A 72,089-nucleotide genomic window follows, 5' to 3' on the forward strand; every position below is an offset into this window, starting at 1 on the left:
CCCACCGCCGGCACTCGGATAGTAATCTTGGGCATAGCATTTTACCAAATCAAATCATTCTTTGGGGCACACGTGAGGAACACAAATGCGAACAAGCCTGAATGGTCCCCAGGACAATATGAGGCTATCATCTCATTATGTCCGGTCGTGATGGTCAAGTGGATTAAGGCGTCTTGTACATACCAGTTGCGTGGCATCTGGGAGTATGGGTTCGAGTCACTTCTGGGGTGTGAGTTTTCAGTTATATATATATATATATATATATATATATATATATATATATATATATATATATATATATATATATATATATATATATATATATATATATATATATTATTAAATATGACCGAAAAAGTAAGATTAATAATTCTAACACGAATTTTCTCAATCTTTCGTACATTTCTTTTCACTGTTGGAGGTAAATCAAAAATCAATTCTCCAAAATTCATTTTTATTTCTAGTCTGACGCGACACGAGCGCGTTTCGTAAAACTTATTACATTTTCAAACACTTTAGTTTACAAATACACAACTTGAGTTGTGTATTTGTAAACTAAAGTCTTTGAAAATGTAATAAGTTTTACGAAACGCGTTCGTGTCGCATCAGACTAGAAATAAAAATGAATTTTGGAGAATTGATTTTTGATTTACCTCCAACAGTGAAAAGAAATGTACGAAAGATTGAGAAAATTCGTGTTAGAATTATTAATCTTACTTTTTCGGTCATATTTAATAATATATGTCTACAGGAAAGACTGCTACCAAAATATACTAATATATATATATATATATATATATATATATATATATATATATATATATATATATATATATATATATATATATATATATATATATATTAGTATATTTTGGTAGCAGTTTTTCCTGTAGACATATATTATTAATATATGTCTATATTAATAATATATTAATATAATATATTTAATATTATTATTAAATATGACCGAAAAAGTAAGTTTTAATAATTCTAACACGAATTTTCTCAATGTTTCTTATATTTTTTTCACTGTTGATGGTAACTGAAAAATCAATTCCCCAAAATTCATTTTTATTTCTAGTCTGACGCGACACTTGAGTGCGTTTCGTAAAACTTATTACATTTTCAAAGACTTTAGTTTACACACACAACTATAACTGAACAGAGTTTAAACATCTTCGATTTTATACCTGCATTTGGGTGAGGTGATATGTTACAACAGTTTTGGATGAGATGAAAACAAACTTTCAAAACAAGACAGAACACGAAACAATGGGTATAATATTTTGTAAGTTAAAGGGAAGAATGGAAGTAACTGCAAAGGGCCTATTGGCCCATATTTCTTGATGCTTCTATATTGGTGAGTAGTCTTGAAGTGGGTAGAATATAGTTGTGCATTAATTGACTGTTGATTGCTGGTGTCGACTTCCTAATGTGTAGTGCCTCGCAGATATCTACCCACCTGCTATCGCTGTATCTATCAATGATTTCCGTGTTTTTTGTTAAGATTTCTCTGGTGATGGTCTGGTTGTGGGAAGAGATTATATGTTCCTTAATGGAGCCCTGTTGCTTATGCATCGTTAATCGCCTGGAAAGAGATGTTGTTGTCTTGCCTATATACTGAATTCATTGAGGCTTACAGTCCCCCAAGTGGGCATTTGAAGGCATAGACGCCATTGGTCTCTTTTAAAGCATTCTGCTTTTTGTCTGGAGAGTTTCTCATGAGTAGGTTGGCTGTTTTCTTGGTTTTATAGTAGATCGTCAATTGTATCTTCTGATTTTTGTCTGTAGGGATAACGTTTCTATTAACAATATCTTTCAGGACCCTTTCCTCCATTTTATGAGCATGGAAAAGAAGTTCCTGTAAAATAGTCTAATAGGAGGTACAGGTGTTGTGTTAGTTGTCTCTTCAGAGGTTGCATGGCGTTTCACCTTCCTTCTTATGATGTCTTCAATGAAACCATTGGAGAAGCCATTGTTGACTAGGACCTGCCTTACCCTACAGAGTTCTTCATTGACTTGCTTCCATCCTGAGCTGTGGCTGAGAGCATAGTCGACATAGGCATTAACGACACTCCTCTTGTACCTGTCTGGGCAGTCACTGTTGATATTGAGGCACATTCCTATGTTTGTTTCGTTAGTGTAGACTGCAGTGTGGAAACCTCCGCTCCTTTCCATGACTGTTACATCTAGAAAGGGCAGCTTCCCATCCTTCTCCATCTCGTAAGTGAAACGCAACACAGAATTCCGCTCAAATGCATCCTTCAGCTCCTGCAGATGTCTGACATCAGGTATCTGTGTAAAAATGTCGTCAACATACCTGCAGTATATGGCCGGTTTCAAGTTCATGTCGACTAAGACCTTTTGTTCGATGGTACCCATGTAGAAGTTCGTAAACAGGACACCTAGGGAAGAACCCATGGCGACCCCATCTACTTGCTTATACATGTGCCCATCCAAAACTGTTGTAACATATCACCTCACCCTAATGCAGGTATAAAATCGAAAATGTTTAAACTCTGTTCAGTTATAGATGTGTGTGTGTAAACTAAAGTCTTTGAAAATGTAATAAGTTTTATGAAACGCTCACAAGTGTCGCGTCAGACTAGAAATAAAAATGAATTTTGGAGAACTGATTTTTCAGTTACCATCAACAGTGAAAAAAATATAAGAAACATTGAGAAAATTCGTGTAAGAATGATAAATCTTACTTTTTCCGTCATATATAATAATATATGTCTACAGGAAAGACTGCTACCAAAATATACTAATATTAAAACGCACGACCCAAAAGCAAGGAATCAAGCCTTCACGATAAAATATAGCCAAGATTTGATTCGTAATCAGATACATAAGGCAGAAAATGAAATCAAAGACAACAAAACGCAACTACTTCATGCTACAAACCGATGGAGAAACAGCAACATCGACGAAAGTCTCCGTACTCGCATCGAGCAACACCTCGACATCCTCACAGATCGACATCACCTCAGCACCGAAACCAGGATAATGAAGAAACTAACAACGTTATATGGAGGACCTATGGCAATTCCACAACCAAGAGACGGCTTCCTGAACCTTGCAGGAATCAACCTCACTGAGGACCAAGTTACTCTCCTAAATCTGGGTATAAACTGTCACGTTATGTCCAGACCAAGTGAGATGGCCAAGGAAAGTGGAGTTGGAGATCCTGTTGGACGACATATTCGACCTCGAGACACAAAAGAAGGTCACCACCAAAGACACCTTACAAGCAGACCTTATTGCAGAAGGAGGAAAGAATCGAGGCAACAGAAGCACCATACTGTCCCCCGAGCTCAATGTGGCAGCTAAGAGCCTTCGTGAGAACAAGGAGATAGTCGTCAGGAGAGGTGACAAGTCGCCAATATACGTCATGCTTAAAAAAGACAAATATCTGGCGAAAATGAACCTCATTCTCTCTGACCAAACTAAATTCCAAAGGGTAACGAAGGACACTACAGCCGAATTGAAGGCAAAGGTCAACAAATTGATCGAAACTGTGAACGCCAAGAAATCCGGACTCCACCTGCCAAAAGTTATTGGGGAATATAAACCGGGATATGCGTCTCCTTATGGGACTCCTCCTCCAAGGGACTCCTTATGTCCCTTGCACCTTCAGCCTGAAGTCTCCAAAGGAATTTGTTGACTTACTGCAGGGAACACAGGCCACAGGGATAAGAGCCTCGTTGGACGTAGAATCACTGTTTTCCAACGTACCTGTGGGTGAAACAATCGGGATGATAGCGGACAGAGTGTATCGTGATCCAGCCTGTACTCCTCTTGACATACCAGAAAACATTCTAAGGAAACTACTCCAAGCTTGTACTAAAGAGGCACCCTTCTTCAGCCCGAATAGGCACATGTATAAGCAAGTAGATGTGGTCGCCATGGGTTCTCCCCTAGGTGTCCTGTTTGCAAACTTCAACATGGGTACCATCGAACAAAAGGTCTTAGTCGACATGAACTTGAAACCGGCCATATACTGCAGGTATGTTGACGACATTTTTACACAGGTACCTGATGTCAGACATCTGCAGGAGCTGAAGGAGGCATTTGAGCAGAGTTCCGTGCTGCGTTTCACTTACGAGACGGAAAAGGATGGGAAGCTGCTTTTTCTAGATGTAACAGTCATGGAAAAGGGCGGAGGTTTCCACACTGCAGTCTACACTAAGGAAACAAACATAGGAATGTGCCTAAATGCCAACAGCGACTGCCCCGACAGGTACAAGAGGAGTGTTGTTAACGCATACGTCGACCGTGCTCTCAGCCACAGCTCAGAATGGAAGCAAGTCGACGAAGAACTCTGTAGGGTAAGGCAGGTCCTAGTCAATAACGGCTTCTCCAATGGTTTCATCGAAGACATCATAAAAAGGAAAGTGAAAAGCCATGCAACCTCTGAAGAGACAACTAACACAACACCTATACCCCCTATTAGACTATTTTACAGGAACTTCTTTTCCACAGCTCATAAAACTGAGGAAAGGGTCCTGAAAGATATTGTTAATAGAAACGTTATCCCTACAGACAAAAATCAGAGGATACAACTGACGATTTACTATAAAACCAGAAAAACGGCCAGCCTACTCATGAGAAACTCTCCAGACACAAAACAGAACGCTTTAAAAGAGACTAACGTCGTCTATGCCTTCAAATGCCCACTTGGGGACTGTAAGCTCCAAAAAACCCAGTATATAGGCAAGACAACAACATCTCTTTCTAGGCGTTTAACGATGCATAAGCAACAGGGCTCCATTAAGGAACATATAATCTCTTCCCATAACCAAACCATCGCCAGAGAAATCCTAGTAAACAACACAGAAATCATCGATAGATACAGCGATAACAGGCGGCTTGACGTTTGCGAGGCACTATCCATCAAGAAGTCAACACCAGCAATCAACAGCCAATTATTGCACAACTATATTCTACCCACCTCAAGACTCCGCTCCAATATAGAAGCATCAAGAAATATGGACCAATAGGCTTTCTACAAACACTTCTATTCAATACCCATTGTTTCTGTTCTGTCTTGTGTTGATACTTTTAATACCCTATTAATATCCCCTGTTGTTCTGTCTTGTGTTAATGCCACATCACCCCTCCCACCTCACTCAAATGTAGATATAAAATCAGAGATACGTAAGTTCTAATCAGTTGTTTATTTGTGAAGTCTTTGAAAATGTAATAAGTTTTACGAAACGCGCCCATGTCGCGTCAGACTAGAAATAAAAAATGAATTTTGGAGAAGTGATTTTTTATTTACCTCCAACAGTGAAGCGTAATGTACGAAAGATTGAGAAAATTCGTGTTAGAATTATTAATCTTACTTTTTCGGTCATATTTAATAATATATATATATATATATATATATATATATATATATATATGTCGTACCTAGTAGCCAGAACGCCAATCTCAGCCTACTATGCAAGGCCCGATTTGCCTAATAAGCCAAGTTTTCATGAATTAATGTTTTTTCGACTACCTAACCTAACTTTTTTTGGTACCTAACCTAACCTAACCTATAAAGATAGGTTAGGTTAGGTTAGGTAGGGTTGGTTAGGTTCGGTCATATATCTCCGTTAATTTTAACTCCAATAGAAAAAAATTGACCTCATACATAATGAAATGGGTAGCTTTATCATTTCATAAGAAAAAAATTAGAGAAAATATATTAATTCAGGAAAACTTGGCTTATTAGGCAAATCGGGTCTTGCATAGTAGGCCAAGAAGTGCATTCTGGCTACTAGGTACGACATATATATATATATATATATATATATATATATATATATATATATATATATATATATATATATATATATATATATATATATATATATATATATATGTCGTACCTAGTAGCCAGAACTCACTTCTGAGCCTACTATGTAAGGCTCGATTTGCCTAATAAGCCAAGTTTTCATGAATTAATTGCTTTTCGACTACCTAACCTACCTAACCTAACCTAACCTAACTTTTTCGGCTACCTAACCTAACCTAACCTATAAAAATAGGTTAGGTTAGGTTTGGTAGGGTTGGTTAGGTTCGGTCATATATCTACGTTAATTTTAACTCCAATAAAAAAAAATTGACCTCTTACATAATGAAATGGGTTGCTTTATCATTTCATAAGAAAAAATTTAGAGAAAATATATTAATTCATGAAAACTTGGCTTATTAGGCAAATCGGGCCTTGCATTGTAGGCTGAAAAGTGAGTTCTGGCTACAAGGTACGACATATATCTATATATATATATATATATGTCGTACCTAGTAGCCAGAACTCACTTCTCAGCCTACTATGCAAGGCTTGATTTGCCTAATAAGCCAAGTTTTCCTGAATTAATATATTTTCTCAAATTTTTTTCTTATGAAATGATAAAGCTATCCATTTCATTATGTATGAGGTCAATTTTTTTTTATTGTAGTTAAAATTAACGTAGATATATGACCGAACCTAACCAACCCTACCTAACCTAACCTAACCTATCTTTATGGGTTAGGTTAGGTTAGGTAGCCGAAAAAGTTAGGTTAGGTTAGGTTAGGTAGGTTAGGTAGTCGAAAAAACATTAATTCATGAAAACTTGGCTTATTAGGCAAATCGGGCCTTGCATAGTAGGCTGAGAAGTGCGTTCTGGCTACTAGGTACGACATATATATATATATATATATATATATATATATATATATATATATATACATACATACATACATACACACAAACCTGCTGTATGGGTAACAGCTTCTCCCCCGAATCAACTTACCCTGGCTTTGCGCCCTGGTGAGGCCACTCCTGACCAGGCTGACACCAGAGCACAACTCCATAGTCTCCTGAGACCGATGGATGCCTACTATATATAACACCTGTTTCCTATCCTACATTGTGGCTTGGTGATCTTTAAATATTTGCTCCTGGTTTGTTACATCTGGCCCTCTTAAAGAAGTAATGTAGATATATATCCTCCAAAGTGTTAGGAAATTTGAGTATGAGAATCCCCCAGTGTTGATCTTTCTCAAAAGAGATATGTCTTTATGAAGACGAGATCGTCATGAGGCCTTTTGTTCATTAGGATTTTACCCTTTCTTTTCAGATGGCAAAAATGCGTGGTGCTGGGTATGAAACCGTGTTCATCTATTACAAAAAAGGACTCCATAAAGCTACTCAAGGCATTTTGCCAGCAGATTGCCTAACAGCAGCAGACTGTAAATCAATAAGCAATATCTTCCATTTGTGTAAGTACTGTATTGAATATACTAATGCAATATTATATAATATAATTTAATATAATATAATTGCATATACTAATGTAATATATTTTAATATAATGTAATAAAAATAATGCATAGACCTTAATGCAATAAATATAATAACCCTCTAGGATTTGTCTTTGCTCTTCTTATTTTTGAAATATGAAGTTCATAGTTTTGCTTTCCTTTCCTTTCACATTTCATGTTTAACTTTTCTGACTAGTTGGACAAAATATCATGCATACAAGGTTCTTAACCACATTGTTATACATTTGGGGTCACTATTATCTGAACTGATAAACTTATATTATATACTATATTACTGTTCTATGCTAAAAATAAGTTTAAATGTTAAATATTGAATATAAAAACAATTCCTTGTTACCTTGCCTGTTGCCAGATTCACATCCCAATACATGATAAGCACACCTCCCATGAAAGGTATATTGCCAACATATTTTTGCTGATAATTTAATAATTAAATTATAATAGAAATTTTTATTTTCAGATCGCAAGAGGAAGTTGGAGGCTGCAGAATTAATTAAATTATAATAGAAATTTTTATTTTCAGATCGCAAGAGGAAGTTGGAGGCTGCAGAATTAAACCAACTCACAGTTGAACATAATGATTCTGTGACACCATTGACTAGAGGTCAGTAAAATAAATAAATATATATATATATATATATATATATATATATATATATATATATATATATATATATATATATATATATATATATATATATATATATATATATATACATATACACATACATATACACACACACACACACACACACACACACACACACACACAAAGACAAAATTGAACTTCATATTTCAAAAATAAGAAAAGACAAAGACAAAGTTAGAGAAGATTCAGCAGTATACCACCAGGCTCGTCCCGGAACTGAGAGGATTGAGCTACGAGGAAAGGCTAAAGGAGCTGAACCTCACATCCCTGGAAAACAGAAGAGTAAGGGGAGACATGATAACCACCTACAAAATTCTCAGGGGAGTTGACAGGGTGGACAAAGACAAACTCTTCAGCACGGGTGGGACACGAACAAGGGGACACAGGTGGAAACTTAGTACCCAGATGAGTCACAGAGACGTTAGAAAGAATTTTTTCAGTGTAAGAGTAGTTAATAAATGGAATGCACTAGGAAGTGATGTGGTGGAGGCTGACTCCATACACAGTTTCAAATGTAGATATGATAGAGCCCAGTAGGCTCAGGAATCTGTACACCAGTTGATTGACAGTTGAGAGGCGGGACCAAAGAGCCAAAGCTCAACCCCCGCAAGCACAATTAGGTGAGTACAATTAGGTGAGTACACACACACACACACACATACAGTGGGAGTTTGAAGCACTAGGTAGGTAGGTAAATGAGGATGAAATTAGGTATTTTTGGGTTTTACTTTTGAATAAGGCAGAAAACTGAACATGATTAAGATAGCTGCAGAAGGCTTATTAACCAATATGAGGCAGCTCCTATTTATATCCACCCAATCTCATTCATATATATGTCTAACCAACTCTTTAAATACTCAAGGGGTCCTACTTTTGTTACGTGGTAATTCTTTCAAGTTCAAGTAAGTTTATTGAGACAAGAAAAAAAATACATCTCAAAGTGATAGAGTAGCTTAGGCTATTTCTACACCCCTCCACTTCAAGTCCCTCAAGGGGCGCACAAATTCATTGAGTACAAATACACAAATCACAATACAGTACATGTATCCCATTTAAAATTGCAGGTTAATATAGTAAGCACAGAATATTTGCATTTGCATATATAGCATATCAATTTGAAGAATTTATGTTAGTAATTTGTAAGTGGTGATCATATTACCTCTTATTTCTTCTATCTTCTACTGATGGCATGTTTAACGCCTCTAGTGTCGCCTCGTAACTCTTTGTTTTTCAGTTCCAGGAGCCATGTTTTTCTGCATACCGTTGCACCTTTTCAAGTTTATTTATGTGCTTCTTGAGATTTGGGTACCATTCAACTGCTGCATGTTCCAGTTTTGGTCTCACAAAAGTCATGAACATTTTCTTTAGTCTTTCACCATCCTTATAATTAAAAGCAAGTCTGAAGTTGTAAAGTAATGCACAAGCTCCTCTTACTATGTGAGAGGAGCTTTTTGTTCCTCTGGCAGTAGCTTACTATCTAAAACCACCCTTACCTTTATAAGTGTTTCCGGGGCTTAGCCTTCCCATGGTCGTCGACCAGGCCTTCTTGTTGCTGGACTGGTCAACCAGGCTGTTTGACGCGGCTGCTCGTAGCCTGACGAATGAGCCACAGCCTGGTTGATCAGGTATTCTTTGGAGGGTCAGCTAGTTATGCCCCTTGTGTGTAGTGTACAGCATGTTGTGTGGGACTATCAAAAGCTTTTTTAGGTTTAGATAGACAGTAAATCCAACAACCTTTTTCTTGTAATATATCTGTGACTCTATCATGAAAACTAAGTAGATTTGTTTCACTTCATCTTCCTGTTAGAAAACAATACTGTGTCCAATATTATGTTATGACTCCAGGTGTTCTAGGTACTGCATATCAAACATTTAATACCTTCCTCCCTTGGGAAAGTGTGTGTTTGCCATACTAGATACTTTGCATAGCAGAAAACACTGACCTTATTATTGGCCAGTGTTTATAGAGCAAAAAGTAATGGTTCATAGTTGATCAGCCGGCTTCAACATTGGAGCCCTTCTTCCTGATGCTTGCAGTTAAATTTTTAGTTATAGATGTGAGCGAATTATAACATGGAATTTTCTCATTTTTAATTATAAGTTTATTATATATTTTTTCCATTATTATTATTAATATATATTCTATCTTTTCTAGATTCTAATGGCATTGGATCTGCTAATGACAAGACAACAGACATGGAAGAATCTGGAATGCAGCAGCTAGATGATGATTCATCAACCCCAGATATGGGGGAGGAGGAGAAACCCCCAAAATTCAGGAAAATTTGTGATTTTCCAGGATTTAAAAAAAAACATTGCCAGCCAGGCTTAAATAATTATAAATGTCTGTCAGGGTAAAGTAATTAATGAAGTCAGGATATCATTTTATTAAGTTTCTATAAAAACCTCTCTTAGCAAGTGTTTGCCTGTACCATGAAAAAGTAATAAAGTAAAACCACTAATTAATGCTAATGCTCTGTGTTTTGATTAATATTCCTTTTACATAAAGAATTAGGCAAAAAGTAGGCAAGTAGGGGTTGTAAAAGATCCAGTGTGAGTTTGAAGCACCATGTTGGAAACTATGAGGATGAAATAAGGTTCTTTTTTTTTATTTTTATTTTGAACTAGGCATGGTTTGGAAACTTTTTTAATTTATCAGTGAGAAAATTCCAAAGATTGGGCCCTTTTATTTGTGTGGAGTGTTTGCACAGATTTAGTCTTACTCTGAGGATATATAAGTGATATTTATTTCCGGTATGGTGCTCATTAGTTCTATTAAATAAATAGTGAAAAAGTTTCAGATCAACATTGGCATTTAGGAACAAGGTTTTGTACATGTAGATTGCACAGGAGAATGTGTGGAGTGAGTGTATGTTTAGCATGTCAAGGGACTTAAATAGCAAAGAAGATCTTAAAGGATCAGGTCTTTCTATGGGCTACAGAAAATAATATAGTGTTTAACGAAGATAAGTTCCAGCTCATGTGCTATGGAAAAAATGAAAATATATAGTACCAAGTACAAGTACACCGTACTTGTACACCGTACTTGGGCCAAGTACACACTGACATGTGGAACACAAATGTTAATGGGTAGGGTGGGAGAATTCAATTCGTTCACAAAAACATACAAGATACTTACCTTAGTGACTGTAGCCTGTCACTAAGGTAAGATTGAAGGTATTGCAGGAAGTGATATCTGACTCTATAATATTGTAGTTTAAGAACGAGGTTATTGTGGTTAACAGTGTCAAAACATTACATAGGTCAGGAAATAACCCAACAAGGTACTCAATATTATCAAGAGCAGCATGTATCAAGTTCATACTAATCCGTGCATCATTGATGCGTTTTTTGGATCTAAAGCCATATTGGCAAGAGCATATTGTGTTTAGATACATACGAGTAAAGTTGCTTGTATATTAACTTTTAAGATAATTTAGACAAGTTTGGCTAGATTGATATTGGTCTGTAATTGTTGACATAAGTGAGATCACAACTTTTAGGGACTGGGCTAACTTTTTTTTCTTAATATCAGGAAAGGTGTGGAGTTCAAGTGATTTGTTGTAGAGCAATGCAATGGCTGTAGCATGAAATCAGGAGTTTTTTTTGTAAGTTACAGTTTGTATCTCAGCCAGGGCACCTGACTTTGGTTTAAGAGAAAGAATAATGTCATTAACATCAGAGGTATTAGTGGGAGTTATATAATATTGATATAATAGACTATAAACAATATATTTAACAGGTAAACTCAGGTAAATATATTGTTGAAGTTTAATGTCATGTTTTAAGTTCTAAATTAGCTGAGTGAGGTAGCACCACGTCGTAACTAAATAATAAACAGATATACAGTAATTCATATCCAGAGTCTGACTAATATATTTGCCAGTGTTGATTCAGGGTAATATCAATGCCAGAGTCAGATTAATATAACTGCCAGAGTCAGGTTAATAAATGCCAGAGTCATGCTAATACATGTACAAAAAAATGTACTCACTTAGTTGTAATGTAGTCACCTAGTTGTATTTAAGGAGGTTGAAATTTAAAATTCAAAATATATAATTTGAGAAAGATTTCTAAAAAACATATATATACCATTTTAATATTTAAACTGTTTAATATGATAAAACAGTTTGAAGCATTAAAAGCCACAACATAGGAGAAATCTGAGAACAAGAGATGTTTTTTTACCCACATGATTATTAACATATGGAACTACCTACCCGCCGAATACGTAAATGGCAAAACTCTACTAACTTTTAAAGTATAGATCATCAAGGCAAATGAGGGGACCTTCTACAAGCAGCTGGCTTTCAGTCTTTTTCAAGACCACTAGTATTTCTGGATCTCAGGTAAACTCAGGTACAGTAATATAATTCTGTACAATATCACAGGTATGAATTCCTGCTAGGCTAAATTGCTAACTCTCTCTGCACACTCTTGTATCAACTCCTAGCATCTTCAACTGGTAAGCACCACACTAAATACACAGTAGGTAATTACAGTTCAGTAATTCTTAACTAAATAATAAGAGTATCTCCAGCAAAATAAGAACTTTATTTACGAGACTAATGACACTTATATATCATGTAAGATGAAACAGTATATTGTAACAAGGTGTTTATATCATTATATTATCATTTTTACTTTCTCAACCCAATGTACCTTCTAATATATAAATAAATAAAAAAATAAATAAAAAAATAAATAAATAAATATATACACGAGAATATTCACACACATTATATATATATATATATGTCGTACCTAGTAGCCAGAACGCACTTCTCGGCCTACTATGCAAGGCCCGATTTGCCTAATAAGCCAAGTTTTCATGAATTAATTGTTTTTCGACTACCTAACCTAACTTTTTCGGCTACACACACACACATATATATATATATATATATATATATATATATATATATATATATATATATATATATATATATATATATGACAATGTCAGACCACGGAGGAAAAATGAAACAGGAAATTTCCTTAAGTACTTTCGTATATTAAATACATCTTCAGAAGGTCCATCTTCAGAAGATGTATTTAATATACGAAAGTACTTAAGGAAATTTCCTGTTTCATTTTTCCTCCGTGGTCTGACATTGTCACATTCTTAATCACGTGTTTATTTTCGTGATATACACACATATATATATATATATATATATATATATATATATATATATATATATATATATATATATATATATATATATATATATATATATATATATATATATATATATATATATATATATATATATATATTTATTTATTTATTTATGCATATACAAGAAGGTACATTGGGAATGTGAGGATACATAATATGGTAATTACAGTCTTGTAAAGCCACTAGTACGTGCAGCGTTTCGGGCAGGTCCTTAATCTAAGAAAATTTTAAGTAGGTAAATACTTGTAAAATTTATAGAAAAAAAATGATAACAGTTACATGGAATGAAAAAAAGAAGATGAGAGAAAATTGTAGGTACAGTATATTAAAGCACATAGGTAGCTAAGATTGATTACAATGACAGCTTGAATGGTAGTTGACAAAAATTGGTAGGCACAATACAGCAGAAAACAATATAAGATTGATTGCAATGACAGCTTGAATGGTAGTTGACAAAAATTGGTAGTCACAATACAGCATATGGCTATTATATATATATATATAAATTATATATAAAAGATGTCTACCAATAAAGATTCACACATTCTGGACTGACTACCTAAAACGGTAATTTTGCTTTATCATCTGAATGCACCAAACTGTGCCTTTTCATATTTCCAAACTGAAGTCGAACACCCTTAAATGAATATATCCATGAAAACTGAATCACGTCCTACTATTTGGAGAATTGTTAGTTCTTTTTCATACTAATATGTCTAGTTTGTGTCATAAGTATTCATCCCGATGGTTGGTAAATATTGGTGAAACAGAAGGATAAAAGTCAAACATCTGTTAACTTTTCTTTTAAAGTACTGTATAGCTGGAAAATATCAGGCAAACCTTCGACAATCTGCCGATTTCCTTTCCTCTTCAAGGCTACTATTGTTAGTGTCTGTCACGGTAAACCTATGTAAAATCGGAAAATTTGTTCAACAGGACCCTGCACTAGAATTGATGTTGGGAGACGCTCTGCTTCGTGGCTGATGGATTAATATTTGACTGTTGGTCAGGACTTGAGCATTGTTAATTACAGTTACACTCTGTTGGAGCACTAGACGGTCAATGGTCGTCGTTCTTCTTTATGATAGGTTCAGTTTATTGTTTAGTCACGGGAGACATCTCCCGTCAGGCAGGGTGCGATCGCACCTCCACAGATCAGATTCAGATTCAGATGTTTATTCAGGTAAGGTATATACATACAAGTGATGTTACATTAATGGATTGATATATAGATAGAGCTAGTACATACAATGCCTAAAGCCACTATTACGCAATGCGTTTCGGGCAAGTATCATCTATTGATACTGGTAATGGCTCAGAGAGGGCATCCACTTACGGGCTATTCATGGCTGTGCCATCTTTTGGGTGGCTTAATCTTCATCAATCACCAATCAATCAATCTATTGTTTAGTGGCCAGTATTATTCAGTTTATTGGCCAGTGCGTTGGCATCAGTTCTCATTGAGGAACGAGCAAAAATTAGAAGGATTTAAATCGTAATATAAATAGTTATCTCATTCCTTCTTTCCTTTGAATGTCAGTGACTGTGCTTCTGCTATGCTTAATTGCCTCAAAAGCGGCCAATTTTCATGATACCTTAAATTATAAAGGCAAAATTTGGGCCGAGTATACAAGTATAAGCAAAATTGACTGAGTATCCGCAAAAATTAAGAAAAGAAAACAGCCCACCCGTTACATTAAAGAAAACGTATTCCTCGTTTCGGGGAGAATATTCTAGGGAGGCCAGCCGGTAACTGGAACAGCCCGGTAAGTGCATTTATGTACTAAATACATAAGTATGAAAATGTACTTATTACACTTAGTATTAAAACGTACTGTCTATTCGGAGGATGGGTTGCAATACAAGGACTTCGCAAAGGCTTTCGATAAATGTGACCATGGCGTCATAGCACACAAAATGAAGTCAATGGGAATAACCGGTAAAGTAGGACGCTGGATACTCAGTTTTCTGTCAAACAGGTCTCAGCGAGTAACGGTCAACCATATAAAATCTAGTCCAAGTGCAGTTAAAAGCTCTGTACCTCAGGGTACAGTCCTTGCACCGCTGCTTTTCCTTATTCTCATATCAGATATAGACAAAAATACAAGTCACAGCTTCGTATCATCCTTTGCAGATGACACAAAAATCAGTATGAAAATTACCTCGGCTGAAGACATTGAAAAACTTCAAGCTGATATTAATAAAGTTTTCGACTGGGCATCAGAAAATAACATGATGTTTAACAGTGATAAATTCCAGGTACTCAGGTACGGTAAAAATGAGGACCTTAAACATAATACCGAGTACAAAACACAATCAAATGTACCCATAGTAGGAAAACAGCATGTAAAGGATTTGGGAATAATAATGTCTAACGACCTAACGTTTAAGGAGCATAACCAAGCAAATATTGCGACAGCCAGAAAAATGATAGGATGGATTACGAGAACTTTCAAATCCAGGGATCCCATCACAATGGTTGTACTCTTCAAGTCACTTGTGTTGTCCCGTCTTGAGTACTGCTCAGTACTCACTTTTCCCTTCAGAGCAGGAGAGATTGCTGAAATAGAGGGAATACAGAGAACATATACGGCACGCATAGACGCAATAATTAGCACCTAAATTATTGGGATCGTATCAAAGCCCTCCAAATGTTCTCACTAGAAAGAAGACGAGAGAGATATCAAATAATATACACCTGGAAGATATTGGAGGGCCAAGTACCAAATCTACACAGTAAAATAACAACGGACTGGAGTGAACGATATGGAAGAAAATGTAGAATATAACCAGTGAAGAGCAGAGGTGCCATAGGCACAATCAGAGAACACTGTATAAACATCAGAGGTCTGCGGTTGTTCAACGTCCTCCCAGCAAGCATAAGAAATATTGCCGGAACAACTGTGGACATTTTCAAGAGGAAACTAGATTTATTCCTCCAAGGAGTGCCGGACCAACCGGGCTGTGGTGGGTATGTGGGCCTGCGGGCCGCTCCAAGCAACAGCCTAGTGGACCAAACTCTCACAAGACAAGCCTGGCCTCGGGCCGGGCTTGGGGAGTAGAAGAACTCCCAGAACCCCATCAACCAGGTGTTGTGTTAGTTGTCTCTTCAGAGGTTGCATGGCGTTTCACCTTCCTTCTTATGATGTCTTCAACGAAACCATTAGAAAAGCCGTTGTTGACTAGGACCTGCCTTACCCTACAGAGTTCTTCATCGACTTGCTTCCATCCTGAGCTGTGGCTGAGAGCACGGTCGACATAAGCGTTAACGACACTCCTCTTGTACCTGTCTGGGCAGTCACTGTTGGCATTGAGGCACATTCCTATGTTTGTTTCCTTAGTGTTGACTGCAGTGTGGAAACCTCCGCTCCTTTCCATGACTGTTACATCTAGAAAGGGCAGCTTCCCATCCTTCTCCATCTCGTAAGTGAAACGTAACACAGAATTCTGCTCAAATGCCTCTTTCAGATGTCTGACATCAGGTACCTGGATAAAAATGTCGTCAACATACCTGCAGTATATGGCCGGTTTCAAGTTCATGACGACTAAGACCTTTTGTTCGATGGTACCCATGTAGAAGTTTGCAAACAGGACACCTAGGGGAGAACCCATGGCGACCCCGTCTACTTGCTTATACATGTTCCCATCCGGGCTCAAGAAGGGTGCCTCTTTAATACAAGCTTGGAGTAGTTTCCTTAGGATGTTTTCTGGTATGTCAAGAGGAGTACAGGCCGTATCACGATACACTCTGTCCACTATCATCCCGATTGTTTGATCCACAGGTACGTTGGTAAACAGTGATTCTACGTCCAACGATTGTTTCGTTGGACGAAACGAAACTACCCATTGTTTCGTGTTTTGTCTTGTGTTGAAAGCTTGTTTTCACCTCATCCAAAACAGTTGTAACATATCACCTCACCCAAATGCAGGTATAAAATCGAAGATGTTTAAGCTCTGTTCAGAGATAAGTTGTGTGTGAGTAAATTAAAGTCTTTGAAAATGTAATAAGTTTTACGAAACGCGCTCAAGTGTCGTGTCAGACTAGATATAAAAATGAATTTTGGAGAACTGATTTTTCAGTTACCATCAACAGTGAAGAAAAATATAAGAAAAATTGAGAAAATTTGTGTTAGAATTATTAATCTTACTTTTAATTATATATATATATATATATATATATATATATATTGTGACGATAATCTCTTTCAAGAGAGATTGAGTCTGCTCTTCCCTACAAAGTACGTAAAAACAAAAGATAATATAGAAGATACGTCCAGCAAGTATCACCAAACGTTTTGCCCAGAGAGCAAATCGTACCCAGCACACAGTGACACCTGCTACCTACCGCCACCGTAAAACAGCAAACTGCTTGTCCATTGCCTGCCTGTCGCTGATTGGCCGGTGTCCCGTCGCACCTGCTCTCCGCCCTCCGCCACAAGTTGATGTCTGGGCTGCAGTGGCCCAGTATTGTCAGAATATCTCAGTGCTCCTTGCAGTTGACATCTCTCGCTGGTAGACTAAGCCTTGGCTTTCGTGTACTAAGGGAGGTGGCAGCTTGAAGCCTATATTCCAGCTCCATTCATATTTATTTTGCTATCACTGTAACTCACTTGTCTTAACGTAACTTTTCATTTGCCAGTGATTATTCATATTATTTTGTTTGTTGACTTGTCCTTTATATTTTATGTGCTTAACTTTATTCATGTCTTGTTTTTCTAACGTAATTAAAATTTCATTGTTAAATTTACTTGTGTTTTGTGTGTCTTCCCATTACCTTACCACAGATGAAAGTTCCAGCTTTTCCCTTTTTTTTCCTCTAATGTGACGAGGCCCTGCCCCTAGCTTTTGAAACAGCCGAACACCAACGCTTTACCGTCACATTAAAGTGGGGGCCTGTCCGGGAGCTTCACTCAGGTACTGGTGCCAAGTAGTAATTTATGGTAAGCGTATTTGGCTCTGATAACGTATCTTTTTACTATTTTTCATATTCAATTTTATTTTTATTTGGTGCTGTGTGTATTGTGCATTCCGAGAGTAGCATATGGTGAAGGGGAGACAACTTTGGATTACGTGGTGACTGTAGGCCTCAGTCATTCTCTTAATTGGTCATCTCTCCCTCCATGTTATTACTCGTGTTTACCATCTTTTGTCCCTAGGATATTTCTCATATTTTCGACAGATCATCATATTGGTACCCTGGTACTGTGGTCTGCCCCCGGGTCAAGTGCACCTAATCTTCTGCAATCTGACAGTAGGAGGATAAAGAGGGCCATAGTTCCTCTGGCACGAACTTTAGTTGCTGAATTGGGACCTCAGCAGCAGTTCTCGTCACCAGTTGACACCTCGCACCCCTACATGTCGGTCAGAGATGATGATACCTACATTGGTAGCGAATTAGCTTTCTTTTTCAGAGCACAAAAGTTTGCTAATTCTGTAAGTATCATATTAATTTTAGTGGGAAAACTTGCTTATGTTCTATAGAGACTCGGCAAGGTATGCCTACATTCTTGGACTACCAATTTTACTTTTGAGGCAATTAACTGTTTCATTTGTTTTAGAAACTCAGTTTCGCTTGTTTAGTAGGATTTTCTTGCCCTTATCCTCTTACATGAGTACCGGGTACAAGATTTCCTGCGACCTTGATTTAATTAATCATTTATCATCTTGTAATTAACATTAATTGTTAAAGATTCCACAGGATAGGTACCAGTTGCCACGTTGTCCTGTTTCTGACATTCACCATATCACAACAGTATATTCGTTGTGCATTTATTTGCTAATTTCACCATGTTTCGTCTCCAAGCTTTCCGTGCAGATCCAGCAGGTGAAATAGGGACTTTAAGTGGTGCCAAGAGGACTGAATTACACACTCTTGCACATGAGTATCAACTAGAAGTTCCCTACCAAGCCAACAAAAATGAAATACACAACCTGTTACTGGATCATCTCTTAGAGCAAGGTAAGATAGACTCTGAAACTCACGAAACTTACTTTATTGCAGATAAAACTGATTTGGCAACGATGAAACTCAAAGTAGAGCTGGCCAAGATTGAACGCGAGCAGCAAAGGGAAGCCCTCGAGCAACAAGAACGAGCAGCTGCCATACGAAGGGAAGAACAAGAACGTGAAATCGCCCTCAAGGAACGTGAAATCGCCCTCAAGGAACGTGAAACTGCCTTGAGGAAGGAAGAACAAGAACATGAGGTTGCACTATTCCATGAGCGGGAACGACTGCAGCTTGAAACAAAACAACGCCAATTGGAGATGCAACACGAATATGACAAACAACAAGCATCACTGACTATGGAGTGTCGTCAACGAGAATTCGCGTTGGAAACTTCACACCTCGCTCAACGCCAGCAAGCTACCGCCAATCTTCCCGTCAGTTTTAATATATCACATGCAAGTAAGTTAATGCCATCATTCGTAGAAACAGAAGTTGACGTGTTTTTCACCACCTTTGAAACCCTTGCTAATCAACTTAGTTGGCCTGCCGACCAATGGGCCACCCTTCTCAGAGTACATCTTACAGGTAGAACTGCAGTCACACTCAGTACTTTGGCGTCTGAGAATGACTACCAGACTCTGAAACAAGCAGTGTTGGACGCCTACCTTCTCTCCACCGAAAGTTATCGAAGAAAATTCCGTGACCACCTGAAGGCAAGTTCCACTACCTTTCTCGAGTTTGCTAATACCAAAAGGAGATATTTTATGAAATGGCTGGAAGCAGCACATGTCTCTACCTTTGCAGAACTCGTCAACCTTATGCTAGTTGAAGAATTCTTGAGGCGTGTGCCGCCTCCTGTCCGTCTATATTTAGCAGGTAAAGAAGAAACCGACTACCTAAAGTGTGCTAAGTCGGCTGACACTTACAGCCTCATCCACCGGCTGACACCAGAACCATCCTCCAGTAAGAAGTCGTGGTACAGTTACGAGAAAGTGAGTACCGATCAAGCTGGCTCGCAATTGTATTGTAAGTATTGTAGACTCTATGGACATACCATAGATAAATGTGGTAAGTCTCAATACAAAGGAACCACCGAAACGCCAAAACCCAAACAGACTCCTCCTAAGTCCGGTAAGCCTGTGATGAACGTTGGTGTTCATGTTAATGATCTTTCTCTTTTCAGTAAACACCTGTATACTGGAACTGTCTCTGCCAACGGTTCAAATCCGGAGGGACGTTTCAAATTGAAGATCTTGAGGGACACAGCGGCTCTACAATCGATTATTTTGAAGTCGGCTGTGCCCAACATCGCCTACACCGGAGAAACTGTCTTCATCACTGACCTCACTGCTACCACTCCTTATCCTCTCGCCAGAGTCCACCTGGATTGTCCCTTTGTGAACGGAGAAGTCCAAGTCGCCATCAGGGAAAAGCCTTTTCCCATGCCTGGAGTGCAACTTCTCCTGGGCAACGACTTGGCAGAAGACCTGCAACCGACCAACCTGATCGTCATGGACAAACCCCAGGTGTGTACCTCTGTGACGGATAATCCTATATTTGAGTATGTTCCAGCAAAGGTTTAAGAGAGTGATGAAGTTTCTCCTCCGGTTTTAGTGACCACCCGTGCACAAGCCGCACGACCACAGCCAGCTGACTCTACTGCTACCGCTGTCCCTCAAGACCCTCAGAAACTACCCCCGAATCTGACCAAGTTGGAGTTCCGTAAGTTACAGAGGGAAGATCTTACCTTGACACCATTATTTTTCGAGGCTGAGACTCAACCGACAGTGTTCCTGGGTTCTTCCTAGAGAACGAGTTGCTCTACCGCAGATATAGACCCAGTAAACTGAAGGAGGAGGACGATTGGGCCAACGTCGAACAACTTGTGATTCCTGCCAGCCTGCGGCCCACTATTCTACACCTGGCCCACGGAGCACTCTCCCACTACGGATTCAACAAGACCTACCATGGAATCCGTCAAGACTACTACTGGCCAGGTATGGTAAATAGCGTCAAACAGTGTCATACATGTCAGATGACAGGTAAACCGAACATCTCTATCCCCAAAGCACCACTGACTCCCATACAGGTGCCTGCGGAACCTTTCCACAGACTTATTATAGACTGTGTTGGTCCTTTACCTCGGACCAGTTCAGGTAACGCCTATATCTTAACCATCCTGTGTCCTACCCCCAGATTCCCCATAGCAGTTCCAGTAAAGAACATTACGGTTGCTACGGTTGTGAAACACTTATTGAAGATCTTTACCCAGTATGGATTTCCAAGGGAGGTTCAGAGCGACTGTGGCACCAACTTCACCAGTGATCTCTTCAAGAGGACACTGGAGGAGTTCAACATCAAACAGGTATTGTCCAGCCCCTATCATCCTTCTTCACAGGGTTCTCTTGAGCGTAGTCATCAGACTATTAAAGCACTCCTGAAGAAGTTTTGTAATGAAACCTCTAAGGATTGGGATAAGCAAATTGACCTGATAATGTGCATATATAGAAGTCTTCCCAATGAGTCCCTAGGAGTATCTCCTTATGAGATGCTCTACGGACGTAAGTGCCGTACTCCCCTCAAGGCTTTCAAAGACTCTACGTGATGCCACCTTCAGTGAGCATCAGAATGTGCCCCAGTTTCTTCAAAACCTACAACACATTCTAGAGAGAGTCCACAGTTTTGCCCAAGATAATCTATTGAAAGCACAGGAGAGGATGAAGACTCATTACGACCAGACCAGCAAAGTAAGAAAATTTAAGCCGGGAGACTTCGTACTTGCTTACTTCCCTATCCCAGGTTCTCCTTTACAAAACAGGTTTTTAGGACCCTACCGCATCAAGGAGTGCAGAAACAACCATAACTACGTTCTAGAGACTCCAGATAGGCGGCGGAAGACCCAGCCGTGCCACGTCAATCTCCTGAAGCTATATAACGGTACTCCTCCCACTGTCTTAACATTATACTCTTCCTTTAAGGAACCATACATCCACAGTGAGACCTTCCCTGCTTCTCCTCCCGAAAGCACTGACACTGACTCAGCGCTTTCAAATTCAGAAATCCTTACTGATCTTCCCAACCATTTTCAGGACCATAATAGTGCTCCTTTACCATATTCTAATTCCACTCTCACCTCGTCAGATATCACCAAGCCCTTCATCCTCCATGTCGCCGCCAGTGGTACCGGCATCGGGGGTGACCTAGTACAACAACGATGCGAGGAGAATACACCTGTCAGCGACCACAGCTACAAGGAACTACGGAACAATTGGCAAGGAGCTACTCTTCATCATCCTGAATCTCCAGCACTTTGCTCCATACCTGAAAAGTGCTCGGTCTACCATCAACACGGACCACAACACCCTACACTTCCTACAGCAAGCCCACTTCTACACTCAACGTCTTCTACGATGGGCTTGATAACTGCAGAAATTCAACCTGCAGATCCGCTATATCAAGGGTTCTGACAACATCACAGTCGACGCCCTCTCCAGAGTTTATGAAGTAGAAGCAACTCCACCTATTACTCCACCACATGACGACGTACTTCTTCCAGAACCGAAGGCTTCGGGGGAGAGTTGTGACGATAATCTCTTTCAAGAGAGATTGAGCCTGCTCTTCCCTACAAAGTACGTAAAAACAAAAGATAATATAGAAGATACGTCCAGCAAATATCGCCAAACGTTTTGCCCAGAGAGCAAATCGTACCCAGCACAAAGTGACACCTGCTACCTACCGCCACCGTAAATCAGCAAACTGCTTGTCCATTGCCTGCCTGTCGCTGATTGGCTGGTGTCCCGTCGCACTTGCCCTCCGCCACAAGTTGATGTCTGGGCTGCAGTGGCCCAGTATTGTCAGAATATCTCAGTGCTCCTTGCAGTTGACATCTCACGCTGGTAAACTAAGCCTTGGCTTTCGTGTACTAAGGGAGGTGGCAGCTCGAAGCCAATATTCCAGCTCCATTCATATTTATTTTGCTATCACTGTAACTCACTTGTCTTAACGTAACTTTTCATTTGCCAGTGATTATTCATATTATTTTGTTTGTTGACTTGTCTGTTATATTTTATGTGCTTAACTTTATTCATGTCTTGTTTTTCTAACGTAATTAAAATTTCATTGTTAAATTTACTTGTGTTTTGTGTGTCTTCCCATTACCTTACCACTGACGAAAGTTCCAGCTTTTCTCTTTTTTTTTCTCTAATGTAACGAGGCCCTGCCCCTAACTTTTGAAACAGCCGAACACCAACGCTTTACCGTCACATTAAATATATACATATATATATATATATATATATATATATATATATATATATATATATATATATATATATATATATATATATATATATATATATATATATGTCGTACCTAGTAGCCAGAAAGCAATTCTCAGCCTACTATGCAAGGCCCGATTTGCCTAATAAGCCAAGTTTTCATGAATTAATTGTTTTTCGATTACCTAACCTACCTAACCTAACCTAACCTAACTTTTTCGGCAACCTAACCTAACCTAACCTATAAAGATAGGTTAGGTTAGGTTAGGTAGGGTTGGTTAGGTTCGGTCATATATCTACGTTAATTTTAACTCCAATAAAAAAAACTGACCTCATACATAATGAAATGTGTAGCTTTATCATTTCATAAGAAAAAAAAATTAGAGAAAATATATTAATTCAGGAAAACTTGGCTTATTAGGCAAATCGGGCCTTGCATAGTAGGCTGAGAAGTGCGTCCTGGCTACTAGGTACGACATATATATATATATATATATATATATATATATATATATATATATATATATATATATATATATATATATATGTCGTACCTAGTAGCCAGAACGCACTTCTCAGCCTACTATGCAAGGCTTGATTTGCCTAATAAGCCAAGTTTTCATGAATTAATTGTTTTTCGACTACCTAACCTACCTTCTTGAGGTTATCTTGAGATGATTTCGGGGCTCTTAGTGTCCCCGCGGCCCGGTCCTCGACCAGGCCTCCACCCCCAGGAAGCAGCCCGTGACAGCTGACTAACACCCAGGTACCTATTTTACTGCTAGGTAACAGGGGCATAGGGTGAAAGAAACTCTGCCCATTGTTTCTCGCCGGCGCCTGGGATCGAACCCAGGACCACAGGATCACAAGTCCAGCGTGCTGTCCACTCGGCCGACCGGCTACCTAACCTAACCTAACGTTTCCGGCTACCTAACCTAACCTAACCTAACGTTTCCGGCTACCTAACCTAACCTAACGTTTCCGGCTACCTAACCTATAAAGATAGGTTAGGTTAGGTTAGGTTAGGTAGGATTGGTTAGGTTTGGTCATATATCTACGTAATTTTAACTCCAGTAAAAAAAAATGACTACTGTCACGTGGGGGTGGGTGGTCCAGGGCTCTGCTAACACTCGGCTGCTAGGGGCTCAAAGGCCCAAATACTCAGCCCCTCCGACTCCCTGGATTCACCGGAGTCTCCTTGGTCACACAAGAGAGGACCAACAATGCCCACCTCCGCAGGTCTTTGCTTCCACCACAAAGGGGTGCCACTGATTCACCCTGGAAGCCCTTCAGTCAAACACGGGGAAACTGCTGTTAACAGTTCCGGCCTAGACCCGTGGGGGAGTGAAGGAAGACTCAGGCTTACCTATAGCCATAACCTCCCTGAGTCTTGCCTGCCAGACAAAAAAGGTTGCAGGAACTCCTTTCCCGCCTGTCTTCTCTATCTTCCTCTTAGCAAGGTCGCCAGCGGGGTTATTATATCTGCGCCCCAGCAACGCAGTTCAGTGGGTGTATTATATATTGTTTGTAACCAGAAATGTATGCTCATAGAGAAATATCATAAATGGAGGCACACTCAAACACAGTGATAAAATGTGTGGATTTACTGATGCAAATTACATGAACACACACACACAATCACAAGTAATACATGAATATGGAAATATGGATAATGAATCTGGAGATCGTCAGCCTCTTCTTCCACGACCTCCAACCCTCCTTCAACTGGGCAGAAAGACAGGAGTCTCACACTCTCACAGGAGGGCCTCTTCACCACGTCGGCGCCTCTTCTTCACTGTCCTGCCATCCATACACACTGTCCTCTCTGACAGTCCTGGACTCAAGCTGCCTTGCAGCCTATTCTACTATTAAAGTAATAAAGTCTTGCTGCCACATACACAAGTAAATATTGTGGCCTAACTAGCCTACTCATACAAGGGGTAATGGGAGGGAAAATGATCTACCTTACATTCCTGGCTCACGACGCCTGTCCCTCGATGGTGTGAGGTTCCCACGCTTCCTTGGGTCGATCCTTGACGATCCAGGACGTTCCACAGGTCCTCAGGTGTCGTGGAGCCTTCGCGTCGTCGCCGTTCCAATCCCTGAGATTCAGCTGCCCCAATCCTGGTTCATCGATGGGCGCTGAGCTAATCACTATTTTCCCCAAACTCGCCTCTCCCACAAGGCGTTGCTCCTTGTCCTAGGCACGGTGTCGTCCTTCCAAGATTCTCAGTGGATGTGACCCCAGTCACAGCTAGGCCTGCCCGCCCACCTTCCAGACCTCAACGTCCAGCCAGCGGCGCCGCCCAGCGTCGTCGCCGACTATTTTCCAAGTTTGGCACTTCTCTGCTCACTGAACTTGGTTCCTCTTTTGCTTCCCAGAAGCGCAGGGTCTCCAATAACTATGATGGGCTGCGATGGCCAGCTCAATCCACTGAACAAGGCTTGCAGAGCCTCCAATCCTTGAGAGCAGACCGAGGCGCGTCCTGTCGCTTCCAAGGTCAGAACAACTCTGACGTTGGCGCCGCCCGGGGCACTCGGTGACGTCATGGCGGGCCCTGATTTGTCGCCCGCGACCTACGTCGACCAATCCGCGATCGGCTAATGTCCCTTCCAAAAGGTCATATCTGCCGTAGGGAAAACTGTTTCATTTTATAACAGGGCGCCAATTTTCCTTTATTTACAACTTATAATATAACTTCCTTCCCTTAACTGGCAGCCGGTCTGGTCGCCACATATATCATTAGACTCCCTGAACCTCAGAGAATCAGTAGGGGGAGCTGATATGACTCTTTAAGCCGGCAAACGAAAGAAATAGGAGAGGGCACCGTAAAACTACATACATAATGAAATGGGTAGCTTTATCATTTCATAAGAAAAAAATTAGAGAAAATATATTAATTTAGGAAAATTTGGCGTATTAGGCAAATCGGGCCTTGCATAGTAGGCTGAGAAGTGCGTTCTGGCTACTAGGTACGACATATATATATATATATATATATATATATATATATATATATATATATATATATATATATATATATATATATATATATATATATATATATATATATATATGAATGAAAACTCACACCCCAGAAGTGACTCGAACCCATACTCCCAGAAGCAACGCAACTGGTAACTACAGGGCGCCTTAATCCGCTTGACCATCACGGCCGTCAAAAGGAAGTGATAGCCGAGGCTATTTGAGCCACTTCCCCGACGGCAACTCGGATGGTAATCTTGGGCATAGCATTTCACCAAATCACCTCATTCTTTGGGGCACACGTGAGGAACACAAATGCGAACAAGCCTGAATGGTCCCCAGGACTATATGCGAATGAAAACTCACACCCCAGAAGTGACTCGAACCCATACTCCCAGAAGCAACGCAACTGGTAACTACAGGGACATCTATATATATATGCACATCTATATTCTACCCACTTCAAGACTCCATACCAATATAGAAGCATCAAGAGGAAGTATGGGCCAATAGGCTCTTTGCAATTACTTCCATTCTTCCCCCTCATTTATCCAATTAATACCCAATGTTCCATGTTCTGTCTTGTGTTGGTCAAAAGTTTGTTCACCTACTCCAAAACTGTTGCAACATATCACCTCACCCAAATGCGAGAATATAAGACAAGCTGTTTAAGTGTTTAGCATAAGTAAAACTCTGTTTAGTGTTTTCAGGTTAGAGTTGTGTGTGTGTAAACTAAAGTCTTTGAAAATGTAGTAAGTTATTACGAAACGCGTTCAAGCATCGCGTGAGACTAGAAATAAAAATTAATTTTGGAGAATTGATTTTTCAATTACCATCGACAGTAAAAAGAAACATAAGAAATATTGAGAAAATTCGTGTTAGAATTATTACTCTTACTTTTTCGGTCATATTTAACAACATATACAGATAAATGAAGGAATTTAAATTAGTAAGTATATTAATGTGAGTATTCCTTAAATGGGAATACGTAACACTCTGCAACAAGGGAAAATGCTGCTGTCTGGGTCTGTGAGGTTTATATGGCTAGGTTAGCAGGAACTGACGAAAAGAAGCTATTAAATTCTGTTGCTGTTTCCAAATCTGTTGCAAGAGTGTAACCATCTTTGAAGAATTTTATATGCTTGATATATGATTGTTGTTTAGATCCTAGAATATTAGAGATGGCTTTCCATGTGCTTTTCATGTTTCCTTTTGCTTCTTTGAATCTACTCTCATAATAGGAAAGTTTTGCTTGCGTTATTATACCGGTAAGCATTGATGAGTATCTCTTAACTACTTCTTTTGTAACTAGGCCAATCCTAAGGTTTTTTTCATATTCATGTTTCTTGTTGCTTGCTCTGAGTATGTCATTTGTGAGCCAGGGGTTGTTTAATCTTTTGACAGTTACTTACCTGTTGAGGAGACAATGAGTGTTGTAGAGGCTTAAAGTTTTGGAAAGGAAGATGTTGGCTAATGAATTTATATCCTGTGTATTATTGAATTCAGATTCCGAGTTAATATTGTGAGGTGCATTTGTGAGATTGCCTATTGCTGCTTCACTGTGTAGTCTGAAGTTTCTTGTTAGCTGGTGATGATATGTCCATGTTTACTACGAGAAAGGTAGGATAGTGGTCAGTTGTTCTGTCAACGATTATACCAGATGCAAGGGAAGCTGTTGTGTTAGTCCATAAGTGTTCCACTGTAGTAGCGGATGTTTGAATGATTCGGGTTGGCTTGGTGATTGTCGGGATTAGAATGCAGGAGTTCATGCTGTTTAGGAAATAATCGACTTGAGGGTTATTTTGTTGACACAGGTCAATATTGAAGTCACCCTCTAGAATGATATTATATTTGTTGAGGTTGTTGTTTATGATAGGATTCCTTAGGTTAAATGAGAATACAGTTGTATTAGTATTGGGAAATCTATAGATAGCTCCAATAGAAGGAGTATATAAGGGATTTAATCGAGAATTGATCAAAGGAATTTTCACAGTAGTCGTCTCAATCACTAATGACACTATTGCAAATAAAGGTATCTTGGTAATAGATAGTTGTGACACTTCTTTTTTATTTGGCCTACAGTTGTGAATGACTGTATAACCAGCTAAGTTGGGTATGGTCTTGAGCGACCTTGTATGAAATTTTATGGGCAGGCAACTCGACCTCTAGTAAATCTTGAGTTTCCATATCTATGGACACCCCAATAACGAACATAAGGTGTGGTAGGGTTACCCTCATCACCTGCAGTGTACAAGGCTGGGGTTCGGTGGAGAACTCTGCTCAGCAGGTCGACAGAGACGCTTCCAAGGGGTGAGCAGAGGCACTCAGGAAGGGGGGGAAGAAGAATCTGTTATGTTGACTGGCTGGGGTACTCGAGACGTCACACATGATGCTGTGAGGTGCTCAGTGTCCCATGACGCTGTGAGGTGCTCAGTGTCCCATGATGCTGTGAGGTGCTTAGTGTCCCATGACGCTGTGAGGTGCTCAGTGTCACATGATGCTGTGAGGTGCTTAGTGTCCCATGACGCTGTGAGGTGCTCAGTGTCCCATGATGCTGTGAGGTGCTCAGTGTCCCATGACACTGTGAGGTGCCCAGTGTCACATGACGCTGTGAGGTGCTCAGTGTCCCATGACGCTGTGAGGTGCTTAGTGTCCCATGACGCTGTGAGGTGATCAGTGTCACATGACCCTGTGAGGTGCCCAGTGTCACATGACGCTGTGAGGTGCTCAGTGTCCCATGATGCTGTGAGGTGCCCAGTGTCCCATGATGCTGTGAGGTGCTCAGTGTCACATGACCCTGTGAGGTGCTCAGTGTCCCATGATGCTGTGAGGTGCCCAGTGTCCCATGATGCTGTGAGGTGCTCAGTGTCCCATGACACTGTGAGGTGCCCAGTGTCACATGACGCTGTGAGGTGCTCACTGTCCCATGACGCTGTGAGGTGCTTAGTGTCCCATGACGCTGTGAGGTGCTCAGTGTCACATGACCCTGTGAGGTGCCCAGTGTCCCATGACGCTGCGAGGTGCTCAGTGTCCCATGACGCTGTGAGGTGCTCAGTATCACATGACACTGTGAGGTGCTCAGTGTCCCATGACGCTGTGAGGTGCTCAGTGTCACATGACACTGTGAGGTGCTCAGTGTCCCATGACACTGTGAGGTGCCCAGTGTCCCATGATGCTGTGAGGTGCTCAGTGTCACATGACACTGTGAGGTGCTCAGTGTCCCATGACACTGTGAGGTGCCCAGTGTCCCATGATGCTGTGAGGTGCTCAGTATCACATGACACTGTGAGGTGCCCAGTGTCCCATGACGCTGTGAGGTGCTCAGTGTCCCATGACGCTGTGAGGTGCTCAGTGTCCCATGATGCTGTGAGGTGCCCAGTGTCCCATGATGCTGTGAGGTGCTCATCCAGTGTCCCATGATGCTGTGAGGTGCTCAGTGTCACATGACACTGTGAGATGCTCAGTGTCCCATGACGCTGTGAGGTGCTCAGTGTCACATGACACTGTGAGATGCTCAGTATCACATGACACTGTGAGGTGCTCAGTGTCCCATGACGCTGTGAGGTGCTCAGTATCACATGGCGCTGTGAGGTGCTCAGTGTCCCATGACGCTGTGAGGTGCTCAGTGTCACATGATGCTGTGAGGTGCTCAGTGTCCCATGACGCTATGAGGTGCTCAGTGACCCATGACGCTGTGAGGTGCTCAGTGTCCCATGATGCTGTGAGGTGCTCAGTGTCACATGATGCTGTGAGGTGCTCAGTGTCCCATGACGCTGTGAAGTGCTGTGTCCCATGACGCTGTGAGGTGCTCAGTGTCACATGACACTGTGAGGTGCTCAGTATCACATGATGCTGTGAGGTGCTCAGTGTCCCATGATGCTGTTAGGTGATCAGTGTCCCATGATGCTGTGAGGTGCTCAGTGTCCCATGATGCTGTGAGGTGCTCAGTGTCCCATGATGCTGTTAGGTGATCAGTGTCCCATGATGCTGTGAGGTGCTCAGTGTCCCATGATGCTGTGAGGTGCTCAGTGTCCCATGATGCTTTGAGGTGCCCAGTGTCCCATGATGCTGTGAGGTGCTCAGTGTCACATGATGCTGTGAGGTGCTCAGTGTCACATGATGCTGTGAGGTGTTCAGTGTCACATGATGCTGTGAGGTGCTCAGTGTCACATGATTCTGTGAGGTGCTCAGTGTCCCATGATGCTGTGAGGTGCTCAGTATCCCATGACACTGTGAGGTGCTCAGTGTCCCATGGCGCTGTGAGGTGCCCAGTGTCCCATGATGCTGTGAGGTGCTCAGTATCACATGATGCTGTGAGGTGCTCAGTATCCCATGATGCTGTGAGGTGCTCAGTGCCATGACGCTGTGAGGTGCTCAGTGTCACATGACATTGTGAGGTGCTCAGTGTCACATGATGCTTTGAGGTGCTCAGTGTCACATGACATTGTGAAGTGCTCAATGTCACATGATGCTTTGAGGTGCTCAGTGTCACATGACATTGTGAGGTGCTCAGTGTCCCATGATGCTGTGTGGTGCTCAGTATCACATGACACTGTGAGGTGCTCAGTGTCCCATGACGCTGTGAGGTGCCCAGTGTCCCATGACGCTGTGAGGTGCCCAGTGTCCCATGATGCTGTGAGGTGCTCAGTGTCCCATGATGCTGTGAGGTGCTCAGTGTCACATGACACTGTGAGATGCTCAGTATCACATGATACTGTGAGGTGCTCAGTGTCCCATGACGCTGTGAGGTGCTCAGTGTCACATGACGCTGTGAGGTGCTCAGTGTCACATGACAGTGTGAGATGCTCAGTATCACATGACACTGTGAGGTGCTCAGTGTCCCATGATGCTGTGAGGTGCTCAGTGTCCCATGACGCTGTGAAGTGCTCAGTATCACATGACGCTGTGAGGTGCTCAGTGTCACATGATGCTGTGAGGTGCTCCGTGTCCCATGACGCTGTGAGGTGCTGTGTCCCATGACGCTGTGAGGTGCTCAGTGTCACATGACACTGTGAGGTGCTCAGTATCACATGATGCTGTGAGGTGCTCCGTGTCCCATGATGCTGTGAGGTGCCCAGTGTCCCATGACGCTGTGAGGTGCTCAGTGTCCCATGACGCTGTGAGGTGCTCAGTGTCCCATGATGCTGTGAGGTGCCCAGTGTCCCATGATGCTGTGAGGTGCTCAGTGTCCCATGATGCTGTGAGGTGCTCAGTGTCACATGACACTGTGAGATGCCCAGTGTCCCATGACGCTGCGAGGTGCTCAGTGTCCCATGACGCTGTGAGGTGCTCAGTATCACATGACACTGTGAGGTGCTCAGTGTCCCATGACGCTGTGAGGTGCTCAGTGTCACATGACACTGTGAGGTGCTCAGTGTCCCATGACACTGTGAGGTGCCCAGTGTCCCATGATGCTGTGAGGTGCTCAGTGTCACATGACACTGTGAGGTGCTCAGTGTCCCATGACACTGTGAGGTGCCCAGTGTCCCATGATGCTGTGAGGTGCTCAGTATCACATGACACTGTGAGGTGCCCAGTGTCCCATGACGCTGTGAGGTGCTCAGTGTCCCATGACGCTGTGAGGTGCTCAGTGTCCCATGATGCTGTGAGGTGCCCAGTGTCCCATGATGCTGTGAGGTGCTCAGTGTCCCATGATGCTGTGAGGTGCTCAGTGTCACATGACACTGTGAGATGCTCAGTGTCCCATGACGCTGTGAGGTGCTCAGTGTCACATGACACTGTGAGATGCTCAGTATCACATGACACTGTGAGGTGCTCAGTGTCCCATGACGCTGTGAGGTGCTCAGTATCACATGGCGCTGTGAGGTGCTCAGTGTCCCATGACGCTGTGAGGTGCTCAGTGTCACATGATGCTGTGAGGTGCTCAGTGTCCCATGACGCTATGAGGTGCTCAGTGACCCATGACGCTGTGAGGTGCTCAGTGTCCCATGATGCTGTGAGGTGCTCAGTGTCACATGATGCTGTGAGGTGCTCAGTGTCCCATGACGCTGTGAGGTGCTGTGTCCCATGACGCTGTGAGGTGCTCAGTGTCACATGACACTGTGAGGTGCTCAGTATCACATGATGCTGTGAGGTGCTCAGTGTCCCATGATGCTGTTAGGTGATCAGTGTCCCATGATGCTGTGAGGTGCTCAGTGTCCCATAATGCTGTTAGGTGCTCAGTGTCCCATGATGCTGTTAGGTGATCAGTGTCCCATGATGCTGTGAGGTGCTCAGTGTCCCATGATGCTGTGAGGTGCTCAGTGTCCCATGATGCTTTGAGGTGCTCAGTGTCCCATGATGCTGTGAGGTGCTCAGTGTCACATGATGCTGTGAGGTGCTCAGTGTCACATGATGCTGTGAGGTGTTCAGTGTCACATGATGCTGTGAGGTGCTCAGTGTCACATGATGCTGTGAGGTGCTCAGTGTCCCATGATGCTGTGAGGTGCTCAGTATCCCATGACACTGTGAGGTGCTCAGTGTCCCATGACGCTGTGAGGTGCCCAGTGTCCCATGATGCTGTGAGGTGCTCAGTATCACATGATGCTGTGAGGTGCTCAGTATCCCATGATGCTGTGAGGTGCTCAGTGCCATGACGCTGTGAGGTGCTCAGTGTCACATGACATTGTGAGGTGCTCAGTGTCACATGATGCTTTGAGGTGCTCAGTGTCACATGACATTGTGAGGTGCTCAGTGTCCCATGATGCTGTGTGGTGCTCAGTATCACATGACACTGTGAGGTGCTCAGTGTCCCATGACGCTGTGAGGTGCCCAGTGTCCCATGACGCTGTGAGGTGCCCAGTGTCCCATGATGCTGTGAGGTGCTCAGTGTCCCATGATGCTGTGAGGTGCTCAGTGTCACATGACACTGTGAGATGCTCAGTATCACATGATACTGTGAGGTGCTCAGTGTCCCATGACGCTGTGAGGTGCTCAGTGTCACATGACGCTGTGAGGTGCTCAGTGTCACATGACAGTGTGAGATGCTCAGTATCACATGACACTGTGAGGTGCTCAGTGTCCCATGATGCTGTGAGGTGCTCAGTGTCCCATGACGCTGTGAAGTGCTCAGTATCACATGACGCTGTGAGGTGCTCAGTGTCACATGATGCTGTGAGGTGCTCAGTGTCCCATGACGCTGTGAGGTGCTGTGTCCCATGACGCTGTGAGGTGCTCAGTGTCACATGACACTGTGAGGTGCTCAGTATCACATGATGCTGTGAGGTGCTCCGTGTCCCATGATGCTGTGAGGTGATCAGTGTCCCATGATGCTGTGAGGTGCTCAGTGTCCCATGATGCTGTGAGGTGCTCAGTGTCCCATGATGCTGTGAGGTGCTCAGTGTCCCATGACACTGTGAGGTGCTCATTATCACATGATGCTGTGAGGTGCTCAGTGTCCCATGATGCTGTGAGGTGCTCAGTGTCCCATGATGCTGTTAGGTGCTCAGTGTCACGTGATGCTGTGAGGTGTTCAGTGTCACATGATGCTGTGAGGTGCCCAGTGTCACATGATGCTGTGAGGTGTTCAGTGTCCCATGATGCTGTGAGGTGCTCAGTGTCACATGATGCTGTGCGGTGCTCAGTGTCACATGATGCTGTGAGGTGCTCAGTGTCACGTGATGCTGTGAGGTGTTCAGTGTCACATGATGCTGTGAGGTGCTCAGTGTCCCAAGATGCTGTGCGGTGCTCAGTGTCCCATAATGTTGTGAGGTGCTCAGTATCCCATGATGCTGTGAGGTGCTCAGTGTCACATGATGCTGTGAGGTGCTCAGTGTCACGTGATGCTGTGAGGTGTTCAGTGTCACATGATGCTGTGAGGTGCTCAGTGTCCCAAGATGCTGTGCGGTGCTCAGTGTCCCATAATGCTGTGAGGTGCTCAGTATCCCATGATGCTGTGAGGTGCTCAGTGCTATGACGCTGTGAGGTGCTGAGTGTCCCATGACGCAGTGAGGTGCTCAGTGTCACATGATGCTGTGAGATGCTCAGTGCCATGACGCTGTGAGGTGCTCAGTTTCACATGACCGTGTTAGGTGCTCAGTGTCACATGATGCTTTGAGGTGCTCAGTGTCACATGACATTGTGCGGTGATCAGTGTCACATGATGCTTTGAGGTGCTCAGTGTCACATGACATTGTGAGGTGCTCAGTGTTCCATGACGCTGTGAGGTGCTCAGTGTCACATGACATTGTGAGGTGCTCGATGTCACATGATGCTGTGAGGTGCTCAGTGCCATATCGCTGTGAGGTGCTCAGTGTCCCATGATGCTGTGAGGTGCTCAGTGTCCCATGATGCTGTGAGGTGCTCAGTGTCCCATGACGCTGTGAAGTGCTCAGTGTCCCATGATGCTGTGAGGTGCTCAGCGCCATGACGCTGTGAGGTGCTCAGTGTCCCATGACGCAGTGAGGTGCTCAGTGTCCCATGATGCTGTGAGGTGCTCAGTGTCCCATGACGCAGTGAGGTGCTCAGTGTCCCATGACGCTGTGAGGTGCTCAGTGTCCCATGACGCAGTGAGGTGCTCAGTGTCCCATGATGCTGTGAGGTGCTCAGTGTCCCATGATGCTGTGAGGTGCTCAGAGTCACATGACACTGTGAGGTGCTCAGAGTCACATGACACTGTGAAGTGCTCAGAGTCACATGACACTGTGAGGTGATCAGTGTCCCATGACACTGTGAGGTGCTCAGTGTCCCATGACACTGTGAGGTGCTCAGAGTCACATGACACTGTGAGGTGTTCAGAGTCACATAACACTGTGAGGTGCTCAGAGTCACATGACACTGTGAGGTGCTCAGTGTCACATGACACTGTGAGGTGCTCAGTGTCACATGACACTGTGAGGTGCTCAGTGTCACATGACACTGTGAGGTGCTCAGTGTCACATGACACAATCAATATTGATTCGTGCATTAAGAAGCATAGTTTTGCTCTAGAAAACGTCTTGGTTGGAGACGGCAGTGCTCCTGCCGCAGTCCCGCTATCTACAGACATCCCTGATCAGACACAATAAAACAAAATATAAAAAGACAATAAAAACTTTTATTTCACATAAAATACACTCCTGAAATGCTTCTACAAATGTGAGAATAATCTGTGTATAGCACATGAGCCTCACATGCATACACTATTGAGAACATCACTCCATACACTTCTAGTAATGTCACTCTGTCTCTCCAACTCTGTTGTCATATAGAACAATTTTTGCCGGAGCCGAAGAGGACATCGTATTGATGCTGGATCTTGTTGTGGATTAAGATGTTCTGGGGGCCCACAACTGCCCCTCTGGCAGGCTCCGTGCGGTACACCTTGATGCCCGGCCGGTGCACGAGGAAGGCGTTGTCCAGCACGTGGAACTCGTAGTCGTGCAGGCACATGATGTATGCCTGGTGGGGTGGGCAGGAGGAGACAAAGGTTAAAGGCATCACAAGGTCATGAAGTATATATATTCGTGGTAAGGAACTATTATTGCTGTATATATTTACATAAGTGACTTTACCTTCTTGTTGTTCCTTGAAAATTGTCCACATTCAGATTGTTGCTAATTTCAGTTTTATTTGGGCTATTAGACTTCTTCAAGTGCGTATCTAACGTTACTTGAAGCAGAAAAGGTGAAGAAGTAGAACCAAACAAAACTGATGCAAACATGTATGTGATTGCACTGTTTGGATCACTAGGATCCCTGAACCATAAGAACTTCTTGTAGCAAACTGAAACTCACTTTAATGTGGATATCTCAAGGATTGTGCTCTTATCTTCCCCTACGTTTTGTGTATTTTAATGTGAACGTCTAATACCTGAAATTTATTTGACCAAACTTTGTGTCATTAGTAGTTTATTTACAGGATATTGTAAGTAACAACAAAGCTTTTATTACTAGCTTGAGCTCCCTCGCTGTGCATAAATATACAGTGATGACACTTCGAGTGTAACACGCCTCTCACGGGTGACACACCTCTCAAGGGTGACACGCCATTCAAGGGTGACCGTCATGTGTGGGTGAGTAAACACATGTCAGTGCATGGTTGTGATCATCTAGTCCAGTAAAGTGTAAATGAGGTCTCATTCTTACCATTTAGAGTGATAGGACCGTGTTTTGCTGCCAATGGTATTGTTTAGCTGTTGAAAGCGACACTTTAGATTAACGTAATGTAGCTTCATGTCAAAGTGTATTAATGAGTAAGTTTATTGAACCAATTTATTTTGCTGTACACGTGTCTTTCCGTCATCCCTTTTTCTGAGTACTGCCCCATTATTTTCTGTTATTAAATTATTGCTACTTGTTTTAATTGGGTTGGCTCAGGGTATCAAGACCCCATAGCCTCAACTAATGAATACAAATTCGGTGTGATAATTCATTAGTTTATTTACTAGATTGCTTAAGCAGTTGAGGGACTAACGACGGTGACCTAGTATGCTGGGTTGGTGATGAGAGTTGACCAGAACCTTACATCTGGTGTGTCCACCAGGGGGCCCTGGCAGTTGCAAGCCCCACACCTTGACACCTGAGATACAGTGGACCTCGGCAGTTGCTCTCGCCTGTTGTTATTCTCTGCAACGTGACCTCATGCAGTGTGACCACCACCGGTGTTGGTGCAGTCCCATGCAATTGCAGGTTGTTGTAGGAAGAAAACAATAAAAAATAAATACCCTCACACCGATGTAGACTGGAAAAGAAGACGTGTTTGGTACGCCTGGCATACCGATTCGCTCGAGTGAGTCACACAAGTATCATGCTCTCAGATATCGGCGGATGGTTGGAAAGTTTATTACAGAAAAACTCATACAGAAGAGCCCAGTATCATGGGACCATCCACAAGGAGCAGGCAATTGACTAAATGAGGATCACTCAGTCACGTAGTAGTTGTGGACGTTGCTAGACACAGATAATTGGTTATTACAAGGGGCAAGTTGATTATGATGGATGAATATTTCCTCACCAGGTTGAGGCCGAGGGACTGAAAGGATCCCTTGCGGTGAACCTCCAACCAGTGCAGAAGGTGGACATATACTTCACCTGTCAGCAGTAGTCTTTTGTTGGACCTTATTTAGCTAAGTACTTCACTGTTAATTGTCTGATTTTGATAAATGCTTTTCTTTACTTCGGCATCAGTGACCAGGATTCTGTTCAAATTTTGCATTACAGCTTTAGTTTGAGTAAATTTGACAAAAATTTGTGTTTCAGTCATCTGTGTTCCATATCTCTACCACCTACCGAGGCCTAAAGAGCTGATTGTTTCTAATCTGACACATAGGGTCAACGGAGACATTATCACTGTGGGATGGATTTTGGGGAGTTCACTACAAGGCCGCTTCACAGTTCGAGCCTCAAGATTACACAAAGGTGGTGGCAGACTTGGCGACGGGTCAAAACATCAGACTCCAGGCCAGAAGGTCAGGCATTATAGCTCCCTCAGTACCATCACCAGCACAAGACCCTGCCTTGCGGTCTCATCTGGAAGAGACAGTGGACGAAGGAGATGCGAAGCTTTCATCCCTTTCAGGTATAACAGGCATAGACAAGCATGAATTAGAGTAGTATGGATTCGAGTAATAGTCAGTGAGTACTAGGAGTGGGAACCCCACCTGAGGTCGGGTTCCAGGTCCCTCCACTCTGTCCAGGAGCGCTGGGCCGTTTATGGGTATTAACTGGAGTTCTTTCTGGTCATCAGTTCTGAAAAGGGGATTGTGCATCACAACGTGCATCAAATTAATAATGACCCAATTAGTATCGATAACCTCTAGAAGCTCATAAAGCAGTTAATCTCACTATGTGCGAATCCAAGTCAAATGCCGATAGTTTCAGAAAGACAACCACGTTATTTACTTGATTTGGAGTCTAAGGTGAGAAACTACGATAGAACCGCGCTCCTAGCCACCACATCAAGAGTCCACCTTCATGCTCCGAGTCACTACATCAAGAGTCCACCTTCATGCTCCGAGTCACTACATCAAGAGTCCACCTTCATGCTCCGAGCCATCACATGAAGCGCCCTACAACCTGTGCGTCTCAAGTGTACCTCACGTGTACCTGCACGCTGTTATGTCAAACAATAAACCTGACACATGTGGGAGTGCTTGTGGGAGAAGACTGCCATCTATGCCTTCCACCAGCCCAGCTATGCCATGCCTGAGTCCGTGTAGCTAATACAGCCTCATCCAGCTGTTAATTTAAGGAAATATGTATTGGAAGTGAATGTGTCAACGCTAGCCGACTGAAAGTATAAAATCTCTACTATTTGTGTCAAGCGAAACCTTGTGTTGCTCTCGGTGATTTGTCTGTGAAACGTTTGTCTGTGTGGTAAATGCTCTCCAGACCTGTTGAGCACACTCGGGGACTTGAGTTAGAAGAGATTCGCCATCAGCATGAAGCAGCTATGGTAACAGTTAAACAGACGTATGAGCAGATGCTGAAGGAAGAACAGCAGCGCTGTCGTTGTCATCGCGAAGAACATAGTGAGTATATGAGTATAGTGACCTGGACAGTAACCCACAGTCAGCAGCCAGGACTGAGAGCAGTACAGTGAGCGAGACTCACACACCTGGTGACTTAAATACCACCACTCGTCTAGCTAGTGGGTTTGATATATCACAACTAGGACTTGCGGAACTGGAAAGCCTTTTAAAAACAGTGCTTCCAAATCCCTTAAAACAGAATTCATAAATAGAATTCATAAATAAATATGAATTCATAAATCTCGCACAGAATTCATAGTCAAAAAATTCATACCAGAGACAGTGTATTGCAGCTGTATTGCCTTGCAGCCAGCTGCATCACAGAACTTAGAGGGATACCAGGAGTGATACAAAGCAAAGCAAAGGGACAGTAAATTACACAAACACACATATAAGCTCTTGTGGACTAAAAATTAGATATCAAGTATGGATCCCTCCACAAACTCCCCCAATACAACGGTGCTTCGTATCCTCAGTTGGAACATAGCATCACTCAGGAAAAGACTTCCTGATCACCACAAAGTGACGACCGAGCCCATTGATGTCGTCTGCCTTCTGGAGTGCAGAGTTCCCACCAGGTCTCCACCCCCCTAAATTACTCTCCTTTGCTGTCTATAACCTTAAATCCAGTAACTCTTGTATTTTGTATGTTAAGAAGTCCCTTCCTCACCAGCCACTCCCAGCCAAGTCAACCAAAGGGCTTCAGTATCATGGTGTGAGGATCTACGTGGGGAACTCTGCTCTCAATATCTTTAACCTGTATGCTCCTAGTAATAAGTTTAATTATACTGACCTTCCTATCTGTATTCAGACTGAGCCTACCATCATTACAGGTGATTATAACGCTAGACTTAGGAATATTGGTAATTCATAGCTCAGTAATCGTAACGGCAACCAACTGTTGTCACTATTAGGTAGTCACAATGATGCACAGATTGTGGGTGGCCTTAAACCGACGCATATCTATGGAGGTATTCTTGATCTATGTCTCGGTTTCAACGTCTCCCACACCGTCTGCGTCTCTTTAATAGTGTCAGATATGGCGTCTATTTAAGCAAAGCTTAAATAGACGGAAGCTCTATTTAACACAAAAGCAACAATTTTGTTGCTTATGTGTCAGAATGGTACAGTTCATCTGAGCCTTCTTCAGTTGAAGATTTTAACAATGAACTCACAGGTACTATCGAACAGTTTATAGAATCACTTAATCCATCGTCCAGGCCACGTAACCCAAATTACGCTTTTGCCTATTATAATGATTCCAAATTATATACAGTAAAACGCACTGCCAGAAGAATTGGACTAACTTATAGAAGGACCCGCACTGCTGAAATGCTTAAGCTCTACGTATGGTAGAGCTGAGGCAGACAGACTGGGAAACTTTTGTCATCGATCTCAATTCCCACACGCAACTAAGCCGGGCATGGAAGGATATAAACAAGATTAAAGGGAAAAAAGCTGCAGAGATCTCGCACCCTAATCATCTGCACAGAGCAAATGAGCTTATTGATGCTTGGGCCACAATTTCCAGCTTTGACAGGCTTCCTCTACTCACACAGAATGAGTTAAATAATAGATATGCTGATAGAGTAAGGCTCCTTGACTTAATGCTTCATCAAGAGGATGACTGACATGTTTTTTTACTGAAGAGGATGTAGACTCTGCTCTACATAAAGGCAAAGCTACATCACCCGGGGAGACTGGAGTTACCGTCTTCTTTACAGAATTAGTAACGTGTTGTATCCCTAGATATATGGCTTCATGCATGGAAAGAGTGTACGTCAATGTATTACCACCTTCCTCACCAGAGGAAGGTGGTAATACAATGCACTTCTATACTCAGCAATGTTACGGTGCCCTCTCCTTATTTCTCCCCAATGCCAGTGTTAAGAGTCATATTCTCGTACCTTGCAGGTTCACTCCTGAGATGCAAGGAGTCATTTGATATAAGAGGCTACTAAATAGATTACTTATTTATGGAGAAACGCCGGGACGACCTCAAGGCAAGGAAGCACGACCTACCAACCTTTGAATCTCTAGAGGCCGAGGCTTTCTTCAACCATTTCAAGAGGATAGCAACATTGAAGAAATGGCCGGAAGAGGATTGGTATGCGTTGGTGCAGAGCAGACTGACCGGTGAAGCGAGAGAGGCTTATAACATGTTAGACACTGAGGAGTGCGCCAGGTACGACACAATCACGAAGGCGGTGCTCCACTCATACAGACTGACTCCGGAGGTCTACCGGAAACGTTTTCGTGAGTGCAAAAGAGCATCGGGGAGGTCGTATGCTGAGACTGCTTGTGGCATGGAGCGTAAGTTTCTCAGGTGGCTGAAAGCCGAAGAGGTGGAAACGATGGAGGACCTGAAGTAATTGATTGTGATGGAAAAGTTCATGTCGATGCTCCATCCAGAACTCAAGGTCAGAGTGAAAGAGGCAGGAATTAAGGAACTTAAAGCTGCCGTGGACAGAGCCGACATGCTGGAGGAGGCACTACATGCAGGCGATGAGTCACAATAACGTGGCAAAAGTATGTTGACCAGATCACACACTAGAAGGTGAAGGGACGACGAGGTTTCGGTCCGTCCTGGACCATTCTCAAGTCGATTGTGTCGTCGAAGAAACCGAAACATCGTCGTCCCTTCACCTTCTAGTGTGTGGTCTGGTCAACGAGGCACTACATCTCCGTAGGGAGGGACCGCCCTGACACTCGCCTTACCCATGGTTTGGAGGGAACTTCAAGAGTTCAGGAAGAGCGAGGACGGGCGGGGCTCTCTCAAGAGCTTACCCAGTGAAGTGAACCCCCGGTTCAGGAGCTCGAGGGACGCTGGGAGGAGGCCCCAATGTGTGAGTGGCGGACCTAACTCTGTAGCAGGAGCTACTGCCAGAGAACCGACGACGGGGAGTTCAAAGAGGACCCAGGGTACGTCTGCCGTTGGTGCTACCAGGGTGACTGGTAGTGGGTCGCCCAGGGGAGGCGGCCGATGCTTTAATTGTGGAGGTCGGGGACTCTGTGCTCGAGAATGTGGCCGACCCAAGCACGGTGGTAACGTGGCTTTCGTATGAGTAGGAAGCGAGGAAGCCAACGACACCCGAGGTAAGATGCCAGTGATGAGGGAGAAGAGGATTCACCCCTTTGTATGAGGGAACGGTGAAGATAAGAGTGCAACTGGCACTTTAAGTCTTTTAATTTATCAGCACATTTAATACAAAAGATAATCAGTTCAGTTCATTTCAGTTAATAGTAATAATAAATATCCTTTCTTAATTAATTCAGACGCGATCCAGCCTCTCTTGTAATATCTTCTTCTTAATACGTCACATTCTTTACGCAATCGTTAAAAAAAATACAATATATTAGCAAGAAATATGGCAGAATAATACTGACATTTTCTGTGCCTCGGTCTTGATAATAAAGTCTGTCACTCGAGTCTGTGTTACTGGGTAGACTAAACAGTTGCATTTCTTACGGAGTGACTCAACGAGAGAAAATTAATAACTGCTTGAAATAATCTGTGGCAAATAACCTGGGAGTAATTCGACCTTATTTCGTAGTGTAATGATTTTTTTATAATATTTAATTAACTAGTTCATGATGACGAAGTCTGGCAAAGTATTTTATGGAAGATTGTCCATGAGGGACAAGGAGTTACGGACGCCAGATGAAGGAAGGTTGCATAAACACAGAGAACTCTCAGCTCGTGTTCATTATCAGTGCTCAAGAAATCTTTCTCATTGGAAAGATATATATATATATACGCCTTGAAGTGTACCCAACTTCTCAGTGAACATACACAAAGTTTATTCTAGTCCTGAGGAGAGAGAGAGAGACAGTGAGAGAGAGAGAGAGAGAGAGAGAGAGAGAGAGAGAGAGAGAGAGAGAGAGAGAGAGAGAGAGAGAGAGAGAGAGAGAGAGAGAGAGAGAGAGAGAGAGAGAGAGAGAGAGAGAGAGAGAGAGAGAGAGAGAGAGAGAGACAGAGAGAGAGAGACAGAGAGAGAGAGAGAGAGAGAGAGAGAGAGAGAGAGAGAGAGAGAGAGAGAGAGAGAGAGAGAGAGAGAGAGAGAGAGAGAGAGAGAGAGAGAGAGAGAGAGAGAGAGAGAGAGAGAGAGAGAGAGACAGAGAGAGAGAGAGAGACAGAGAGAGAGAGAGAGAGAGAGAGAGAGAGAGAGAGAGAGAGAGAGAGAGAGAGAGAGAGAGAGAGAGAGAGAGAGAGAGAGAGAGAGAGAGAGAGAGAGAGAGATACAGAAAAGAGTGAGAGACAAAAAGGAGTGAGAGACAGAGAGGGAAAAGAGAGTGGCATAATTTGTACTAACCTGAGTCATTTTGTCACTCTTGCCTTCCCAGGTGAGTCTCTCATCATAGAGAGGGTCGAGGTTGGTGCCCACGAAGAAAGGCTCCCAGGACTGGAAGGGCGGCGTTCGTTTACCAATTTGGAATACAGTCATGCCTGGCTTCACTGGGGCCTCCAACCACTCCTTCCAGAAAATGTAGTTTGAATATTTATATGAATTACTTTACATTAATGCGTTTTTTTAAACATGATTCAATGAGATGTGGATTATTTAACGATTAAATGTTTTGGTGAAGACTGCTGATATTAAAAAGCAAAAAAATGATGCTACTATAGCACTTAAAAAGACTATTGACAACTTTTCCAGCAATTGTTGACAGGTTGCCGACCAGCATCACACACACACACACACACACACACACACACACACACACACACTCACACACACACACACACACACACACACACACACACACACACACACACACACACACACACACACAAAACATGTGTGTGGCCGCAGCTTGACCAACAGAGAGGGTAATGTTTATGTGGCTGCCAAGGACGGTCTACGAGTACAGTCCCACACCAGTTGTCTGCCATTCCTCCACAGGTGTAGTGTGATTCCATCCAGTTGACCAGCAAAGTCAGAAAAGTGATGGGATATTAGAAGACGAGGCTCTCTCCCTACTGGACGCTGGGCAGAGGAAAGGCTCTACTTGATGATGGCTCCACATCTGCTTTGTCACAAACACACTTACATAGAGTGTGGATTAGAACAGCAAGGCAGCTGCAATACAAAGCCACTGCAGATCAAGAAATGTATACCTGTCACATAGGGATTGCCAAAAGGAAATCCACTGCATGGGGAGCATATATGGTTGAGAGGTGAGCATGTTACTGGGTATTGTTGTTGTCTCCAGCAAAGTTGTAGTCTCTTTGTCCACGATGGGGCTGTTCCAGGTGGATAGTTTGTTGATTTTTGGTAGTATTGGTCTGATTACTGTGGCTGCCAGGGTATCCCAATTAGTGATGCATTCTGTACAGTATGTGTCATGTATTACTGTAAGTCACCTAAATTATCAGGTAAAATTTCCATCATCAGGTCATCTGATGCTGAAGGGAGAGACAGGAAGGATGAAACAGCAATTTGGGTAACAATATGGACACCAAGGCCACCGAGTCTGACTGGAAGAGTTTCTTGTTTAATCTGAGTCTTTAAGGGGAAGGTTGACAGCTATTTCTAACACGATTTTCTTAATAGAAACTACCAAAAGTTTGTAACTGTTCCTGGACGATCTGCAATCGTCCAAGAACAGTTACAAACTTTTGGTGATTTCTTTTAAGAAATCCCCTTGCTGGACACCTTCTCTTGATCTGATTTCATGTTTGCCAGAGAATAACTTTGATTCACTACTGTAGCACGATAGAATGAATGGGCAAAGAGGACGGAAGTGGCAATATACAACACGGAGCACTGCATCTCTTCGGACCGTGTTGAAGGAATTTATAAAGTCCAGTTTGATTAGAGACTTTCGGTCAGAGATGTTGCCGATGTATGCTCGTTCTGAACGAGCGGCAGCTTCACAATCTTGTGGACCACCAATTGAAGTTGATTTGGCTTCACCAATTGAGCCGCTTGTTGGTTGATAATGCCTGAACAACGAAGCGTAAGATAATGTTGCCAACCGTGATTGGCATGGCCCCGTCTATCTTATTAAGTGTACAGCGGTAAGCACCAAAAAATAAAAAGTGGGTTGATGACCTCTGGTATACCATTATGAACGTGTTGACAAGTCTTATGAGTTCCGTAAGAAGACCTCGTGCAGCATCACCAAGTACCGGGCTTAGCCATTGCTTGACATGTTGGCATTTTTTCTTGTAAAGCCACCTGGTAACCTAGGTGGAAAATAATAGGTGTCATTATAGATTTCAGGTTCGCCAACAACTAATGGGTCTAATCTGGTGTCATATGCTCATGGTATGATATTGTTTTGTACGAGTGTGAGTGTCTGTTCTGTAGAGCTTCTGCTGTGGCAGAATTGTGTGAAGACATTTCTTCATGGCTGGGGATGACTCGAATAGTGCCTGCTGTATTTCCTTGTTAAATTTTACATTTTGATTTGTGCTCTGTTGTTGGAAGTTTTCAATATGTTTTTGTTACAAATTTAGTTGTTGGTGTTTTTTGCTGGATGAGGCAGGCGAACTTGGTTATCTTCTCTTGGGTATTCATAGACAGCCTTAATGACCGTAGGTGAAAGTGATGTGTTTCCTCCTTGGAGAGACGAAGATATAAAAAAGAGGATATAATGACATGTTAGAATAGTTTCTGGAGTATTATTGACTTAGATTTGAGAGTTTGGCTATTGTTTTGCGGCGGGATGCTTTTTGGAATATATGTTAATGTTGTAGCAGATGCAGGCTTGTTCGCATTTGTGTTCCACACGTGTGCCCCAAAGAATGAGGTGATTTGATAAAAAACTATGCCCAAGATTACCTTCAGAGTGCCTGCGGGATGATGGAGAATTAGCCTCGGCTATCATCATCTTTTGTCCGGTCGTGATGGTCGAGTGGTTAAGGTGTCCTGTACACTATTTGCAGAGTGCTCCTGGCAGTATGGGTTCAAGTCACTTCTGGGGTGTGAGTTTTCAGATGCGTATATGACTGGAATCACAATGCGGATTCAGAGCTGGCAGGTCCACCATCGACATGGTCTTTTCCCTCAGACAACTACAGGAGAAATGCAGGGAACAGAAGCAGCCACTCTTCGTAGCCTTCATAGATCTGACGAAGGCCTTCGACCTCGTCAGCAGGGATGGCCTGTTCAAGATCCTCCCCAAGATCGGATGCCCACCCAGGCTCCTCAGCATCATCAGATCTTTCCATGAGAACATGAGGAGCACCGTGGTCTTTGATGGCCTAACATCAGACGCCTTTGACATCCGAAGTGGAGTAAAGCAGGGCTGCGTACTGGCTCCAACCCTATTCGGGATTTTCTTCGCAGTTATGCTGCGGCACGCCTTCGGATCTGTCACGGAAGGCATTTACCTCCGGACCAGGTCGGATGGAATGCTCTTTAACCTCGCCAGGCTGAGAGCCAAGACGAAGGTTCGGCTGAGGTGTCTGTGCGACTTCCTTTTTGCCGACGACGCAGCAGTCACTGCCCACTCAGCTGAAGACCTCCAACGGCTCATAACCCGCTTCAGCGAGGCCTCTCAGGCTTTCGGACTCACCATCGGTCTGAAGAAAACACAAGTCATGGGACAAGGAGTGGACTCCCCACCTGACATCGGCATCTCTGATTCCAAACTGGAAGTCGTTCACGACTTCGTGTACCTGGGCTCCACAATCTCTGACTCCCTCTCTCTTGATACGGAGCTAAACAAACGCATCGGTAAGGCATCTACTACCATGTCCAGACTGACAAAGAGAGTGTGGGCCAACAATAGGCTAACTGAGTATACTAAGATTCAGGTTTACAGATCCTGTGTCCTGAGCACTCTCCTTTATGGCAGTGAGTCTTGGACACTCCGTGCCCGTCAGGAAAGACAGCTGAATGCCTACCACATGCGCAGCCTTAGACACATCTTGGACATCACCTGGCAGGACAAGGTGACAAACAACAACGTCTTGGGGAGAGCAAGAATCACCAGCATGTACACAATGATGAAACAGAGACGAATGCGCTGGCTCGGGCACGTTGTGCGAATGGGCGACGGCAGGATCCCTAAGGATCTCCTGTACGGAGAGCTGAGGCAGGGAAAGCGTCCAACAGGCAAGCCCCAGCTACGGTACAAAGACGTATGCAAAAGGGACCTGAAAGCCAAGGACGTCGATCTTGTTATATGGGAGACACTGGCTGCAGACCGTTCAGCCTGGAGGCAGTCTGTTCAAAGAGGTCTCTCCAAGTTCGAAGAGTCACTTGCCAAGGAATTGGAGGCTAAGAGACAGAGAAGGAAAGCCGGTAGCCAGGAAGACGGACCAGAATCGGACTTCGTTTGTGCTCGGTGTGGGATGGACTGCCACTCTCGGATTGGCCTCATCAGTCACACCAGATGCTGCACCAGGATTAGACAACTAGGGCGCAACTCCATAGTCTCCCGAGACTGAAGGATGCCTACTACTACTACTATATGACTGGTGACCATTCACACTTGTTTGCATTTGTGTTCCTCACGCGTGCCCCAAAGAATGAGGTGACTTGATAAAATACTATGTCCAAGACAACCATCAGAGTGCCAGCGAGATGAAGGAGAATTAGCCTCGGCTACCATCATCTTTTGTCCGGTCGTGGTCGAGTGGTTAAGGTGTCCTGTACACCAGTTGCAGAGTGCTCCTGGCAGAATGGGTTCGAGTCACTTCTGGGGTGTGAGTTTTCAGTTGCATATATGACCATTAAGGCTTGTTCGCATTTGTGTTCCTCACGTGTGCCCCAAAGAATGAGTTGATTTGATAAAATGCTATGCACAAGATTACCATCTGGGTGCTGGCGGGGGGGGGGGGGGTGGTGGTTCAAATAGCTTCGGCAATCACCTCCTTATATCGGGTCGAGATGGTCAAGTGGATTAAGGCGTCTTGTACAAACCAGTTGCGTTGCTCCTGGCAGTATGGGTTCGAGTCACTTCTGGGGTGTGAGTTTTCAGTTGCATATAGTCCTGGGGACCATTCAGGCTTGTTCGCATCTCTGTTCCTCATGTGTGCCTCAAAGAATGAGGTGATTTGATAAAATGCTATGCCCAAGATTACCATCCGGGTGCCGGCGGGGGCTGGTTCAAATAGCTTTGGCTATCACCTCTTTATGTCCGGTCGAGATGGTCAAGTGGATTAAGGCGTCCTGTACATACCAGTTGCCTTGCTCCTGGCCGTATGGGTTCGAGTCACTTCTGGGGTGTGAGTTTTCAGTTGTATATAGTCCTGGGACCATTCAGGCTTGTTCGCATTTGTGTTCCTCACGTGTGCCCCAAAGACTGAGGTGATTTGATAAAATGCTATGCCCAAGATTACCATCCGGGTTGGCGGGAGGGTCTTTCAAATAACTTTGCCTATCACCTCCTTATGTCTGGTTGAGATGGTCAAGTGGATTAAGGCGTCCTGTACATACTAGTTGCATTCCTCCTGGCAGTATGGGTTCGAGTCACTTCTGGGGTGTGAGTTTTGAGTTGCATATAGTCCTGGGGACCATTCAGACTTGTTCACATTTGTGTTCCTCTCGTGAGCCCCAAAGAATGAGGTGATTTGATAAAATGCTATGCCCAAGATTACCATCCGGGTTGGCGGGAGGGTCTTTCAAATAGCTTCGGCTATCACCTCCTTATATCCGGTCGAGATGGTCAAGTGGATTAAGATGTCTTGTACATACCAGTGGCGTTGCTCCTGGCAGTATGGGTTCGAGTCACTTCTGGGGTGTGAGTTTTCAGTTGCATATAGTCCTGGTGACCATTCAGGCTTGTTCGCATTTGTGTTCCTCACGTGTGCCCCAAAGAATGAGGTGATTTGATAAAATGCTATACCCAAGATTACCATCCGGGTGCCGGCAGAGGGGTGGTTCAAATAGCTTCGGCTATCACCTCCTTATGTCCGGTCGAGATGGTCAAGTGGATTAAGGCGTCCTGTACATACCAGTTGTGTTGTTCTTGGCAGTATGGGTTCGAGTCACTTCTGGGGTGTGAGTTTTCAGTTGCATATAGTCCTGGGGACCATTCAGGCTTGTTCGCATTTGTGTTCCTCACGTGTGCCCCAAAGAATGAGGTGATTTGATAAAATGCTATGCCCAAGATTACCATCCGGGTTGGCGGGAGGGTCTTTCAAATAGCTTCGGCTATCACCTCCTTATGTCCGGTCGAGATGGTCAAGTGGATAAAGGCGTCCTGTACATACCAGTTGCGTTGTTCCTGGCAGTATGGGTTCGAGTCACTTCTGGGGTTTGAGTTTTCAGTTGCATATAGTCCTGGGGACCATTCAGGCTTGTTCGCATTTGTGTTCCTCACGTGTGCCCCAAAGAATGAGGTGATTTGATAAAATGCTATGCCCAAGATTACCATCCGGGTTGGCGGGAGGGTCTTTGAAATAGCTTCGGCTATCACCTCCTTATGTCCGGTCGAGATGGTCAAGTGGATTAAGGTGTCCTGTACATACCAGTTGCGTTGCTCCTGGCAGTATGGGTCCGAGTCACTTCTGGGGTGTGAATTTTCAGTTGCGTATAGTCCTGGGGACCTTTCAGGTTTGTTCGCATTTGTGTTCCTCACGTGTGCCCCAAAGAATGAGGTGATTTGATAAAATGCTATGCCCAAGATTACCATCCGGGTTGGCGGGAGGTTCTTTCAAATAGCTTCGGCTATCACCTCCTTATGTCTGGTCGAGATGGTCAAGTGGATTAAGGCATCCTGTACATACCAGTTGCGTTGCTCCTGGCAGTATGGGTTCGAATCACTTCTGGGGTGTGAGTTTTCAGTTGCATATAGTCCTGGGGACCTTTCAGACTTGTTCGCATTTGTGTTCCTCACATGTGCCCCAAAGAATGAGGTGATTTGATAAAATGCTATGCCCAAGATTACCATCCAGGTGCTGGCGGGGGGGGGGGGGGTTCAAATAGCTTCCGCTATCACCTGCTTATGTCTGGTCGAGATGGTCAAGTGGATTAAGGCGTCCTGTACATACCCGTTGCGTTGCTCCTGGCAGTATGGGTTCGAGTCACTTTTAGGGTGTGAGTTTCAGTTGCATATAGTCCTGGGTCCCTTTAGACTAGGTCCCTTTATTTGCATAGAGTGTTTACATAGGTTAAGTTTGACTCTAGGGATATCAAAGAGATATTTATGTCTGGTGTGGTGGGCATGTGTTCTATTACATCTGTCCAGGAAGAGTTTCAGAACAGAGTTTGCACTTAGAAAAAGGGTTTTATAAACGTAATTTACACAAGAGAATGTATGGAGTGAATTTATGTTTAACATGTTTAGGGATTTGAACTGGGGAGCTGTGTGTTGTCTGAAGGCAGAGTTAGTTATTGTCCTGATAGAAGATTTTTGCTGGATGATGATGGGCTTGAGGTAATTTGCAGAGGTTGAACCCCAAGCACAGATACCATAAGTAAGATAGGAATAGATAAGTGCATATTAGAACGAGAGGAGAGCAGAGTATGGTACATAATATCTGATCTTAGAGAGTATACCAACTATTTTAGAACCCTTTTTGATAATGTGTTGTATATGGGTGCTGAAGTTGAGTCTCTTGTATAAGTACAGGCCAAGTAACTTTCCATAATTTTTATTGCTAATGTTTACATTATCTATCTGAAGTTGAATTGCATTTGTTGATTTGTTTCCAAATATGATATAGTAGGTCTTTTCTATGTTTAATGTGAGTTTGTTGGTTGACATCCACAAGTGGACTTTTTGAATTCATTGTTTAAAACATTATTTAACATGAGTGGGTTGGGGTCAGAGTAGATGAGAGTAGTATCATCAGCAAACAGTATAGGTTCAAGCATGTTAGAGACATTAGGGAGATCATTGATGTATATAAGAAACAGAAGGGGTCCTAGGATGCTGCTCTGGGCATCCCTACAGTTAGTGGTAGTGTAGGAGAGGTTATATCATTGATGGCTACATATTGGTGTCTGTCACTAAGATAGGATCGGATATAGTTCAGATCAAGGCCACGGATTCCATAATGGTGGAGTTTAAGTAAAAGGTAGTTATGGTTAACAGTATCAAAGGCCTTTCTAAGATCTATGAAGAGTCCAATCGGAAACTCACTTTTGTCAAGGGCTGAGTAGATCAAGTCAAGCAGACTAACAATTGTATCATTGATACTATCTTGGGAGCGGAAGCACAATTGACAGGGATTTAGCATATTGAATTTTACGAGAGAGGAGTATAGCTGTTTGTAAATAATTTTTTCAAATATTTTTGATAATATAGATAGATTCAATATGGGTCTGTAATTATTTATATCTGCCGTGTTACCTCCTTTATGAACTGGCGTTACTCTTGCTTTTTTAAGGATATCAGGGAAGGTATGACACTAAGGATTTATTGAACAGCAATGCTATGGGTGGTGCAAGGGCATGGGAGGCAGTCTTGAAACCATCCATGGTATTTCACTAATGTTCCCCAGTTTTGGTTTTTAGCGAGTGAATGATGGACACAACATCTGATGGGCTGACTACTTACACAACACATCCAACTGGTTACACTAGACTCAGATACCAATCATGACTCTGGCTTCAAACTTCCTATTCTAGTGTAACACTGGTCCTAGAGACCATCCACAACATACTTGAAACTGACCCAAATCACTACATGCTTCTAACTTGCACGTGGAGGTTACGTAACTCTAACATGGCAGAGCCTACTAGCCGACCGACCTCCCACTTGCAAATGAAGTGTGAGATGTTTACTCAGTGTATTCGTGGTATATCCAACGTAGCATATATTTCGGAGCTGTCTCAAAAAATGCATTTGTATCGATAAACTACATTAGTACATCCTTTTCAGGACACTTGAAGCCTGCGAAAGAAACTCCCTACCTAACACATGGAGTGAGTTCACAGCACTTCATATCCTAGTACTCACCTGTGATCCAGGTATACTGTGACAAGCAGAACAAACATTCTTATGGAATGGAGCAGCGTCACCTTTGTGGAGCAAACCGAGCAGCTCATTCTTCGTCTCTGGAATGCTGATATTCTCTTTGACTTCGAAAACAGAGAACACGAACACTCGCGGGAATGTTGTATTTGACACATCAGGTTTTTTCAACATTGTGAGGAAGTCTGAAACAGATTCAAACCATTTTATATGCTTCATATTATATATATATATATATATATATATATATATATATATATATATATATATATATATATATATATATATATATATATATATATATGTCGTACCTAGTAGCCAGAATCCACTTCTCAGCCAGGTTTTCATGAATTAATATATTTTCTCAATTTTTTTTCTTGTGAAATGATAAAGCTACCCATTTCATTATGTATGAGGTCAATTTTTTTTATTAGAGTTAAAATAAACGTAGATATATGACCGAACCTAACCAACCCTACCTAACCTATCTTTATAGGTTAGGTTAGGTTAGGTAGCCGAAAAAGTTTGGTTAGGTTAGGTTAGGTAGGTTAGGTAGTAGAAAACCAATTATTTCATGAAAATTTGGCTTATTAGGCAAATCGGGCCTTGCATAGTAGGCCGAGAGGTGCGTTCTGGCTACTAGGTACGACATATATATATATATATATATATATATATATATATATATATATATATATATATATATATTTATATATATATATATATATATATATATATATATATATATATATATATATATATATATATATATTGTGACGATAGTCTCCTTCAAGAGATTGAGCCTGCTCTTCCCTCCACAAATACGTCGCAACAAATATATATAACTACTATGGAAGAAATGTCCAACAACGACAACAACACCAGCAAGGTTTGCCAGAGCGCAAAACGTATGCAGCCAGGGACACCTGTTCAGACTCAAACCGCCAAACTACCTGTTGATCGCTGCCGGCTCCTCGCTGATTGGTCGCCGGTCTGGCTGCAACTGCACTCGCCCCCCCATACTACTTGATGTCTGGGGTCGCCACGACCTCAGACCTCAGAATATTCAGTGCTTCCACGGTTAACACTTCTCCCGGCTAGACGTTAGCGTGTACTGAGAGAGGTGGTAGCTTAAAGCCAATATTCCAGCACCTCACATTTATTTTTGTATTGCACTTCTTGTTATTTTGTCTTAACGTAACTTTTCATTGTGTCATTTAATTATTCTTATTCTTTTGATTGATTGATTTTATTATACGAATTTGTTTGTCCATTTTTCCATGTTTTGATTTATTTAACGTAATTAAAATTTCATTGTTAAAGTTTACTTGTGTTTTGTGTGTCTTCTCCTTACCTTACCACAGACGAAGTTCCAGTTTTTTCTATTTTTTTTTATAACTATGTGACGAGGCCATACCCCTAGCCTTAAACAGCCGAACACCAACGCGTTACCGTCACAAGTTATATGGGGGCCTGTCCTAGGAGCTTCACTCAGGTACTGGTGCCAAGTGGTAATTTATGGTAAGCGTATTTAACTTTGTTAACGTAGCTTTACTATTTTTCATATTCAATTTCATTTTTTATAAGGTGCGGTGTATTGTGCATTACGAGAGTAACATATAGTGAAGGTGAGACAACTTTGGATTACGTGGTGACTGTAGGCCGCAGTCATACTCTTAATTGGTCATCTCTCCCTCCGTGTTATTACTCGTGTTTACCATCTATGTCCCTTGAATATTTCTCATTTTGACAGATCATCATATTGGTACCCTGGTACTGTGGTCTGCCCTGGGTCAAGAGTACCCAATCTTCTGCAATCTGACTGTAGGAGGACAAAGAGGGCCATAGTTCCTCTAGCTCGAACTTTAGTTGCTGAATTGGGACCTCAGCAGCAGTTCTCGTCACCAGTTGACACCTCGCACCCCTACACGTCAGTCAGAGATGATGATACATACAACGGTAGGGAATTAGCTTACTTTTTCAGAGCACAAAAGTTCGCTAATTCTGTAAGTATCATATTAAATTCAGTGGGAAAAACTTGCTTTATGTCCTATAGAGACTTGGCAAGGTATGCCTACATCCTTGGACTACCAATTTTACTTTTGAAGCATTTAACTGTTTCATTTGTTTTCGAAACTCTGTTTCATTTGTTAGTAGGATTTTCTTGCCCTTATCCTCTTACATGAGTACCGGGTACAAGATTTCCTGCGCCCTTGATTTAATTTAATCATTTAACATCTTTTACTTAACTTTAATTGTTAAAGATCTCACAGGATAGGTACCAGTTGCCACGTTGTCCTGTTTCTGACATTCACTATTGAATATTCGTGTACCTTTATTTGCTAATTTCACCATGTTTCGTCTCCAAGCTTTCCGTACAAATCCAGCAGGTGAAATAGGGACTTTAAGTCGTGCCAAGAAGACTGAATTACAAACTCTTGCACATGAGTATCAATTAGAAGTTCCCTACCAAGCCAACAAAAATGACCTACACAACCTGTTGCTGGATTACTATTTAGAGCAAGGTAAGATCGACTCTGAAACTCATGAAACTTACTATATTGCAGAGAAACCTGACTTGGCAACGCTGAAACTCAAACTAGAGCTGGCCAAGATTGAACGTGAGCAGCAAAGAGAAGCAGCTGCCATACGTAGGGAAGAACAAGAACGAGAAATCACCCTCAGAGAACGTGAAACTACTTTGAGGAGAGACGAACAAGAACGCGAGGCTGATTTGAGGAGAAACGAACAAGAACGCGAGGCCGCTTTGAGGAGAGAAGAACACGAACGTGAGGTCGCATTACTCCGTGAACGTGAACGAGTACAGCTTGAAACCAAACAACGCGAGTTGGAAATACAACGCGAACATGACAAGCAACAAGCGACTCTGGCTCTAGAGTGTCGTCAACGTGAAATCGCCTTGGAAACTTCACACTTCACTCAACGCCAACAAGCTACTGCCAATCTTCCCGTCAGTTTTAATATATCACATGCAAGTAAGTTAATGCCATCCTTTGTAGAAGCAGAAGTTGATGTGTTTTTCACCACCTTTGAAACCCTTGCTAATCAACTCAGTTGGCCTGTCGACCAATGGGCCACACTTCTCAGAGTCCATCTTACAGGTAGAGCTGCAGTCACACTCAGTACTTTGGCGTCTGAGAATGACTACTACACTCTGAAACAAGCAGTGTTAGACGCCTACCTACTTTCCACCGAAAGTTATAGAAGGAAATTCCGTGACCACCTGAAGGCAAGTACCACTACCTTCCTTGAGTTTGCTAACACGAAACGGAGGTATTTCATGAAATGGCTGGAAGCAGCACATGTCTCTACTTTTACAGAACTCGTCAACCTGATGCTTGTTGAAGAATTCTTGAGACGTGTGCCGCCTCCTGTCCGCCTCTACTTAGTAGATAAAGAAGAAACCGACTACCTGAAGTGTGCTAAGTCGGCTGACACTTACAGCCTCATCCACCGGCTGACACCCGAACCATCCTCCAGTAAGAAGTCGTGGTACAGTTACGAGAAGGTGAGCCCCGATCAAGCTGGTTCACAACTGTACTGCAAGTATTGTAGACTCTATGGACATACCATAGACAAGTGTGGTAAGTCTCAATACAAGGGAACCACTGACCAACAAAGACCCAAACCCACTCCTCCTAAGTCCGGTAAGCCTGTGATGAATGTTGGTGTTAAGGCTAATGATCTTTCTCTTTTCAGTAACCACCTGTATACTGGAACTGTCTCTGCCAACGGTTCAAATCCGGAGGGACGTTTCAAATTGAAGATCTTGAGGGACACAGCGGCTCTACAATCGATCATCTTGAAGTCGGCTGTGCCCAACATCACCTACACCGGAGAAACTGTCTTCATCACTGACCTCACTGCTACCACTCCATACCCTCTCGCCAGAGTCCACCTGGATTGTCCCTACGTGAACGGGGAAGTCCAAGTCGCCGTCAGGGAAAAGCCTTTTCCCATGCCTGGAGTGCAACTTCTCCTAGGCAACGACTTGGCAGAAGACCTGCAACCGACCAACCTGATCGTCATGGACAAACCCCAGGTGTGTAACTCTGTGCCAATAAACCCTATTCTAGAGTATGTTCCAGCAGAGGTTCAAGAGAGTGATGAAGTTTCTCCTCCGGTTCTCGTGACCACCCGTGCACAAGCCGCACGTCCACAGCCAGCTGACTCTACTGCAACCGCTGTCCCTCAAGACCCTCAGAAACTACCCCCGCATCTGACCAAGTTGGAGTTCCGTAAGTTGCAGAGGGAAGATCTTACTTTAACACCATTGTTTTTCCAGGCTGAGACTCAACCCGACAGTATTCCTGGGTTCTTCCTAGAGAACGACTTGCACTACCGCAGATATAGACCCAGTAAACTGAAGGAGGAGGACGACTGGGCCAACATCGAACAACTTGTGATTCCCACCAGCCTGCGGCCCACTATTCTACACCTGGCCCACGGAGCATTCTCCCACTACGGCTTCAACAAGACTTACCATGGGATTCGTCAAGACTACTACTTGCCAGGTATGGTAAATAACGTCAAACAGTACGTAAAACAGTGTCATACATGTCAGATGGCAGGCAAACCGAACATCTCCATTCCCAGAGCGCCACTGATTCCCATACAGGTGCCTGCGGAACCTTTCCACAGACTCATAATAGACTGTGTTGGTCCTTTACCTCGGACCAGTTCAGGTAACGCCTACATCCTAACCATCCTGTGTCCTACCACCAGATTTCCCATAGCAGTTCCAGTGAAGAACATCACGGCTGCTACGGTTATCAAACATCTATTGAAGATCTTCACTCAATACGGATTTCCCAGGGAGATTCAAAGTGACTGTGGTACCAACTTCACCAGTGATCTCTTCAAAAGGACACTGGAGGAGTTCAACATCAAACAGGTATTGTCCAGCCCCTATCATCCTGCTTCACAGGGTTCTCTTGAACGTAGTCATCAGACCATCAAAGCACTCTTGAAAAAGTTTTGTAGTGAAACCTCGAAGGATTGGGATAAGCAGATTGACCTTATAATGTGTATTTTCAGAAGTCTCCCCAATGAGTCCCTAGGAGTATCTCCTTATGAGATGCTCTACGGCCGTAAGTGCCGTACTCCCCTTAAGGCTTTCAAAGACTCTCTCCGAGATGCCACCTTCAGTGAGCATCAGAATGTGCCCCAGTTTCTTCAAAACCTTCAACACATTCTAGAGAGAGTCCACCGTTTTGCCCATGATAATCTATTGAAAGCCCAGGTGAGAATGAAGACTCATTACGACCAGACCAGCAAAGTAAGAAAATTCAAGCCGGGAGACTTCGTCCTTGCCTATTTCCCTATCCCAGGTTCACCTTTACAAAACAGATTTTCAGGACCCTACCGCGTCAAAGAGTGCAGGAATAATAACAACTACGTAATAGAGACTCCAGATAGGCGGCGGAAGACCCAGCTGTGCCACGTCAACCTCCTGAAGCAATATAATGGTACTCCTCCCACTGTCCTGACTAACTATTCTACCTTCACAGAACCCTACATCCACAGTGAGACCTTCCCAGCTTCTCCTCCCGAAAGCACTGACAAGGAGTCAGCGCTTTCTAATTCCGAAATCCTTAATGATCTTCCCAAATGCTTTCAGGATAATAATCGTGCTCCTTTGCCCTCTTCTAATTCCACTCTCACCTCGTCAGATAAGCCCTTCATCCTCCATGTCGACGCCAGGGGTACCGACGTTGGTGGTGTCGTGATGCAGCAACGAGGCGAGAAGAATACACCTGTCAGCGACTACTGCTACAAGGAACTACGGAACAATTGGCAAGGAGCTACTCTTCCTCATCCTGAAACTTCAGCACTTCACTCCACACCTGAAAAGTGCTCGGTCCACCATCAATACGGACCACACCACCCTACACCTCCTACAGCACGCCCACTTCTCATCTCAACGTCTTCTACTATGGGCTTGCTACCTGCAGAAATTCAACCTGGAGACACGCTATACCAAGAGTCTGACAACATCTTAGCCCATGATCTCTCCAGAGTTTATGAAGTAGAAGCAACTCCATCTAATACTCCACCACATAACGACGTACTTCTTCCAGAACCGCAGGCTTCGGGGGAGAGTTGTGACGATAATCTCCTTCAAGAGATTGAGCCTGCTCTTCTCTCCACAAATACGTCGCAACAAATATATATAACTACTATGGAAGAAATGTCCAACAACGACAACAACACCAGCAAGGTTTGCCAGAGCGCAAAACGTATGCAGCCAGGGACACCTGTTCAGACTCAAACCGCCAAACTACCTGTTGATCGCTGCCGGCTCCTCGCTGATTGGTCGCCGGTCTGGCTGCAACTGCACTCGCCCCCCCCATACTACTTGATGTCTGGGGTCGCCACGACCTCAGACCTCAGAATATTCAGTGCTTCCACGGTTAACACTTCTCCCGGCTAGACGTTAGCGTGTACTGAGAGAGGTGGTAGCTTAAAGCCAATATTCCAGCACCTCACATTTATTTTTGTATTGCACTTCTTGTTATTTTGTCTTAACGTAACTTTTCATTGTGTCATTTAATTATTCTTATTCTTTTGATTGATTGATTTTATTATACGAATTTGTTTGTCCATTTTTCCATGTTTTGATTTATTTAACGTAATTAAAATTTCATTGTTAAAGTTTACTTGTGTTTTGTGTGTCTTCTCCTTACCTTACCACAGACGAAGTTCCAGTTTTTTCTATTTTTTTTTATAACTATGTGACGAGGCCATACCCCTAGCCTTAAACAGCCGAACACCAACGCGTTACCGTCACAATATATATATATATATATATATATATGACAGTGTTAGACCATGGAGGAAAATTGAAACAGGAATAAGGAAATTCCTGTTTTAATTTTCCTCTGTGGTCTGACACTGTCACATTTTTAATCACGTGTTTATTTTCGTGATATATATACACACACACACACACACACACACACACCAGAACGTAGAGCGTAGCCAGAACGTACTTCTCGGCCTACTATGCAAGGCCCGATTTGCCTAATAAGCCAAGTTTTCCTGAATTTATATATTTTTCAATATTTTTTTCTTATGAAATGATAAAGCTAACAATTTCAATATGTATGAGTTAATTTATTTTAAATTTGAGTTAAAACTGGCATAGATATACGACCGAACCTAACCAACCCTACCTAACCTAACCTATCTTAACCTACCCTAAACAAACACAATTATGTCAATAATTTATGTTCTTAATATAATTTAATAATAATAATAATTCAAATAAACTAATTGGAAACAATTTATTGAAAATAAAGAAAATCACTCGGCCTATTAGGCAAATCGGGCCTTGCATAGTAGGCCGAGAAGTGCGTTTTGGCTACTAGGTACGACATATATATATATATATATATATATATATATATATATATATATATATATATATATATATATATATACATATATATATATATATATATATATATATATATATATATATATATATATATATATATATATATATATATATATATATATATATACACACAAGAGTTCTTACATTCTTTTCAAGCCACTAGCACGCATAGGGTTTTGGGTAAGTCCTTAATCCTTTAAATTTCCCTGGAATACGACCCGCCAATTCGTTTAACAACCCGGTACCCATTCACTGCTGGGTGAACAGAGGCTACAGTTAAAGATTAGCGCCCAGTCAATCCGCCCCGGCCAGGATAGGAACCCGACTAATTATAACTTTTCTTATGATGTCTTGCTGCCATTGCTACTGTTGCTGGTATTATCATGGCTGATTCTAGTGTTGCTGCTGGTATTACCACCGCTGATGCTGGTGTTGGCGCTGTATCTGTTGTTATCAATGTTATTTAATTAATGTATAGACGCCTCACCTGGGATAAAGTCGACTGAGGGATAAAGTTCCACATCTGCTGGGAAGACGAAGTAGGTGCGAGCGGCCAGCCTGGCGATATTCCTCGCCACATTGATGGGGTAGAGGAGCTTGTTGTGGGCCCTGTAGGTGGTGACGTTGGTCAGGTTGGGGGCCCCCGCCTGGCAGTTTACCCGCCTGCGCAACATCTCCTCCCTCGAGGGAATCTGGGTAGCAAGGAGACGGCAGTTACAAGACAGAGACAAAAATGGTGACGAAACCACACATCAGAAGATGGAGAAACGTCGTCGTATGTCAAATTCGATGATATATGACCTGATATTGGTCCAGGATGGACTAAAACGTCGTCGATGTGTATGGGGCAAGTAACAAAGTCAGTAGACTAACAAATGTTGTCACAGCTAGTATAAGACTTGGCTACAAGTATCTCTGGCAGTTCGGCTTGTATAGGGATCTAGATGAAGTAAAGTGTAAAGTGTGTGGACATAGGCAGGGACACACACTCGAACACTATATCTTAGATTGTTGTAAAATTGAGCCTTTTATGAGATAAATCTAAGCTCACTCTGTATGATATGGCAACCTATCTTATTACCATCTTGAGGTTATCTTGAGATGGTTTCGGGGCTTTAGTGTCTCCGCGGCCCGGTCCTCGACCAGGCCTCCACCCCCAAGGAAGCAGCCCGTGACAGCTGACTAACACCCAGGTACTACCTATTTTACTGCTAGGTAACAGGGGCATAGGGTGAAAGAAACTTTGCCCAATGTTTCTCGCCGGCGCCTGGGATCGAACCCAGGACCACAGGATTACAAGTCCAGCGTGCTGTCGGCTCGGCCGACCGGCTCCTTAATGGATAAATTACCTGAAATCCTTGCACTGTACCCACATTTCGCTTCCAGTAGATGAACGACATATGAGATTCAGAAACAAGTGGTGTATTGTGAGGACTAATAATAAACAGAAGCTCCCCTATGACTCTGTAATATCCCCATTGGCCAAACTATTATGTATTAGCGATAAGACCTACCAATAATGTATGATGACTTACTGTAAATATGTAGCTCTTGTAATAGCACTCTCTCTGTAACTAGCTAACATTGTAACTATAAGGTGTGAAGGATAGAAGAAATTGTTTAGGTAATAATCTAAGATGAGGTCTGATAAAGACCTTTTGTGCCCTCTGTCATGCTTTTGCGCTACCGCTCACAGGATGAGTATGGGGTGCACAATAAACTAGCCGCCTTCGGCAGCAACAATCAAATCATCGTCGATAATCCATCTTCTGATTTGTGGTTTGGTCATCATATCTTCTGCCACGTTATTACGACTCATCATCTGCATAAAGAAAAAAATGGTTTAGTGTATTGATATCACGTCAATTCTAACACCAGAGGAGCATACGAACATAATTACATTGGCAGCTGAACGGGAACCTCTAAAACAAATATTGTTTAGTTGGGTTGCTTTGCACATTCCTCAGTAGAAGTATAATGGTGCCTATAAAGCCTTTTCGGGATCCCTTTTCGCCATTTAAGATATAGGGACAGGGGGGTTTGTTACTGTGAGGGCATGAAATTCCCAGCTAGTTTTTCTAGACTGGGCTAGAGTGTATGGTGCACTCTAGCGCTCTAGTGCTCTAGAGACAAGAAGTTCACCCATGCCCTATATGCCCAGGTGGCATGTTGCTATCGCCGTTATCGCCGTGTAATCATTAATTTCCTTATCACTACGGTGACCCTGCTATCGTGAATCATACCTGGATCCAATTTGCGTGATCGTGGAACAATTATTAAGGAAACGAATTGAGAAAATAATCTGAATGAGTGAACACGTGCTCAGCCGAGGCACGAGGCAGCCTCGTTGTGATCTGACGTTATTGATAACATTCGTGGTCGTCTGTTATATTTACTATGATAACTGGCAAGAGGTGGAATCGGGTACCTGGTTACCTGGTTGATGGGGTTCTGGGAGTTCTTCTACTCCCCAAGCCCGGCCCGAGGCCAGGCTTGACTTGTGAGAGCTTGGTCCACTAGGCTGTTGCTTGGAGCGGCCCGCAGGCCCACATACCCACCACAGACCGGTTGGTCCGGCACTCCTTGGAGGAATAAATCTAGTTTCCTCTTGAAAACGTCCACGGTTGTTCCGGCAATATTTCTTATGCTTGCTGGGAGGACGTTGAACAACCGCAGACCTCTGATGTTTATACAGTGTTCTCTGATAGTGCCTATGGCACCTCTGCTCTTCACTGATTCTATTCTACATTTTCTTCCATATCGTTCACTCCAGTACGTTGTTATTTTACTATGTAGATTTGGTACTTGGCCCTCCAGTATCTTCCAGGTGCATATTATTTGATATCTCTCTCGTCTTCTTTCTAGTGAGTACATTTGGAGGGCTTTGAGACGATCCCAATAATTTAGGTGCTTTATTGCGTCTATGCGTGCCGTATATGTTTTCTGTATTCCCTCTATTTCAGCAATCTCTCCTGCTCTGAAGGGGGAAGTGAGTACTGAGCAGTACTCAAGACGGGACAACACAAGTGACTTGAAGAGTACAACCATTGTGACGGGATCCCTGGATTTGAAAGTTCTCATAATCCATCCTATCATTTTTCTGGCTGTCGCAATATTTGCTTGGTTATGCTCCTTAAACGTTAGGTCGTCAGACATTATTATTCCCAAATCCTTTACATTCTCTTTTCCTACTATGGGTACATTTGATTGTGTTTTGTACTCTGTATTATGTTTAAGGTCCTCATTTTTACCGTACCTGAGTACCTGGAATTTATCACTGTTAAACATCATGTTATTTTCTGATGCCCAGTCGAAAACTTTATTAATATCAGCTTGAAGTTTTTCAATGTCCTCAGCCGATGTAATTTTCATACTGATTTTTGTGTCATCTGCAAAGGATGATACGAAGCTGTGACTTGTATTTTTGTCTATATCTGATATGAGAATAAGGAAAAGCAGCGGTGCAAGGACTGTATCCTGAGGTACAGAGCTTTTAACTGCACTTGGACTAGATTTTATATGGTTGACCGTTACTCGCTGAGTCCTGTTTGACAGAAAACTGAGTATCCAGCGTCCTACTTTACCGGTTATTCCCATTGACTTCATTTTGTGTGCTATCACGCCATGGTCACATTTATCGAAAGCCTTTGCGAAGTCCGTGTATATCACTGTGGGGACCGACCTGTGAGATTTATATTTATTTAATTTATATGAATTTATATTTACGTTAATTTATATACTTCGATAGCAATTTGTATAATGATAAGTGTATTTCTGCAATAATCTCAATCTCACAAATCGATCCTCTACACATTAGGGGGGGTTTATTAAATTAATATATATATGCAGCCAATCATACTACAGAATTAACTACATACATTGAAAAGGTTCCTTATCTTATTTGTACAGCAGGTATAACCAGGATGTAGACCACATTTTCCCTCTTTGAGGTAGCTTCCACGTGCTGGTAACTGAAGCACAAACATGCTTCCTCGTCTTGACCTGTCAAAAGTGCGCTAGCTGTGAAGCCAGAATCCTATATATGACAAGTATTTCAGAGAAACTGTACATGGAACAATAAAGACCTGGCTTAATTACCTTTAGTTTGAGGCCTCCACGTGCTCTAACCGGATCACCCTATATAATGACATTAATGGCCAAAAATGAAGATACATGGGTTTCGGAAAGAACACTTAACTTGAATTTGTTGACAGCGTGTTGAAAAATGGTACACCTTTGGGTTCCATAACACTACGTCCAAGTAAAATTAACAGGAGCCGAATTTGCTCCCGTGTGAGCCTCTGGTCTCGTATAAACAATGGCTGCATCTAACACTCCATACTATTGACGCCTGGCCGACATTGTCCAGATATGATAGGAGCCAAATTTGCTCCACACGTCTCGGAGGTGACACAACAATGGCTGCCCTCCTTCCTCACTCTGACGCCTGGCTTACATTGTCCACATGTCAGAAAGTGATAGAAGGGTCACATTTACTCTACTTTAATATTGATAATTAAGTTAATTTATATAAGATCTTTTATGATGGTAAAGTCCAAAGACTAATGTATTTAAGAATAATTCCCAGCAGAATAGCTGGTGAATTATAATAGTATGTGGTGATGATATCCCGTTTTCTTTAGACGGTAATTCCACTACAAGTTACGTTTTCTATGGGTAACTTGTTTATACAATACAGCTATTATCTGTATGATTATTAAATGGTGTCGGATTTTCCGACAATCACATCAGCATTCTGTTTTTCTTCTAATGCCTCAGTGACTTTGTCGTAGTGCTCAAGTAACTGTGAGAGGCACGATCTCCCCGCTCGAAATCCATGTTGGCCTGGGTTGTGAAGGTCATTGGTCTCCATGAAATTGGTGACCTCACTCCTAATCACTCTCTCAAATACTTTTATGATGTGCGATGTTAGTGCAACTGGTCTATAATTTTTTGCCAATGCTTTGCTCCCTCCCTTGTGTAGAGGGGCTATGTCTGCTACTTTAAGTGCATCTGGTATCTCCCCCGTGTCCAAGCTCTTCCTCCACACTATACTGAGTGCCTGTGCTACCGGCACTTTGCATTTCTTTATAAATATTGAATTCCGTGAGTCTGGACCTGGGGCCGAGTGCATGGGCATGTTTTCAATTTCTTTTTCAAAATTTAGTGCGCTCGTGTTTATATCAGTTATATTTACAGGGGTTTGAATATCCCGCATAAAGAAATTGTCTGGATCTTCCACCTTCATGTTGTTTATTGGAGTGCTAAACATGTCCTCATACTGCTTTTTTAGGATTTCACTAATTTCTTTGTCATCCTCCGTGTATGAACCTTCACTTGTACGAATAGGTCCAATACTGGCAGTGGTTTTTGCTTTTGATTTCGCATATGAGAAGAAATATTTTGGATTTTTCTTTATTTCCTGAATTGCTTTCTGTTCTAACTGCCTTTCTTCAGTTTCATATGAGTGTTTATATTTCCGCTCGATTTCTTCAATCTCCCTATTTAAATTATTCCTTCTTTGACGGGAAATTCGTGTCTGCATAAGCAGTTCCGTTATTTTTTCCTGCGTTTATAGTGTCGTCTGCGTTCTCTTTCTACGTTAGATCACTTTCTGGCTTTCCTCAAAGGAACATGTTTCAGACAGACTTGATACGCTTCTGAAGTCAGTTTTTCTATTCCTTCTGTAGGACTTGTATTACTTAGAACAGTTCCCCATGGAATGTTTGAAAGTTCCCTTCGGGTAGGGCTTCCCGGTGTTCAGGGGAAGCCCTCAAGTGTAATTTTGGGGAGATTACAGGCCCATGTTACATTGAAATTTCACCTTGCCGTGTCATCCATGTTTCGTCACCGCCATCCATCACACCCGGTGTCCAAATTCGGCCATACGGGCAAACGGCCAAAAGCGACGTTCTTTTTAAGAGGACAGGTTGGTACTCACATGTCTTCCACACCGACTGTATACATCTGAGGCCAGCGCGGCGCACCACTCCATGGCCACACCCTACCGCCACGCCCTGTGGCCACAACGGGTTAAGTCACATGGGTATGGTAAAACCACTTGGGAGCAAGTTGTATGATCTGCTTCAACCTGGAGGGGATGTATGTAAGGATAAATGCGGAGACCGGTAACGTGAGTACTCAGATTTATGAAATTACGGTGTCTCAGTAGTAGGCATCCGGTAGGTTGATTCGGGGGAGAAGCTGTTATCCAGGCAGCAGGTTCCCCCTCTCCACGTCGCTGAAAGTCTCCAATGGAAAAACATACGCTAATACGATTTCAATACATTTCATTTCGATTTCAATGCCAATACATCACCAGTTCCTGCGCCGTCGCAGGGAGCCGGTCGGCCGAGCGGACAGCACGCTGGACTTGTGATTCTGTGATCCGGGGTTCGATCCCGGGCGCCGGCGAGAAACAATGGGCAGAGTTTCTTTCACCCTATGCCCCTGTTACCTAGCAGTAAAATAGGTACCTGAATGTTAGTCAGCTGTCACGGGCTGCTTCCTGGGGGTGGGTTTCCTGGTCGAGGACCGGGCTGTGGGGACACTAAAGCCTTGAAATCATCTCAAGAAGATCTCAAGAATAACGTGTTGCAGGTTCCTGCAAGCGTGTGGGGCCGTGACATTTATTTGTTATGTCACTGAGAGTTTGACCTATGTAACCTGAGGTTACTTTATGTTTTCTTTAAGTTGTGTTGATGATTTAAGGATTCAGTGAGAGTTAATTAAGGGGTAATTAACGTCATAAGGGGTTGCACATTACTTAATGAGGGAGCTGTTATGGTAAACAGTGTTGCACTTGTCCAGATACGTTTCAGGAGCAATTAATTGTCCGTATGACAACTAATTGCCCACTCTAGCTAATTGTGTAATTAGCATTCTTGTCATGAATTCACATAGTGGGGAGGAACTGTCAAAGGTTGACAATATTTGTGTTAACGTAATTTGCTCGTGACTAATTACCAGTCTGGGACGGCAATTAATGGCTCATGTTAATTAGTGGAGTAATTAACGTCAAAGGGATTGACTGACTCGTAGGGCGATGTCATTGGGCTAGCGTAACTCGTTGGATTAATTTGATCTGTCGCGGGACGGTAGATGATTAAGCACTCATGTTAATTCGGATAATTAACACCTCCTCCGGGAATTCACAGTGTTTGATGAGACCTGCCTAGGCAGTGCGGAGTGAGACGTATTTATGTATAATTAATTGTCGGTCCAGGTGACAGTTAAATAATTGCTCTGGGTTAATTAGGGTAATTAACACTCATTAAAGTAAGTTTGACATAGACTGTTGAGAAGCTACCAAGTGAGAGTGGTAGGCTTAGTTAACGTAACTCGATTGGAATTTAATTAGTTGTCCGTTGACAATAATTGGGAATTACTCACTGAATGCTTGAGGGGGGTCAAATGTGATGTAATTTAGAGATAACGAGTTATTGTTAACAGTGTGACTTGTTGTAGGAGACAAGTGTTGGTGATTAACATAGAGTACTATTGATGTTTGTTGTCTGAGTGAGACAAGTGTTCGTGATTAACGTAGAAGTACTTTGTTGCTGGCTGCTGTTGACAGTCAATTAATGTAATTAATCACATAATCAATATTGCAATTGACTAAGGCAATTTGTTTGATTATCGTCTCTGAAGATGAGAGTTAAAGTAACTTGGGGGTTACTGGAGAAGTGTCTCAGGACCCCACCTTGCCTAACTTTGTTTACATTTGCAATTTCATTGCAGGGAGTCGCATAGAGTGTTCACAAAAGACACTGATAGGGGGGTTATCAGTGTTGGATTACCCACCTCGCCGGGAGGGCTGCCAGTGCCAGTAAGATTGTGATTATAGTATATTGCTCACCAGGAGGGCCGTGAGATATATTGAGTGCAAGCTTGTGTCACCAGTGGGCACCATTGTTCAGTTACTTTATTCCGTCAGCACGCAGTAACCGCAATATGCAGACTGTTGTTTTTTCTCGAGGGGCTGTTTGAATAGCTGTCTTACAAGAGCCACTGGATGAACATTAACGTAACGTAACGCTCACTGTTGTGTAAACGTTGTCTTGTGAATTATTTGTTTGCAATGTTGCGTCGTCAGTGGGCACACCTGTGTTCAGGTTAGTTCAGTATTCAGCCATGCAGCAATTGACAGGAGTCGTTGCTATTTCGGGGTTGTTAAGTAGCTGTTGAGTGCCACTGGATGGACATTAACGTAACGTAAACTCGATGTTGTAGCCGTTTAGTCTCTGTTAATAAACTTGTTATTGTTATCGAAAACGGTCTTTGATGTCAACCCTTCAACTATTCTTGTTCCACTCATGTTCTGCTTGTTTCCACCACACAGGTTTTTACCCGTGTGGTGGAAGCCTGGCGGTTTGCTCCCGCTTTTTTACGGGCTCAGGCTTAAAGTAAAAATTTGTAAGTAAGCAGTTCCTTTTGTTTGGGGTCCACCTCTTAAGGGAGGTAAACGTAAGAGTTACCACTCACAGTTACCACTGGCTTGTTGAGCTTCCTGCCGTGGTGCATTTACTACCATAGGGATATTGTATCAAACTGTGATGTATTTGTTTTATTGACTTCTACTTCTGTCAAATCTGTGTTTCTAATCATGATAGCAAGTCGCACACCACTTGACACGTTTCGGTCCAGGACGGACCGAAACGTCGTCGTTTCTCCATTTTCTGATGTGTGGTTTGGTTAACATGTGTTCAGCCGCGTTATTATGACTCATCGTCTGCAGCAAGTGGCACTTTATCGTTTACACCTTGTGTGGGAGTGTTGGCACTGACACCTCCCTGTGTGTGTGTGTGAGAGTGTTGGCACTGACACCTCCCTGTGTGTGTGGGAGTGTTGGCACTGACACCTCCCTGTGTGTGTGTGTGGGAGTGTTGGCACTGACACCTCCCTGTGTGTGTGGGAGTGTTGGCACTGACACCTCCCTGTGTGTGTGTGTGGGAGTGTTGGCACTGACACCTCCCTGTGTGTGTGTGTGAGAGTGTTGGCACTGACACCTCCCTGTGTGTGTGGGAGTGTTGGCACTGACACCTCCCTGTGTACTCACCTATATGTACTCACCTATATGTGCTTGCAGGATCGAGCATTGACTCTTGGATCCCGCCTTTCTAGCTATCGGTTGTTTACAGCAATGACTCCTGTCCCATTTCCCTATCATACCTAGTTTTAAAAGTATGAATAGTATTTGCTTCCACAACCTGTTCCCCAAGTGCATTCCATTTTTCTACTACTCTCACGCTAAAAGAAAACTTCCTAACATCTCTGTGACTCATCTGAGTTTCCAGTTTCCACCCATGTCCCCTCGTTCTGTTATTATTACGTGTGAACATTTGATCTATTTCCACTTTGTCAATTCCCCTGAGTATTTTATATGTCCCTATCATATCTCCTCTCTCCCTTCTTTTCTCTAGTGTCGTAAGGTTCAGTTCCTCAGCCGCTCTTCATATCCCAATCCCTCGTAGCTCTGGGACAAGCCTCGTCGCAAACCTCTGAACCTTCTCCAGTTTCTTTATGTGTTTCTTCAGGTGGGGGCTCCATGATGGCGCGGCATACTCTAAGACGGGTCTCACGTAGGCAGTGTAAAGCGCCCTAAAAGCTTCCTCATTTAGGTTTCTGAATGAAGTTCTAATTTCGCCAGTGTAGAGTACGCTTGCTGTCGTTATCCTATTTATATGTGCCTCAGGAGTTAGATTAGGTGTCACATCCACTCCCACACATGTGTGTGTGTGTGGGAGTGGTTGGCACTGACACTTCCCTGTTTGTGTGTGTGGGAGGGTTGGCACTGACACCTCCTGTGTGTGTGTGTGGGAGTGTTGGCACTGACACCTCCCTGTGTGTGTGTGTGGGAGTGTTGGCACTGACACTTCCCTGTGTGGTGTGTGTGGGAGTGTTGGCACTGACACCTCCCTGTGTGTGTGTGTGGGAGTGTTGGCACTGACACCTCCCTGTGTGTGTGTGGGAGTGTTGGCACTGACACCTCCATGTGTGTGTGTGTGTGGGAGTGTTGGCACTGACACCTCCCTGTGTGTGTGGGAGTGTTGGCACTGACACCTCCCTGTGTGTGTGTGTGGGAGTGTTGGCACTGACACCTCCCTGTGTGTGTGTGTGTGGGAGTGTTGGCACTGACACCTTCCTGTGTGTGTGTGTGAGTGTTGGCACTGACACCTCCCTGTGTGTGTGTGGGAGTGTTGGCACTGACACCTTCCTGTGTGTGTGTGGGAGTGTTGGCACTGACACCTCCCTGTGTGTGTGTGTGTGGGAGTGTTGGCACTGACATCTCCCTGTGTGTGTGGGAGTGTTGGCACTGACACCTTCCTGTGTGTGTGTGGAGTGTTGGCATTGACACCTTCCTGTGTGTGTAGGAGTGTTGGCACTGACACCTCCCTGTGTGTGTGTGTGTGGGAGTGTTGGCACTGACACCTCCCTGTGTGTGTGGGAGTGTTGGCACTGACACCTCCCTGTGTGTGTGTGTGGGAGTGTTGGCACTGACACCTTCCTGTGTGTGTGTGTGGGAGTGCTGGCACTGACACCTTCCTGTGTGTGTGGGAGTGTTGGCACTGACACCTCCCTGTGTGTGTGTGTGTGTGGGAGTGTTGACACTGACACCTCCCTGTGTGTGTGTGTGGGAGTGTTGGCACTGACACCTCCCTGTGTGTGTGTGGGAGTGTTGGCACTGACACCTCCCTGTGTGTGTGGGAGTGTTGGCACTGACACCTTCCTGTGTGTGTGGGAGTGTTGGCACTGACACCTCCCTGTGTGTGTGTGTGGGAGTGTTGGCACTGACACCTCCCTGTGTGTGTGGGAGTGTTGGCACTGACACCTTCCTGTGTGTGTGGGAGTGTTGGCACTGACACCTCAATGTGTGTGTGTGTGTGGGAGTGTTGGCACTGACACCTCCCTGTGTGTGTGTGTGGGAGTGTTGGCACTGACACCTCCCTGTGTGTGTGTGTGGGAGTGTTGGCACTGACACCTCCCTGTGTGTGTGTGGGAGTGTTGGCACTGACACCTCCCTGTGTGTGTGGGAGTGTTGGCACTGACACCTCCCTGTGTGTGTGGGAGTGTTGGCACTGACACCTCCCTGTGTGTGTGGGAGTGTTGGCACTGACACCTCCCTGTGTGTGTGGGAGTGTTGGCACTGACACCTCCCTGTGTGTGTGTGTGTGGGAGTGTTGGCACTGACACCTTCCTGTGTGTGTGGGAGTGTTGGCACTGACACCTCCCTTTGTGTGTGGGAGTGTTGGCACTGACACCTCCCTGTGTGTGTGTGTGTGGGAGTGTTGGCACTGACACCTCCCTGTGTGTGTGTGTGTGTGTGTGGGAGTGTTGGCACTGACACCTCCCTGTGTGTGTGTGGGAGTGTTGGCACTGACACCTTCCTGTGTGTGTGTGTGTGTGTGTGTACTCACCTAATTGTACTCACCTAATTGTGCTTGCGGGGGTTGAGCTCTGGCTCTTTGGTCCCGCCTCTCAACCGTCAATCAACTGGTGTACAGATTCCTGAGCCTATTGGGCTCTATCATATCTACATTTGAAACTGTGAATGGAGTCAGCCTCCACCACATCACTTCCTAATGCATTCCATTTGCTAACTACTCTGACACTGAAAAAGTTCTTTCTAACGTCTCTGTGGCTCATTTGGGTACTCAGCTTCCACCTGTGTCCCCTTGTTCGCGTCCCACCAGTGTTGAAAAGTTCGTCCTTGTTTACCCGGTCGATTCCCCTGAGGATTTTGTAGGTTGTGATCATGTCTCCCCTTACTCTTCTGTCTTCCAGTGTCGTGAGGTGCATTTCCCGCAGCCTTTCCTCATAACTCATGCCTCTTAGTTCTGGGACTAGTCTAGTAGCATACCTTTGGACTTTTTCCAGCTTCGTCTTGTGCTTGACAAGGTACGGGCTCCATGCTGGGGCCGCATACTCCAGGATTGGTCTTACATATGTGGTGTACAAGATTCTGAATGATTCCTTACACAGGTTCCTGAACGCCGTTCTGATGTTAGCCAGCCTCGCATATGCCGCAGACGTTATTCTCTTTATGTGGGCTTCAGGAGACAGGTTTGGTGTGATATCAACTCCTAGATCTTTCTCTCTGTCTGTTTCATTAAGTACTTCATCTCCTATTCTGTATCCTGTGCCTGGCCTCCTGTTTCCACTGCCTAGTTTCATTACTTTGCATTTACTCGGGTTGAACTTCAACAGCCATTTGTTGGACCATTCACTCAGTCTATCCAGGTCATCTTGTAGCCTCCTACTATCATCCTCTGTTTCAATCCTCCTCATAATTTTTGCATCGTCGGCAAACATTGAGAGGAACGAATCTATACCCTCTGGGAGATCATTTACATATACCAGAAACAGTATAGGTCCGAGGACTGACCCCTGCGGGACTCCACTTGTGACGTCTCGCCAATCTGAGACTTCACCCCTCACACAGACTCGTTGTCTCCTGTTGCTTAGGTATTCCTCTATCCACCGGAGTACCTTCCCTCTCACTCCAGCCTGCATCTCCAACTTTCGCACTAGCCTCTTGTGTGGCACTGTATCAAAGGCTTTCTGACAATCCAAAAATATGCAGTCTGCCCACCCTTCTCTTTCTTGCCTTATTTTTGTTGCCTGGTCGTAGAATTCAAGTAACCCTGTGAGGCAGGACCTGCCATCCCTGAACCCATGTTGATGCTGTGTTACAAAGTTCCTTCGCTCCAGATGCTCCACTAGTTTTTTTCGCACAATCTTCTCCATCAGTGTGTGTGTGTGTGTGTGTGTGTGTGTGTGTGTGTGTGTGTGTGTGGGAGTGTTGGCACTGACACCTCCCTGTGTGTGTGTGGGAGTGTTGGTACTGACACCTCCCTGTGTGTGTGGGAGTGTTGGCACTGACACCTCCCTGTGTGTGTGTGTGGGAGTGCTGGTACTGACACCTTCCTGTGTGTGTGTGTGTGTGGGTGTTGGCACTGACACCTCCCTGTGTGTGTGGGAGTG

At 43.3% G+C, this 72,089-nt stretch overlaps 2 protein-coding genes across 2 annotated transcripts; one reads left to right on the plus strand and one right to left on the minus strand.

Moving 5' to 3' along the window:
• Nucleotides 1-6,991: 6,991 nt before the first annotated feature.
• LOC138353484 (uncharacterized) lies at nt 6,992-10,389 on the plus strand. The gene is made up of 3 exons (XM_069306455.1): nt 6,992-7,257; nt 7,844-7,924; nt 10,125-10,389. The coding sequence occupies exons 1-3, from the start codon at nt 7,116-7,118 to the stop codon at nt 10,325-10,327; spliced, it is 426 nt and encodes a 141-aa protein (XP_069162556.1). The 5' UTR covers nt 6,992-7,115; the 3' UTR covers nt 10,328-10,389.
• A 25,029-nt stretch (nt 10,390-35,418) lies between these two features.
• Nucleotides 35,419-59,793, minus strand: LOC138353485 (beta-1,4-glucuronyltransferase 1-like). Its single transcript, XM_069306456.1, has 4 exons — nt 59,593-59,793; nt 51,671-51,870; nt 43,123-43,284; nt 35,419-35,739 (listed from the first exon to the last, which is right to left on the minus strand). Exons 1-4 carry the CDS (start codon nt 59,777-59,779, stop codon nt 35,542-35,544), a joined length of 747 nt encoding a protein of 248 aa, XP_069162557.1. The 5' UTR covers nt 59,780-59,793; the 3' UTR covers nt 35,419-35,541.
• Nucleotides 59,794-72,089: the final 12,296 nt, after the last annotated feature.

The sequence above is a fragment of the Procambarus clarkii genome, chromosome 58 (assembly GCF_040958095.1).
Source record: "Procambarus clarkii isolate CNS0578487 chromosome 58, FALCON_Pclarkii_2.0, whole genome shotgun sequence".
In the NCBI taxonomy this organism is placed as follows: domain Eukaryota; kingdom Metazoa; phylum Arthropoda; class Malacostraca; order Decapoda; family Cambaridae; genus Procambarus; species Procambarus clarkii.

Coding starts and splice junctions, on each gene's coding strand:
- LOC138353484 (XM_069306455.1), top strand. CDS start 7,116: ATGGCAAAAATGCGTGGTGCTGGGTATGAAACCGTGTTCATCTATTAC. Junction 7,258..7,843: donor AAGCAATATCTTCCATTTGT/GTAAGTACTGTA, acceptor TTTTATTTTCAG/ATCGCAAGAGGAAGTTGGAG. Junction 7,925..10,124: donor TGTGACACCATTGACTAGAG/GTCAGTAAAATA, acceptor TATCTTTTCTAG/ATTCTAATGGCATTGGATCT.
- LOC138353485 (XM_069306456.1), bottom strand. CDS start 59,779: ATGTTGCGCAGGCGGGTAAACTGCCAGGCGGGGGCCCCCAACCTGACC. Junction 51,871..59,592: donor CTCAGTCGACTTTATCCCAG/GTGAGGCGTCTA, acceptor AATCTGTTTCAG/ACTTCCTCACAATGTTGAAA. Junction 43,285..51,670: donor ACAGTATACCTGGATCACAG/GTGAGTACTAGG, acceptor ATTTTCTGGAAG/GAGTGGTTGGAGGCCCCAGT.